Source organism: Ylistrum balloti, unplaced genomic scaffold (assembly GCF_031769215.1).
Source record: "Ylistrum balloti isolate Yb309-2 unplaced genomic scaffold, AGI_CSIRO_Ybal_v1 Utg369916, whole genome shotgun sequence".
NCBI lineage: Eukaryota > Metazoa > Mollusca > Bivalvia > Pectinida > Pectinidae > Ylistrum > Ylistrum balloti.
Window position 1 is genome coordinate 697,215 of NW_026782036.1, and position 69,072 is coordinate 766,286.

At 35.2% G+C, this 69,072-nt stretch overlaps 1 protein-coding gene, 1 long non-coding RNA gene and 1 pseudogene across 2 annotated transcripts; all 3 read left to right on the forward strand.

Moving 5' to 3' along the window:
• The first annotated feature begins 5,457 nt into the window (after positions 1-5,457).
• Positions 5,458-9,821, forward strand: LOC132546848 (uncharacterized). Its single transcript, XR_009554084.1, has 3 exons — positions 5,458-5,772; positions 8,155-8,510; positions 9,665-9,821. It is a non-coding gene; the product is annotated as an uncharacterized LOC132546848 (long non-coding RNA).
• Positions 9,822-9,827: 6 nt separating this feature from the next.
• Positions 9,828-41,162, forward strand: LOC132546846 (polypeptide N-acetylgalactosaminyltransferase 13-like). Its single transcript, XM_060210574.1, has 10 exons — positions 9,828-10,353; positions 19,675-19,841; positions 23,709-23,886; positions 25,442-25,642; positions 26,432-26,549; positions 30,885-31,073; positions 32,358-32,492; positions 33,259-33,363; positions 34,058-34,192; positions 35,340-41,162. The coding sequence occupies exons 1-10, from the start codon at positions 9,854-9,856 to the stop codon at positions 35,463-35,465; spliced, it is 1,854 nt and encodes a 617-aa protein (XP_060066557.1). The 5' UTR covers positions 9,828-9,853; the 3' UTR covers positions 35,466-41,162.
• Positions 41,163-42,616: 1,454 nt separating this feature from the next.
• LOC132546868 (polypeptide N-acetylgalactosaminyltransferase 1-like) lies at positions 42,617-49,340 on the forward strand (annotated as a pseudogene).
• The last annotated feature ends 19,732 nt before the right edge of the window (positions 49,341-69,072 follow it).

The window sequence follows — 69,072 nt, forward strand, 5'->3', positions numbered from 1 at the left end:
ATTGTTTATTCGGTTCGAACTGATGAAACATAACAGATTTTTCTTAGAGTAAAAATGTAATCATCATATAAAACACGCACGTACTGATACAATATTCATTGTTGGAAAGTACGAAACGAAATCTTATGACTGCATGGTATTATATGTGATATTGCCTATCCATTCTACACAAGTGACTGCTAGGTAACGAATTGTTGAGAAAGGTAAAACTATTGTATACTTTACTTCGTAGCAACGTCCGCAGCATTAGGAAACTGATTCAGTACGTTGTTATCTTCCAGTGAAATATGAACGCCTTTTCAAATATTTTTGTCAAGTGTAGACGTTTGTTCAGGAGAATGCATTTAATTGCGGCGAAGACGATGTCGCTATTATTTCACAGTCTTTAACAGAAAACCCTGTCACCTAGATAGGAGATGTAAACTTTTGTTGTCTCCGTATCAAGTGAGACTGAACATATGGAAGTTGTAGAGAAGTTTCTTTTGTGTGTTATAAGACTACATGGTGCCAAAATAGAAATGATACATTATACAAGTACGACATGTGACCTGTCATTGCTATTACAATACCTTTAATTGCACTCGTTTTTGTATTTAAAGTTGTCTAGTAAGAATTCAGGGGTAAACGGACATTATTCTATGCTCGTACTGCACGCTATAGTGTGACTCGTTGAGCTATTATTGTTACATCTAAGTACATAGATACTACATGACTTTTGGTGACAACATCTATATCCATATAAGGAGAACTATTGTCGTTTGATTACCAGGTTATATATTTCCTGAATTTAAAAGACCTTAGGTAATATGAATGCCAACTGAATATCTGCAAATTCAAAACGACGTAAAGACAAAATAGGTAAATATATTGTGAATGGAAACGGATGCAGCCATTCTTCATTGTTTCGTAGGTAAGCATTACAATACATGCTTATATAGAAGAAATAAGTACTTTGTGTCAGTGGATAAGGTATCTTATATGCCATGCACAGTGACAGCACGATTTCTAGGAATGTAGCACGAATTTAGCTTTCCGGGAAAAACACGAGGAAAAAACTATTCTTAAATCTCCTGGAAACTCATCGGACCATAATTCGGAAAAGTATTATTCTTTACGTCAAGGTCTAAAATCCTACTCTTTCAGTATTACTTGTATAGGATGAAGAAGCTAAGAAACCGATAGGCATTGAAACTTTATTATCCAGTAATTTTTCATAAAATGTCAGCCATAAAAACAATTTTCACTCACACCCATTCGGAACCCTTGTTATGCCTGTAAACGATATTTGCCTCATATGACTATACATATCTGTATCATAATGACATCACATTATATTAGATGGTCGTTGGTAGGCCTGATCTCAATGGAGGTTTTCCATGTATCATACCTTCCTTTCGTTGAATTTTTGAAGACTATCTTCACATGTCAGTGTTCTCTTAATTGTTTCGTCCCTAAACAAAGGTCCATAGAGCGAGACCAAGTACTTTCATGAGTGTGTAAATATTTAGAATAAAGAAACACAAGTGACCAACACCTACTTCAGAATGAGAGGCAACTAATGAATAAACTGATTCATACAGATGTTCTTCTGGAACTTATCGGTGATGATAAGGGCTTCTTGGAGGCAATCGGGAAAAACATTGGTCGGAAAATGTTAAAATGTACATTTGGTGATTCACAAGCCCATTATTCAATAGATTTAAGTAATTCAGCATGAAGTACGTGTGTATATTATGAGCCATGTGACGTAACTTTTCGAACGAGTTCCCTACAATATGGATGACAGAGACGATATAATTAAGTAAGCAAGTTACTCATTTCAAATACTGTAGGTCTATAGCAACCTTCCTTTTGATACCTTTTATGCCTGCTTTACTACTTCATCTGGAGAGTTAAGGTTGCTTGGCTCCAGAAATCACTACAAACCCACATTAACTGACAAATATGTACCGCTCGTGTACGCTCTGTCAGGTTTGATTAGGACTGCAGACAATTTATTCATGCTGTGCATGTTCGACGGAAGCATCAAACACAACATTCCATTAATATTTATATGAATATAAATTATATGCTGTTTTCTTTTCATCAGCAAATGACATTTTACATCGTAAAAATTGAAAAAAAAACTTTCCGAAATGTTCAGTGACATCGGTGATAAAACAGTTCTTTCAAGGCCATTTTCAAAACGCCTTCAAAACGTACTGCGCAGGAAACTGATTTTTGCATGTTTCTTCGTTTTATTACCTTCCTCCATTATTTTTCCAGTTTATCAGATTTTTCATTTACAATGTATGTATGTATGTATGTATGTATGTATGTATGTATGTATGTATGTATGTATGTATGTATGTATGTATGTATGTATGTATGTATGTTATGTATGTATGTATGTATGTATGTATGTGGAAGGGTGGGTGTACGTATGTATGTATGTATGTATGTATGTATGTATGTATGTATGTATGTATGTATGTATGTATTATGCATGTATGTATGTATGTATGTATGTATGTATGTATGTATGTATGTGGAAGGGTGGGTGTACGTATGTATGTATGTATGTATGTATGTATGTATGTATGTATGTATGTGTATGCATGTATGTATGTATGTATGTATGTATGTATGTATGTATGTATGTATGTATGTATGTATGTATGTATGTATGTATGAGGAAGGGTGGATATACGTAGGTATGTACGTATGTATGTATGTATGTATGTACACTGCAACATATCTGTTTCTTTAATATTCGTTGTTTCTGTCTTTATTTCTTTATCGGTTTGGGTCGATTGCTATTTGCTATGACTATACAAGTCTGCGTTCATGTATCACCAAGTTTCGAAGCTAAATATACGTATCTTAACAAAAATAACAATAAAATGAAAATGATGAAGACGTGTTGATAGCTCATACTCGTATCATAACAAAGCTCTGAACGTCTCATCACTACTCAATATACGCGAACATCACAAGATTGGGTGTATGTATTTATCAGGTATCCAAGATCATTGTCACGTTTTTCGGGTTCCAATATATTATCAAACCACTTTGTTATTAGTATTAGATTCCGTCGAAGATTTTTTTTTATATTTTGTTCTTTTTTGGATTATGTTATTTTTTTGTGGTTTTGTTTTCGTTTCCTTTTTTTTTTGTTTGCGTTTTTTTGCGTTATTTTGATTTTGGTTTTTCATTGTTTTGTTCAATAGGTTTTATCGCTAAAAAGGTTGACTCTTGATTAATATATAAGGCAATATGCCTCGTTACATTTCTGTAGACATGATTCAGAAATCTATAATGTAATAAAATGCTAAAGCAAGGGATTGAGTTTGTTGACTATGAAAGCATACCATACTGACGTGATACCTTGCTATTTTCATTATTTCAAACCTCAGTAGAATGGCAATTGTAACACTTTCGGATTCTTGCAGCCTGTAATTCACATTGGGTTACAGTGTAGCTGTGAATTACTGCTTCCATAAAGCACACATTCCTGTCTGAATATTTCGCTGGTTTCAAAGCACAATGAAAACATTCAACTACATTACTTGTGGAAATTTAATCCATATCTAAAGAATATTCTTAAGTAGGATTTCGGGTGATGACATGAAAGTGAGCGGCGGATCAGCAATGGTTTTTGGGCAACCTCTGTTTCATGCAACAAACATCAAGTCATGCAATGGTTTAAAACCTATCTGTGATTAAATAATATGTAAATTAATAATGAAATTAATGTTGATACCAAGGAAGGATATTTCTAATAATTATCCATTGTGTAACGCTCGTGTTAGTTGGATGAAAATTATCGAACGGTCGTCATAGTGATCTAATTGCCAGTTATTCAAATTCTTTGTGAGCTATGAAATTGGACGTGTTTGATGATTCTTGGCTTCACCAAGGTCTACATTCTTGGTGACGTCAATGAAGCAGAAGACGCTTACTCTTCAGGAACACCTGGTACTATTCCCATATATTTTTTCAGGAGTCTCCGTGCAAATCTGTTTTGTATGCACTTATTTTTACCGAGTTTGTTTTATGAATTTTGAGTTAGAATTATGACCATGTTCTCATGTTGGTACTTTCTTGTTTTTATTAAGCCTTTTGTTTGGGCGATGTGATGGTCCATTTCATTTGTACATATGTAACATCAGTGTTTATCATGATCATCGGATATAACCATTATGTAATATCAAATAAAATAAATATTGACAATTGATGTAAAAATGGCTTGTTGTCTGTATTAGTGATAGTAGCATTTATTCCAACTGTGATAATTTCGGGTTCTTGCTGTCATTCATAAGACTCTACTCACGTAAATATAGCTTCGTTATCATTAAAAACAATTCTCGAGTTTAGAAGAGTTCAGACCGACAGCTTGCATTTCACTTGCTTTAAGGTCCCTTTTAAAATATAATCTTTCGTTAAACCTGGGCCTCTATTGGTTAGAGAAAATACTTGCCCATGTATTTGATTTCTCTATTTCCCGGAGTATAGCTTCGTTAAGCTAATCGTTAATCAACCATCTGTATTGTCCATATGGATTTTTTTTTACTTAAATCTGGGTGATTTGAATGAACGTGCATTTTAGTATTTTACCTTTAGTCTAGTTATGTTAAATGGATACATTTTGTTTTAAATGAATCATTGTAGCAATAAAGAATATTAAATAACAATGGTCAAATGAATAAAGTTTAGTTTGAATACACAAAGGTATGTTACCTGAAGAGGTGAACACAAGTGTCATGTATAATAATAGGTATACATTGTATGTATAATGATAAATCTTTGAATAGGAAAAATAGATGTACAGGTGTTCTGGCTTAGAATGTGATATTGTTTGGATATGGATGTCGTTATTGTATTACAGACTAAATCAATAACTATACTGAAGCATTATTATAACTGATTCAGCTTCGAAACAAGAACACTGATCTCAAGATCGATACAAACAACAAGCTTGTTGAACTGAATGAGGTGTTATATTGTAAAGGTAGGTAACATCAGTTCACGCCAGAGTCAAGTAGAAAAGGAGACACATTTGAAGCATTTAAAAGTTTGTAAATTGAGCATAAGCTTCTCAGAAACACGTGCATTTCGTTCATCACCTGATCGAATATTTTTTAAAGAAATCATGTAAACATTAAATAACATTTATTATTATAAAATATATTTCGTTTGATTAATGTTTTCCATGGAAATCAATATTTTGTCGTTTTCAGTGTAGGCCCCACTGGCACGCGAGATGATAGAAGGAGTTATGTTATCGGGAATCGTGCGGCCTCAGGCAGGTTGGGGTAAGTGTTGCTGAAATTGGATACGAGGTAGTGGCGGAAACGTGTGCAAACATATACATAGTCTGCGTGTGTGTAGCACGTTCACAGCTAGATGTAGTACATGTCGACAGACCTATGGCATTTCAGTTTGGTAAGCTCGCAATAGGAGGATAAACAGTGCTGTAACTAGTTTACACAACACGAATCACGGCTTTATTTGCATAGGCCATAATGGAGCACCCGAACTGTTGCCTTCCTACATCATGCTTCGTACCGATGATCTTTAGAACGGTCAGAGTGGAAAGAACTGCTTCATGCACTTCCGGGGGTCAAGTACGAGCACGTGATGGAGAACGGATGTAAAGAATGTGTAACAGTTACTGACACACTTGTAATTAGCCACACTATTGGAGAAGATGACGTATATTTCGTTTAAGTCTTCTGACAGGAAGCACTATGCTAGTCCAGGCAGCAAGTGATTTGGATTCAGTTCCAGGGGGTATGACTCTATTGTAACGAAATGTACATTGTATTGTATGTAAAATTCTAATGATTTCAGTGTTTTCTACATAAATCATTATCATATGTAACCAGGCTACTGAAACCCAGAATCTAAGTAGAAAAAACATTGTGATTTGATCGCAATATACTCTGTTTGTTTTCTTCTCTACACTCTGGGAAGAGGGAGTTGTCTTAACAGATAGGTAATTAGTAATCAGTGTTTCCATAGTAACAAATACTTTATTGTATCACTTACAAAACTAGAATGATAGCAATTAAATATCTAAGTTATGGTTACGATGGTAATAGAAACTATGAATAGACGTCTTAACAAAGCGTGTCATGGTACTATACTTTATTGTTTCACTATTTTTCACTCTGATTGCTTACTGCCAGCATTTGATAAAAAGATCTGAAAACGATTTCCTTTATAACATTATATCATATTTATACTTAATAGATGTCAATTGAATATAAATGGTATGTATGGAATGACTTGTCTGGAGATAAACTGCTAATATGCTATAAATTTTCAAACAAAGAAAATTGAATGTAAGCAGGAAGGCGTTAAGCCTGACCACAGACAGGCTATTATAAATCTATAATAGCCTGCGGGAATCGTGCATGTATGCATAATTCATTATTTGTCTCTTTTATACCAAATTCTAAAATTACATCGGAAGCTGTTATTGTGTATTTTCAGTACAATAAAGACAACCTCTCAGAATAAAAAGGTTATCCAATCACCTTGGCCAGGTCGCAGTTTTTAAATTTCGGAAATTTTGAAATCACACTTTTATGATCTAGAACTTAGAATTGAGATTTTGTACATGGGTAAAGCATTGAAACAGTCAGCAAAGATATAGAGCTTAGCGTTAGGATCTTGTGCATAGGTGAAACACTGAAACAGTCAGCAAATATATAGAACTAAGAGTTAAGATGTTGTGTATGGGTAAATCACTGAAACAGTCATCAAATTTAAAGAAAACTGCTTACAAGGCGAATTTATTGCAAAAATAAAAAAAAACCCGGACATGTCACAATTCAGCTCACTAACACAACAGTAGAAGTGAAGCACAAGATCTTGTCAGCAAGAGTGGTTTGTTATTTTATTTTAATTCTTTAGGCAAAGGAGCATTATCTGATATAACTTTTGAGTCTTAAATTTATGCTAAAATGAAAGCATTAATAGGCGAGTTACATGCAGTATGTAAGATTACAGATGATATATTAAGCATGAGAGGTGTATATCTGGACGGACCTGTAGATATATATATACAACAAATTCTCGAGTGAAATTAACGTTGAAAACCCATAGAATTCTGACAACAGAGTAGAGTATCGTGGGTTTCCAACGATGGAGTGAAACATCAAAAGCCAGTCTTGTATATTTGGACTTTATAATCCCCAAGACCTATAAGTCATTTTATGGATAATACTTTGATTTATTAGTCCCTGTTCGGTTGGCCATATTTGTCGTAGGCAATATTAGTCACCGATTAGATACTCGTTGACCATCTTATCACTGGCTGTCAAGGGGAGGACCTATTGCTTGCCTTAGAAGCTTGTACACTATCCGTTTCTTCTGCTTTATAAAAGTAATTGGTTATATTCCAGCTGTTATCCTGGTTGTGTATATTCATAATCGCTTTATTATGGTGTGCAGTTGCTGCAATCAATTTCCTCGCTAAAAATTACTAATGTGTCAGATATATAACATAGTTATGCTTCTATGTGATCTGAAATGTCAATATTGAAATACCTTGCAGCGAAGACGTTAATTAAGCCATATCTTTTTTGTCTGATTTGTGTTGATTTCTTGATGACAGTTTTCGGTCTCGCTTCATTGAATACGTTAGTGTGCATTTGGTTATTAGTAGAAAAAGATATACATTGTATATTGCTCTCTGAAAAGGGCCTTCTGCGTCCATCGCCCTGTTTATCGGAACACTTTAGAATGGAGGTGACAGTTTGTCTCTGTTTTATGTTCTATATAGGTGATGTCTTGATAAAGGGACAGATTGCCTCTAAAATTTGACAACTCGGTTGCTATTGCTTCATTGATCATATATCTATTCCAGTATTACACATCCAACGAACAGTCATGTTAGAATCAAGTACCAATATTTGACCATACCGTCGATGCTACTTACTTGATAATATATATATATATACATATTTATCATCATCTTGCATCGCTCATGTATAAACATGTCATTTAGATAACTGTGTATAGTACCATGTCAGGATAGGAGAAGCGTATATAACGGTGACTTTATATAGTCATGTGTACATCTGGAGTAGACTTCTGACCTATACCTATACCTTTCTTAAGACAAGATGACACATACATATCTAGTGCTTTCGTTATCTGTTACAGCTTTACCTGTCCAACTTGGAAGTGACACTCGGGACAAATAACATATCTCTACTGAATGTCCTCTTTACCGGCTTACTGGACAAAATATGTCTTTATTGGTGTGATGGCTACCGGATGCAAAAACGAAATAAAGAAAAACTTCACAGATCTTAGGATGTAGAATCAGACTGGAAGGGTTCGATGGGAATATAACACGTGTATTGATATTGGTTAGTTACGTGTGACAGGTGACTCTTCCCATGGCACGTTTCGGACATACAGAGCCATATGACTCCGTCTTCCACCTGTGTCAAAGAGGAGGAGTTACAACAGCTAGTTTGTTGATGATACCTTCCGATTGGACTGAGAATATAGACGTAAGTATGTAAACCCCTGCACACATATATGCACCACTTGAGATAATGTATATTTCATTGAAACTCACGGGACGTATACAGGTAAAGAAAATTGATAACGTTTTATATGTATTCGTTTCCATATACAGCTTAAGTAATAGGAGATTATACGGGCAGCAGTGGTAATACTCTCTTATATAATTTGTAAATTAGAATATTATGATTTACAGTTTTGTATAAAGCGAATAGATTAAGCTTATACATTGTACAACATGTCTCGTAAGTTCGGATGATTGTGTGTGGGTAGTGAATATGTGTAATGAATGGTAATGAATTAATTAAATAGTGAATATATGAATGATTGCAAAAATGAGGAAATAGGACGGGGAGAAAAGCTTAGATATAATAAACATAATTAAATTATTGGTGTTTCTGTGTAAAATATGTTTCGTTTTTGTCATACTGTTCATTAGGTTAAGTTTAACTTGTATCAGTTGTAGCACAATAGGCAGTCAAGTTTATAACATATATGGGTATATTTCTGTTGGTAAGTATCTAATTAAAAAAAACCGTGTCTGGTCATTTTCGTATGTGAAATAAGGGGAGGGATAAAAGCGGGGAAGGAGAGGTGTGTAAACAACATTTGAGAATAGAAACTCGATCGTTCTGCAAGGATAAATACATGTAATGCATACTGTTTAACACAGGATAAAAATACACTGTACTGTTTATAAAAAGGCCCAGCTCAGTGGGATAAGGGCTGTATGTGCATAATAGCAAGTACACATGGACTACGGCTTTGTAATATATTGTTCAAATAGGGCACATGAATACTTTCCGGTGACAACCATACCTTCACATTGACAACTTGAACGGTGTAGGGATGTAGTCAACGTCAAGAATAATTAGTACGTATGTGTATGTTGTATACAAATGTGGTAGGTACGTGTGGAGTATATGTGGTACGCTGAATACTGTGATCGTCCGGTTGTTTTACCTGTCAATGGGTTATGGTAGTTTATGGAGTACACAGGAAGAATGCCCGCGTGTAATTTTATAACATATGTGTTGCTATCTGATTTATCGAAGTCCAAAAATAAAATATTTCGAACCGGTTTTAGCGGTTGAAGGTTGTCGTAAGTGGCTAAACGTTTAGCTATATTTTGCTGTTACAGGTACACAGTGTACTGTAAACGATCTCGCCCACTGCATGTATTGTTATCACTAAGAACTCATTCATCCGGAACTTCCTTTCGGTTTAGGGCTCACGCGTGTTTGTGCTTGGCTCGGATATAAACATTGTGGGTATTCGGACATATTCTGTGTGATTTCTGTTTCCATCTGATGTCTATATTCTTCCCAGTATGAGATTACGGACACGGTACGTAATCTCCTGTGTTGGGATTTTGTTCCTTGTGTGTACTTATGAAGTGTATTTCAACTCCGGGAGCGCTAGGGATCTCATACGCTCCGTCTCAGGGGAGCAATTTCAACACGACGATGGAAACTTTCTACACGGGGGGAGAGGCATCCGTCGAAGAGTAAAGGTTAGAAGAGAGGATACTGTTCAGTTTGTGTCAGATCGTCCCCGACCTCCTCTGTCTCTTAACAGCAGCAGTCAGGGGGTCGTGATGATTACAGCAGACGAATATAGAAAAAACAAAGACTTAAAATCGGGTAATCCTTTAATAGACAACTATGGATTGAATGACCTACATCGTACAGGAGAAATGGGCCGAGGGGTTACGTTTGTAGGCACAGAAAAGAAAAAAGTGGCTGAAGTGATTGAGAAGTACCACCTCAATGTGATAGCTAGTGACTTGATTCCACTGAACAGGATGGTACCGGATTCTAGACTGACGAGGTGAGTAAACGTGATACTTTAATTTCCTATGTCCTACGTATACGATATACAATTATTAGTTACCCTCTCTGTCACTCAAAAACTTATTTTTTTCATAATTTTGGATTAGTTGAACCAACTACTCGATCAAACCTGTCTCTATACCTCTGCTCCTTGTCACATGACGAAATCGGAGGCTGTCCACGGTCATTTTTGTGATGATACAAATGTATTAGCTGACTTAGTGAAACTAGAAGAATGGTCGCACTGTGATCTCTCTGATACAGATAAAACATCTTACATGGAAGGACAGAGTTAACTTTGGATGCCTTTGGCTTCAATTCAGCTTAATTGTAGCGAACAGTCAACTATCTAGTTTACATATGTATAACTTATAAAAAAATCGATCACCACGATTTGTCCTTCTTGTCGACGAGTTTATTGCAGTGGAACCATTAAATTCCGGATATTTTTTACCTTTAGAAAACATATGTACTGTATCTTCTCGAAATATCTTGCAAAATGAACAAAATGCCTTTAACAAACATGAGTATAAATGCGTAACTAGTTACTGCCATAGGAATTATTTACCATGGAAATTATTTTTTAAAAAAGTATTACAATAAAGTAAATTGTATAATTCATAAAAGGTCTTCACAAATTCAATATGAACATCAAAAAAGTTACAATGAATGCGTTATATGCATGGAAGTGGTTTTAGGAGGATATTAGTTAGTTTAAAGTACGGAATAAATAAATTAAAAAGACATCTGCCACCAAACCATTCAAGAAAGGAATGGCCTCTATAAAACATTATGAGCCCCATCAATTTTTTCAAATATGCAAGATCTTTGAAAAAAGTACAGGGAAATTAGACCAGGTGTTCCGGAAATGTAATCGTCTTCTGCTTCAAAGACAACACCAGCCATATAAACTTTCGTTAATCCAACTAATCAATAGCTCTTTCGGAAATGAAAATAAAATTTACAATAACCAAACACTACTTTAAATAACAACTACTCTTCACGTGAGAATGGTTACAACAAATTAAGAGAAAATGGAAAGATTTAATTAACAACAATGGAGAAATCCTGCCAAGCTTTCTGCTAGATCAAGTACTGCAATATTTGTTGACGCATTTATGATAAATATAAATGACAACACTTTGCCTGCAAAATTCATTGCACACTGTCCTAAAAGATGTGTTTGCATGCAAGACTGTGTTATTTAATTCGACCATGAATGCCATAACAAAGCCGTTCAATATCTATATATACATTCCATACACATGTCGCTGAAACTAAACTAAATTATTCATAATCGACAGTTTAATCTGTAACGTGGAACAGCCGTTTAGAGGTGAACTGTTGTCGTGAATGGTCACGAGCAGTATGTCAATTATCGCATTACATAAATCACATTTCTTTTTGGCTAGTTTACATAGGGATGTTGTAGAGTAAAACGTAAACATCACGAATTTTTTTCATGATTTAACAGCACGGAAACATGACAAAAGTGTGAAAATACAAAAAGTCTTCCAATATCCGCGGTAGCCTTAATTTGAAGCTTAAAACATATGTCCGCGAGCCAAGTGTGGTGAATCACGACAACAGGTTTTTGAAATCCACTTACTGAAACGTCATTAACAGATTAATAATTTTGATGGTTTCTATTTAACAGCAAATTGCATCTCTGATCTCTCATGAAAGACAATATATTACGGATACTTACACCGTGCCTTTCAGATATAGATAATTTGAAACCTGCTCAATATGATTGTATTTTTATGTTTGCGACACTCTTGTACTGCCCTTAACAACACGTTATACTGTATACATGGTACATTGGCATCCAAGTTTAAAACCCTTCGCGTCACAGGACGAAAAAACTGTGTGACGCATTTACACGACTAAGATTTACTATATCTAACTCTCAATTTGTCTTGAAAAATGTTACACCTTTTTATGTCTTCTGTACAATCACAAAAATGATATATCATATTACGTATTTGGTTTCTTAAAATACAATTCATTGGTTAAAAACATTATGAGGTCTTTAATTAATTAGAACATACAAACTACAGCATATTAAGTCTCTCAAAATGGTGTAGATATGTACAGATGTAATGCAATATATTGAATAAAAAGTGGACAGCTCAGGGCTGAAACATTTCAGAGATCAATGCTCAAGAATTTGATTGCAAAATTGTTGTAATAACTATACATTGTCGTATCAATGTCGGACGATTTTTGAAATATTTATTCACTTTTATTTCTTTTTAGAAGCATGTACATATTCATTCCCTTGTTTTTTTGTACTTAATCTCAGCTGTACTTCATAATAATGAATTGTTTATTATTAAAAAAAATAGTGGAAACGATCAACTTTCCAAAACGTCTAGTTCTGTATATTGTGTTCTGTATTGTTTTTAAGCAATTTGATGTTTTGTAAAAGTAACTAATCGTTTGTTTACGTTCTCAAACATCCTATTTTATGAACAAATTAAAAATTGTTGATAGATGCAACTGTATGTTGATTCTATTAAAGACACGTTAGTGCAGAAACTAGTTTCACACTGATCTTCCAAGATCACATCCAGATCTTTGTCCGTTGATTGATGGCAGGTATAATCCTTTGTCATTTGAGATGACAATTAATATCTGTACTCATGAGAATGGAAATTATTATCCTCAGTGGCGGTCAAACTACATACACAAAGATAATCTTTCAAACTGAGTGATTTATCACCGGAATAATTTTATTCTGAAACGTCAAAACATTTGTACATAATTTTAATCTTAAATCCGTGCATTTTGCTGATTAACATACTGCATATTATAATTGTTAGATTTTCAATATTCATTACCAGACTATGTGGTCAATGGTTATATATGTATAGATAATCAAATCAGTTGCCTCATGTTTTTATTCTTTTGAACAAGCCAGATGTAATTACAGTTACTACTCATCAACGAAGAAAACACTATGGGGAAGCACGTGTCTTGTACCTCGATGTGTTATGGACAAAATCAAAAATTCATCAAATTAAAATCAAAATTCAAAACCTAATTAAAACTGTCCAAATAACAAAGCATTATTTTTGCTGACAGTCAACATAGACTGCGTTCTTACATTGGGAAAGCTTTTGTTATTTATCTCCACTGTATAACGGCGGTGGTAGGAGGCTTGGATTGGATTACGTGATAGCAACGTTTCCATTGGTTTAGCCGTCTTGAAAGTCAACGATTGTACAAAAGACACACAAGTGAATAGCACATTTTAAGTCTATGCCAACAGATGACCAACCGTTGATTGGAAGAAGGCGTTGCATATATTTTATTTTGAATTTTTTTTATTCAAAACACTTACACTGCAATATTCTTAAATGAAATTTTTATACAATTATAATATAACTTTTCCATGAAAATAGATTTTTCGATGAAAGCCATCAAACTTCAGCGGGAAAGATCTTTAAATCTTAATTTGATCACGCCCTTTTCTGACGTCCATAACATTTGCAATATGTTTGTCTCGCGCATGCTATCATTTTTTTTGCATTGACCTTTGGTAATGTCTGTGGCGCGCTCACACTACACTTAGACTGGCTGGAGGCACATCCATTGTTCGGGAAGGCTTTGGTTTGCCGTATGTCAAACTTTCCCGAATTAAGTCAGGAATGATGGCAATAAGGAAAATGCAATGTTCAAAATTATTTAAGGTCTTTTCATTTATTGATTTTAAATTATGTAATGGGTCTTTAGAATTCCTACGTCAAATTGTCTTTCTTTATTCTTTCTATTGTTTATCAAACAAAAGATGGAAATAAGTTTATAACGAAATTTTAATAAGTTCTGCGTGCCAGGAAACATGACTACAGACATTGGCACTTCTGACAAATTGAGTCATTGAACTTGCCTAGTCATTTTATGAATATTAACGAGTAGCTCTGGTCCATTTAATGGATTCTTACACCGGCAAATGACTAGCAGATTTAGACTTTCTTTCCATTCAGAACATCGTTAGACTTTATTAAACACACGTCTGTATTCAGACAATTTCTTCTGCCGTAAATGTTGCAATAGGTAACATGTATGTTCTTGTTTTACACAGTTACGTTAATGCTGTATTATAAAGTGCTTGCAAATCGTATCATGAAGATGTCTGTTTGATACTGCCTAGACTATGCTGCTGTGTTGATCCTATTGTCCCTGTGAATGACATCATTTGCTTTTAATTCCTGTTTATTGCTGGGGATCTGTACACAACATTAACTAATCCTGAAGCATCTCCAGGGTTATGAGTCCTGGAGATTATATTAGAAAGTTGATTTATACCTCCATCGTGACTTTTGTTTTTTGGTTGTATTTAGTCGGTCGGAAGATTACATATTTTGTTTTGTTCCCGTGACGTTACCTACACATTGTCTTACCGACGAACATCGTGTAGCATCTACATTAGTTTGTATGTTAAATTTCGATATTCGAAATTATGTTGTCATTCTTTTTTTCAAATAAATATAAACTGTATGTATTGTGCGTTCTTCATGAATTGAGAGGACCTACGTGGAATATATTTTGTTATAAGAAATCTTAAGATCATGACAATGTTTGGTGACCTTGCCTAACTTCCTGTATTCTTGGTATACAACATATATGTACATGTACGTATTTGTGTATTAGTAAATTCGTGCTCATGTACAAGTTTTTAAGAGGAAAGATTTTTGCCGATCGTTGAACAGGTGCACAATAACTTCGATTAACATCATCGAGAGAGACAAGATCTAAAATGAATTTCAGGACCACGCGGTTGTTACAGAATCATGTAAGTGTAATGTCTGATATGCCAAGTGTCCAAGATTTGAAGTGTCTGATATTGATATTTATGTCGACTTCTACTGCTACCGTAGTGGGAGCTCACATACACACAGTATTCTGTCGTCTGAAAAACGTAAAAATCCCAATCAAACCGGGATTGGTGATCACCGAACATGCAACACGTTTGTCTACACGTTCCGGGTGTCCTAATCCGATTGAGTAAGATACAAAAATATCGCGTGCGTTAGCAGTTGGTGTTCAAGAACGTGTAAATCAAGTTTAATGTACGCACTGAAAACAATAACCGTTTATTTTCATCAGTATGTTTAATGATGATTTTGATCACGCTAGCAACGATCAAGACCTTAACGGTAATTATAAACGATACATATAGCTGAAGATATCAGTGTTATATTAGCATAACATATAAATAAAAACCATTCTCTGACGCTAGATTACCGAGAGCTGTTTAACTGGTTCGTTCTTTCATTTGAGCTGGTAACCAGTCAATCAGGATAGGATTTTTTCTCTCTTCCTGTACTATAGATGATAAATTAACGTTTTCTTATCATCCCTGAATCTGTTTCGGATAAAACATGGAAAGGTGTTGCCAGTCTAGCTGGTATTATTCAATACCCCTTCACGTGTCCCTCTTATCTGATCAAAAATTAAGACAAATGTCACGTAGCAAATCACGTAGAGAATCGAGAATACCTGTATTTACGAACCACTTAAAGATTAACACGATTCTAAAGCGTCGGTAAGGTAACCAACTGGGCGCTAAGCACTGTTGTTTACACGATGGTCGGGCTCAGTATTTGGTATCACAGATGCTTGCGCTTGTGACTAGACAATTTATGAGAAAATGCGATAATTCGTACAATAAATCAACCTTCCTTCTTAAAGATAATGATGTACAACATTCTGCATGATGGATAATATAGGCACCAGATGTGGTCAATTTTCACTTAAAAAAAATGTGCATGTTTCTGATGGCATTCCATAGATATAATCGAGATGACAGTCCGACTAATTAATCCATCAAGATATGGCATACAATCAGGCAAGTGACTACAATATAATTCATACATAAGATAAATGATAACCTGAACGCGAAATACTTGGAAGAAATAGAAATATTCTTCATTCTTGTTTTAAATGAACGATTAATGTGGCTTATTCGAGTATAATCTAGCAGTTTAAGTGAGTGCGGGATGTAAATCACCCAAACATACCACTAGATTAAAACGTTCACCTTAAGGCTGCAGAAAACATCACAACAGGATGTTAACATTAAGGATGCACACACCATCACAACAGGATGTATACATTAAGGCTGCACATCCCTGGATAATCATTACAATAAATATTTGATATTAAATGATTTATAAACGAAGTTATGGTGTTCATGTACATCAGAAAAGCAATGCATCATGACTTTTAAAGGTATACTACATAAGGGCCAGCCATAAGCACTGAAATGAAGTTTGCTCCAACGGTATTCTAACGGATCATAGGAGGGGATCTCCTTTCAATGGTAGCAAAAATCTGGCAACGCCGGCGAAGCCGTGCGTCGCGAGCGCCGGCGGCGCGAGGCTTTGGCGAGGGGTATTGGGGACCTCCCCCAGAAAATTTTGAAAATTTTGGCTCCATTTCCTGCATTTTGAGCGTATTTTGAAGGAAAATAACGACACAATAATACTGGGATAAGTCGATATGATGTATTGAAATAAATCAAAGTTAGAAAAGATACAAATGGAAACAAAATAATGTCGGACTACATGTACATAACAATCAATTAGAAATATCAGTAAATGACAACATACATAAACATCAAAAATCAGCTAACGGGAAAGTGAGAGTTCTGATTCTGTTACCTGAGCTGAGTGTAGTTTGTGTGGTGTTAGTTTCGACAGAATGCAAGTAGAATCGATAAAATCACTGAAATAGATATGAAAAATACAGATAAAGAAAACTGAAAAATGGGACCCCCCCTAAAAAACTCAACGGATTTACACGTTTCACAAAAGTCACCTCTGGGACAATTGGGGGGTTGCCTCCCCCCCCTTGCCTCCCCTCCCCCCTTGCCTACGCCAGTGTAGCTTGGCATTTTGCATTTTCATGTATCCACATAGCTTGCTGAGCAGGCTCACCAGCGAAATGCACCAAATATCCCCTTTCCCGTGTTTTCTTACTCTTTGAGCCAATAGCTTTAGACGAGAACGTGGAATTGTCTTCGGGATAGTTGTCTCACTTGCAGATGTTGTGCTAACAGACATCTGCCCTTCGGTGTCATCGGTGGATTTATCTAACACCTTATTGAAATTATTGTCCATGGTATCATCAGATGAGACTTCCGTACAACTGCAATCTTGAGATGATCCATGTGGGTGTCATCTTTGATCTGTCAATTATCAGGGCTCCGAAGAGTTACGAGGTGAGGACTGTCCACAATAGCGAGGTTTAAATTTGACTCCATCCCACTTTGCTTCTAAAAGGAGATAGACATAGTCAGCCACCCTGGCAGAGAGCGGATGGACTGTTTCGTTGACACGTTCCAACATTTTCATTTTTGACTGTATAACACATTTACTCATGTCATGACGTATACTGTGTAAACGATTGGCAAAAATTCTGACATATTGGTGACAAACTGCAGGTATTCCACTAAAATTTGTTGTTTTAATATAAAAATAATGCAAGGAAAAAACATAGTGTAAATGACTGGACCTTGGAATTACAAGCAAAAACCAGTAAACTATTCTCCGTCCAATCCAGAAGCAAGTTTAGAACGTAAGGCTCGAAGTCATTTAAGAATCATTCTGTATCCTCACTGGAAAATCCTTAGAATGAATGTATGCTTTCAATATCTTAGAATCAGAATGTGACGTCGCCTCATTAGCATCTAAAATACCTGTACATGTCATTGTATCAGAGTTAACAGTAGCTTGCAGGGTTGAAGGCGGTGGACTGTATAATTGCGAGTGTATGTATCTCATTGTTTTTCAAGTAAGACTCAGAAAAATGACACCGGCCTCATCATCAAACATCTTCTATATTCTCATTATTACATAACAATCAATGTAATTCCAATCAGTGTTTTCCACTAATGACGAAATCAGTATGTACACACAAGATTATCCAAAAAATGGTAATTACCATCCAATTCCTTATTTCCACGTAACATCGAAGGGAAATGAAAAAACTGCAGGGCGAGATTTCATCAAGCCTTATGTTTTCAAGTAGTTAGCTACTGAAACATCACGAATTCTCTGTCTCATCTGCCAACGATCCCTCGATACTGATCACATCCATCTGACTGGAAGACTGCAGATATTGCCCCTGTGTACAAAAAAAAAGGCTTAAAATACACAGCGCAGAAAATTACCGTCCAATATCCCTCACTTGTATCTGTTGCAAATTACCAGATCATATCATTGTCAGTAGCATCATGAAACATGTTGATACTCATCAGATCCTTTACCGTCTTCAGCATTGCTTCAGGCAATCCAGGCCATGTGAGAGTCAGCTACATTAATTCATTGATGACATCTCGAGTAACATGGAACTAGGTAAGCAATGTTCTTATCATGGACTGCAGTAAGGCATTTGATAAGATCGACCACCAACTTTTAATCCATAAACATAGGAACTATGGCATAGTTGGGAAAGTAAACGGCTGGATTGAAAACTTCCGAAGTAACAGGGCTCTATCAGTAATAGTATGGGAAAAATCAACACTGTCCCAGTAGGATCAGGTGTCCCCTATGGCTCATCCCTCGGGTCGAGCCTTTTTCTCTTTTACATCAATGACATTACCGAGGGCATTTCATCATCCATTAGACTCTTTGCAGATGATACCAATATGTATCTAGTAGTTACATCAGAGCGAGATGCACAATCTCTGCAAAGTGGCCTTGTCAGACTCGGTAATGCGGAGAGAAAGTTGAAGATGGAGTTCCATCCAGACAAATGTCATCTCCATCACCAGAAATAGAAATCTCATTGTCCACCCATACAGGTTTCATAGACACGAATTCCAAGATGTGTCTGGGGCCAAATACCTGGGTGTTACCATCAGATCGGACAAGGAATGGGCGTCCCACCATCCATGTTAACAACATCACAAGGAAGGCAATAACACATTGAGCTTTCTCAGACGAAATCTTCTGATTTCCTCTTCTAAAATAAAAAAAGAATCAAGGATCAATGCATGACGCCATGATTATGATCGTTACAAAATAAACAAATGGAACTTGAAGCAAACCCCGCTAGGGTGTGTCTGTTCACTGATACTATGATGGTTAGTTGCGTGTGATATGGTATAGACGTCTGGTGTATTATTTCCAACTTATTACGTGACATGTTTTCCAGGTTTGCTACATATTCAGACTGGTTTCAATATGGTAACACAATAAGAGAGGTATATGTTGGACATATATGACCTACTGTTTTACAACTGTCAATTCAACATTGTTAAAGTATATATATATATATTCTCTAACGGTCACACGTGGTTTGTTTGCAGTTGTGCGTCCAGGACTTACGAACATGACCTCCCGACCACAAGCGTGATCGTACCGTTCTTTGACGAATGGCCGTCCATCCTGCTCCGTACGGTGTACAGCATCGTCAACAGAACGCCGCGCCATCTTCTACAGGAAGTTATCCTCGTGGACGACGGAAGTGAGATGGGTAAGTGACAGAGTGTAACACGACTAAACTGTCACGGTGTAACACGTAAAATCCAGACGTTCTTTTAATATTAAGCCACATAAAATATACAAACTGCTTTGCATATGAAATTTTACAAATCGTAACACTTATTCAACGGAAGGTTTTATAAGGTGTTGACGGTTCTCCGGACAGTAAAATTCTAATAAACTTTTTCTTCAACTCACTTTGATTACAAAACATTGCAATTCGCAGATGAAATGTAGTAAAAAAAAGGAGACCCCTCGCATCAACAGATCAAACACAGAACAATGTTTGTCTAGTATCTGCATACATTGTAACTAATCGTATGTTGACGGAGTTGATAAATGGTTCATTTCCTTCAGATCTTGATGAAGAATGTCGCGTTTACACCTGTAACCTAAGTTCACTGACCTGAAAGAACCTCTACATGTAACACCAGGGACGTACACACAGTGTACATGTCATGCATGGCCTTGTCGTTATCAATCACTGTTCATGCCAAAGCTAAAGATGAATGCTGTGTTTCATATACACAACAAACACAGGCCTAACATACAACAAACACAGGTCTAACACACAACAAACACTCGTCCAGCACAAAAAATAAACACAGGTCTAACACACAACAAACACAGGTCTAACACACAACAAACACAGGTCTAACACACAACAAACACAGGTCTAACACACAACAAACACAGGTCTAACACACAACAAACACTCGTCCAGCACAAAAAATAAACACAGGTCTGACACACAACAAACACAGGTCTAACACACAACAAACACAGGTCTAACACGCAACAACCACAGGTCTAACACAGGTCTAACACACAACAAACACAGGTCTAACACACAACAAACACTCGTCCAGCACAAAAAATAAACACAGGTCTAACACACAACAAACACAGGTCTAACACACAACAAACACAGGTCTAACACACAACAAACACTCGTCCAGCACAAAAAATAAACACAGGTCTAACACACAACAAACACAGGTCTAACATACAACAAACACAGGTCTAACACACAACAAACACAGGTCTAACACACAACAAACACAGGTCTAACACACAACAAACAGTCGTCCAGCACAAAAAATAAACACAGGTCTAACACACAACAAACACAGGTCTAACATACAACAAACACATGTCTAACACACAACAAACACAGGTCTAACATACCATAAACACAGGTCTAACATACCATAAACACAGGTCTAACATACAACAAGCACAGGTCTAACACACAACAAACACAGATCTAACATACCATAAACACAGGTCTAACACACAACAAACACAGGTCTAACATACAACAAACACAGGTCTAACACACAACAAACACAGGTCTAACACACAACAAACACAGGTCTGACATACAATAACACAGGTCTAACACACAATAACACAGGTCAAACACACAATAAACACAGGTCTAACACACAACAAACACGTGTCTGACATACAACAAACACAGGTCTAACATACAACAAACACAGGTCTAACACACAACAAACACAGGTCTGACATACAATAACACAGGTCTAACACACAACAAACACAGGTCTAACACACAACAAACACAGGTCTAACATACAACAAACACAGGTCTAACATACAACAAACACAGGTCTGACACACAACAAACGCAGGTCTGACATACAACAAACACAGGTGGAACACAGCAAACACAGGTCTAACACACAACAAACACAGGTCTGATATACAATAAACACAGGTCTAACACACAACAAACATAGGTCTAACATACAACAAACACAGGTCTAACACACAACAAACACATGTCTAACACACAACAAACACAGGTCTAACACAACAAACATGTGTCTGACATACAACAAACACGTGTCTGACATATAACAAATACAGGTCTAACACACATCAAACACGTGTCTTACATACAACAAGCACAGGTGGAACACAGCAAACACAGGTCTAACACACAACAAACACAGGTCTGACATACAATAAACACAGGTCTAACACACAACAAACACATGTCTAACACACAACAAACACATGTCTGACATACAACAAACACATGTCTAACACACAACAAACACATGTCTAACATACAGCAAACACGTGTCTGACATACAACAAACACGTGTCTGACATACAACAAAAACAGGTCTAACGCAAAACAAACACGTGTCTGACATACAACAAACACAGGTGGAACACAGCAAACACAGGTCTAACACACAACAAACACACAACAACCACAGGTCTAACACACAGCAAACACAGGTCTAACACACAACAAACACAGGTCTGACATACAATAAACACAGGTCTAACACACAACAAACACATGTCTAACACACAACAAACACAGGTCTAACATACAACGAACATGTGTCTGACATACAACAAACACGTGTCTGACACACAACAAACACAGGTGGAACACAACAAACGCAGGTCCAATATTAAACAAATATCGGTCTTAAATACAACAAACACGTGTCTGACATATGACACACACATGTCTGACACACAACAAACACGTGTCTGACATAAAACAAACACATGTCTGACATACAACAAACACGTGTCTGACATACAACAAACACGTGTCTGACATATAACAAACACATGTCTGACACACAACAAACACGTGTTGACATATAACAAATACAGGTATAACACACAACAAACACGTGTCTGACATACAACAAACACAGGTGGAACACAACAAACACAGGTCTAACACACAATAAACACGGGTGAGAACACAACAAACACGTGTCTGACATACAACAAACACAGGTGGAACACAACAAACACAGGTCTGACATACAACAAACACAGGTCTAACACACAACAAACCCGTGTCTGACATACAACAACAAACACAGGTCAAACACACAACAAACACGTGTCTGACATACAACAAACACAGGTGGAACACAACAAGCACAGGTCTGACATACAACAAACACAGGTGGAATACAACAAACACAGGTCCAATATTTAACAAATATCGGTCTTAAATACAACAAACACGTGTCTAACACACAACAATTACCTATTCAACACAATAAACACTTGTCTATTTGATTTCCATGCTGTTCGGAAAGTACACTGACATCATACGGTATTATCTGTTTACTAACGGGTCCAGAACACGTAGGCACATTATCAACGACAAATCGGTTTAAATTCGGTGTTTACGCGACATACATCCCACCAACTGTGACATTTCAAATAGACCATATAAATGACGTAATTAAGTGAATACTAAACCAATTAACATTTCGGAAAACGGTTGTGTTTTGTTGACGTAGATCCCTCACCACGTGGGAGAAATCAGCAGGTGAATAGATGCACATCCGAGTGTGGGCACAAATGATACGTTAGCTTGTTTTTATTTATCTTTTATATTGATTATACTTTGTTAAATGTTGATGAAAATTTCATAACACATTTGTACTAAAATGATGAAATTAAATGTGATGTATCTAAATAAAAACCCACTTACATTTGGCTTTTAATTATTCAAGAATTTTATAGTGGTGTGCTATATTTACAGTAAAATGTTCAAGGAACTGCACTATAATATACGCGAAGATGACTCATTTATATGTATTCATTTCCATTTGTATATAAACCTACCAACAATGTACCCGTTAAAATCAGACCGCGGCTAACGCCATAAAAGGACCTGTGTGTATTATTTAGTATCCTAAGCAGTTTCGTTAGTTTTCCAAAGAAAAAACCCAGCGAAATATTTAATGGTGGTTTGACAGGGAACAGTTTGATTTTTTTGGCAGCTTGTAATTGATATTCTTGAATTAAAAACTAAAATATGTTTTCACGTGATTTACAGAGGAGCTTAAGAAACCCTTATCAGAATACATCAAGAACAACTTCCCGTCAGGCCTGGTGAAACTGATTCGGCTTCCGGTCCGGGTTGGTCTAATCAAAGCCAGGATACAAGGCTGGAAGACCTCTAAGGGACAGACCGTTGTGTTTTTTGACAGTCACATGGAAGTCAATATCGACTGGTATGTACGGACACAATGTCAATGCTGATTGTGTTTGTTTCCATTTCGTCTGAAGTTTACCAAACGATTGAAAAATTTTATTATCTGGTTAAAACATAATGAAATTTGAGGATTTTTAAAATTGATTTTATCTGGATTTCTACCCTCTTTGCTTTGAAGATAACAAACGAATCTATTACAATTTATTAATTTGTAATAAACTATAATAATATCCATGTATTTCTGAAATTGCCAGTTTTGCATATCAATTAGCGACATTTCTCTAATGGTCATATCATTACATCCCAGCCGATGATGTGAACAAAACACACAAAACACAGACCAGGTGAATTCAAATTCAGAATAGCATTTTTATTGTGGTAGAAACATGTGACAAAAACTCGTGGTTATAAGGTGTAGATGAAGTTTATTCGTTCGTAACTTTTAAACGCCCAGTCCCATGGAATGTAAAGAACAGACATTTTGACATGAACAGAGTGTGGAAGTATAAGTTGCTTTACTTATGTATTATAATTTCCTAGGGGCTACTGACAGATTTATACAAGGTGTTTTCCCATTACTAACCACAAATGTGATCAGCGAAGTACATAACACTGGATATATACATATATATTCCTTATCATTTGACCTTCAGACAACTTATCATATTATCCAAACACGTCCTGACGTTTGATCCATAAGGATTTACTTCATTCACGGTTCTTTGACCTTTAAACAACCAATCATATTAGGAGTATTGATTAATCATTTCATATTACACATGTACATCTAATTATACACTCTCTAATGCACATGTACGTCTGATTACACTCTGTAACACATGCACGTCTGATTACACATTCTCTAACACACGTACGTCTGAATACACACTCTCTAACACACATGCACGTCTGATTACACATTCTCTAACACATATACGTGTGATCACACACTCTCTGACACATGTACGTCTGATTACACACTCTCTAACACATGTACGTCTGATCACACACTCTCTAACACATGTACGTCTGATCACGCACTCTCTGACACATGTACGTCTGATCACACACTCTCTAACACATGTACGTCTGAATACACACTCTCTAACACACATGCACGTCTGATTACACACTCTCTAACACATGTACGTCTGATAACACACTCTCTAACATATGTACGTCTGATTACACAATCTGTAACATATGTAAACTCCACATACACTTAATGTAAACAAATAATTATGGTTGTTATAAGGCAACAGTCCTGCACCGAATTGTAAGCAAACCGATAGAAATTTCAACGAGCTAGGTGTTATATCTTGAGACTAACTTTCAAATCGCCTGAAAAGAAAGTAGCGTAGTTTAGATGTAAAAAGTGGCTGACCATTGCGAATATATGACTCGGTTAGTTGATGAAACAATATAAAAATTATGAAAAGTTCTCGTAATGAAACGACGATATAACAGAACGACATCGTTATCAAACGTGTGTGACAACTGGTTGATTGGGCTTGTGTGTCAGATAAGATAATGTCAGATTATCTAAAACGACATGATTTCTACTTCACCTTTAGGGTACAGCCGCTTCTTACTGAAATAAAGAAAAACAGGAAGACGGTGGCTATGGGTGTTCTAGACTATGTCAACAGCGAGACGTTTGAATATCGGTTTAACGAGGGCTACCTAACGCGATACGGGTTTGACTGGAGGCTGGTGTTTTTTGAGACGTTCTTCAGACAGGACCAAGTAGGGGTCACGGAAGATGCACCACGTCCGTAAGTAGAGGATCACGAAACTCTCACCGCGCGTGTAAGTTAACACCAGCATATGAGTCGCTCTGCTAAAAAGGGCATGGCCCCAAGCTTTGTATCTAGACTTTTAGTACAAGTCTATAGAGACAGTAATTATAATGGTATAGTGGATGAAATAGGAACAATTGATTCTTGGCGTCAGGCCGCTTAACCCCAATGTATTTATTATAGTTTAAAGGAAGCGTTTAATTATAATTGACAGCACTTAAATACGTTACTATCATTTAAACCTATACATTATCATAATCGTTTAATAACCAATTTATTAAATTAATTTTCCTCTTAGAAATTGTTCGCCAATGCGATGTGATTTTAATGTTATCACACCTCACTATTTGCAGTTTGTCTGGTCTTGTTTTTAAAAATATTTTCACATTGCGAATGGAGATATTAAACAAGATAAAATGGATATAACATTCTTAGAAAACAAAACTTACTGAGACTCTTAATCTTACTTACCAATAGTTTATTTCTTTTGAACAGGGTTAGATAAAAAAAAAATACCTGTTTTTTGTAAACCTTTCCGTGTAAAGTACACTAAGGTTTAAACGAATCCGTCAATTCTATTGTAAACGGGTACATGTAGCTTTAGTAGAAACAAAACGGTTAGTTCTTATAGTCACACTTCAATATAATTCATTTGAATGGTACTCTATCTATTACAAGCTGTATATGTACCATATGAATGTACATGTTGCTTTCCCTTTAGTTTTGCTGTGTATTTACTGTGTAACATTGTGTGATCATTAAAAGGGGCGCTGTAATGGTCGGGGCTGCTTACGCCATCGATAGCAAATACTTTGGACAGATTGGGACTTATGACGAAGGGATGAAAGTGTGGGGAGGAGAAAATCTTGAGATGGCTTGGAGGGTAAGTACATAAGGCTTGATGAGTTTCGAATGTCATTTTTACAATCATAAATGTACTTTAAGCCCGTCTGTGGTTTATTATGTTATTTATGTTCAGCAATTAATCACTTTTGTTATTTTTATATTTTCATGACCAGGCTACCTTGCTTCACATCATTCCTACTTGTCTAGTGATTTCTCGTCAATGACAAACAATCCGAGACTATAGAAAACATCACACTTTTTCGCGATATTTACTCTTCAGATATGCCCGAAGGCTTTATTATGCTATCTAGCACCATTAATAACCGCTTGCCTGATTGTTTCTGTTCAAAAAGCCAGTATTTTCTACAAAACATATGCAATTCTTTGGTTCATTTCCCACAGCCCGTGACGATTGACATTTCATGATTTTTAGTATTAAAATTATAAAGTTATATAAATGTTGATGATCACGTGTTTTGTGACACATTTTCACTAGGATATATCATAAAGAGAAAATGGTAACCAATGTTCTGTTTTATAATTTCATGATACATTTCTGAATTTAAAAACACTGTCTGAATAGAATGATTTGACTACTAGTAGGTTGTGCAGGCGTAGTGGATACGATATAAGTAACTACTTAGTTTAAGATATTAAGTGATACATATTAAGTGACGACAACCACAAGTAAATAGGGCAATCTACCAAGCACTTAGTATGTAATGAAATTGTAAATAGTGTACTACACTGTTAAATCGAATGATGTTTGCAATTCTGTTAAAATACAGGTTACTTGACCCAGAATCCAGAGGTCAACGTCTTTTCCTGTGTTGATCACGTGATGTGAATCACACAATAAATGTACAATGTTTTGACTACATACATAGAGGCGGCTTAAGGATACATACGGTCAGGATAAATTCATAATCAATTTTTAGACATTTTCGAAGTCTGTTGGATAAACTATCTATGTATTTAGAGTTCATCTTATCTGTATTTGTTTGAAACCTGTTGTGACTAAATCATAATCTTGCGGGTTTCCGTTGATTTGGCTCTTGGAACCTAGCCTTATACTTGTTCTTAAAGGCTTACAGAAGAACTAAAGTTGTGCCTTAGCGTTATGTTGATAGACCCAAACCCCCTAATATATAATACAGATGAACTAAAGTTGTGCCTTAGCGTTATGTTGATAGACCCAAACCCCCTAATATATAATGCAGATGAACTAAAGTTGTGCCTTAGCGTTATGTTGATAGACCCAAACCCCCTAATATATAATACAGAAGAACTAAAGTTGTGCCTTAGCGTTATGTTGATAGACCCAAACCCCCTAATATATAATACAGAAGAACTAAAGTTGTGCCTTAGCGTTATGTTGATAGACCCAAACCCCCTAATATATAATACAGAAGAACTAAAGTTGTGCCTTAGCGTTATGTTGATAGACCCAAACCCCCTAATATATAATACAGAAGAACTAAAGTTGTGCCTTAGCGTTATGTTGATAGACCCAAACCCCCTAATATATAATACAGATGAACTAAAGTTGTGCCTTAGCGTTATGTTGATAGACCCAAACCCCCTAATATATAATACAGATGAACTAAAGTTGTGCCTTAACTTTATGTTGATAGACCCAAACCCCCTAATATATAATACAGATGAACTAAAGTTGTGCCTTAACTTGTTAGTGTTAACGTTATGTTGATAGACCCAGACCCCCCTCCTAATATCTTATACAGGTAAATAGTGTAAGCTTATTCTTTAAATGTCGGCTGTTATTATCTGTAAGGTTATTTGAACAAAACCTTCGTTATTGATGGGCAGATAAGATAGGTACCCTTATATATCGAGAGCTGATTCCTTTGATTTCGAAAACTGTTTCCCCAGCGACTATTTTGGTGATTTCGTTGTACCATGGGACTAGTGCACCTTTCGACCAATTTGGACTTTTCCAGTCGCCTCATGAGTTTCGTTATTTTAGGCCCCTAGTATCGCTGTCTAGTCTTACAATGACGAAACGTCTGTATACATCAAGCAAAGCATTAGAAAACACGTGCACCCTTAAAATATAAAGACTATACGACGTTGTGGAGTGTTCGTTTTGTTTGCAAACATATAGAATACATATTGTTTGACATAACTGTAAAGTTCTTTCTTAAGATTAATCGTTGGTTTACAAAACTTCAACACGGTGAAAAAAGTAAACTCAACAAATGTCAAAAGATGTTTCTGTTGATTTCTTCGCAAAATTAATTAGGAAACTGACGGTAGGTATGGCGACAGACATCTTATTTACAATGTCAACAAATTTTACTGCAGAAACTTGCCTAGCGACAGATATGAAGTGTAAATCTTTTATCAAAATACTAATAAAATCTTCTCTAAGAGTAAATTATGTATTTGTCAATGTCTGTCAGTCACAGCAAAATGAACGATTGTATTCTAATATTTTTTGTTTTTGTTGTTTTATGATAATACATTGTGTACACTGTGGATGTTAGTTCTTTCCCATGTATTATTCATTTTGTCTTGAAATGGAGCCGCCTTCTTTTGATATATATTTGCATATCATTAATGCCATGCTGTTAAGATTTAATGGGACATTAACTAATGTTAAGTAATCTACATTGTGTTATCGGTAAAAAAAAAAAAAAAAAAAAATCGAAGGGACTGAAATTTTGTGAGTAATCTGTTTCATGAGCATTTGATATCGTAGATGAGAATTATGAATAATTAAATCCACTGATTTGAAAAGTTCTTATCAAACTTTTAAAAAATGTCTTTATTCGTGTACATAAGAATTTTTTGTATTCAGTGTTATAACCAATTCATGGGAACAATACTTACGAACAAAACCTAGAGGAATTTCTTGTCTCACCTGTGTAGTAGATACAAGGTCATAATATGTTTTAGATCGACCAATAACTGTACCAACGCTGTGATATACATGTCAATTATTTGGTGTTATTGGGCTTTTATCAATGTCTTGGTGCAAGCTATCGATCTGATTAAGGTTAGCGAGGTCAGGAAAATGATTTCGTTATTATATACCAAACCATTATATATGTATTCTATTGCTGATGGAAGAAGTGTTTTATGGAGTGATACGAGACACATACCAACGTATCCCGGCAAACTCAGCTACTCCCCTTTGTAAACATTAGGCGAGTCGATCAAACTTAGACTATGGTATGGTAAACATACACCAGTGTGGAAAATTACTGTTTTGTTTGGTTTCAAAACGTGTTCGTTCACTGTTAGATTAAAGAACGTTTTTGGAACCTGCAAGTTATGGAATGCGTGTCGTGTTCCTAGTATCTCTTTTGTGAGTTTTATATATACAATGTATTTTAAGGTCAGTAATACAATTTTTACTTCGTATGGGAAATTAACATTTTTCCCACAGACAAAAAGCGTTAGTCAAGACAAAAATCATCAACTGCAAATGAAGAAAGCTTCAAATGGGCGACACGAGATTAAAAAAGAACGTAAGAGACATAACAGGAGCGGCCATTACACACGGCCCAATTTAACTCACACTTTATGACCTATTGACCTTTTCAAATTCACCTTAATACACTCATAGAGGTCTATATAAGTCCTTAACACTTAACTTATGTTTCCGTACAATGCATCGATGTAAACTTTAAACAACAAAAAAACTATATTCTAAAAATATTCGTAAAAGTTAACGAGGGTTTCAAATGTCGGAGAAATGACAAACAGGAAAGTATTATTGAATTTCGCGTGCATTATCTATCAATGAAATAATGTATTAAAGAAATATATTTTTAAGAAAAAATCACATATTTTCGAATCTCACAATTATTTTAAACAATTAACGACAACGCCATATTTGTTTAATAAGTCCTCATTAACTTCAATCTGACGTTTCCGTTGTAAGGTCCAAAAAACAAGTACTATCCTTTATTCAACTGTGGAACATGACTTCTAAGATAGTGATGTTTATTTCATACTACCAGCTCTTTTGCAATTTGTTGCTACATGTATTGAAAGTTGTCATGTTTGACATCTTCTGTAAAGTTCAGTATTTTTAGAACAGTCTCAGGTGAATGTGAGAGGTGGAAGGTATGATTCCTACTTGTGTGATTTGTACTTCTCATGAAGCTATGATCACAAACCGCCATAGTTACGTCCTTCGTCAAGACACTTGTTAAATAGCATGCAGCAAAACTTTTGTGTTTTGAGACAGGATATTTTTTTCATCTCGAATTTATTTCTATCCCATTTTTCAAAAGTTTAGGGAATGTTTCTAGTTATTACTTAGGGTGAGTTTTGATGTTCGGATTTGATTTACAGAATTATTGCATTGACCGTATGTTGTAATGCTGATAAAACATGTTGTTAGGTTTGGATGTGCGGAGGGAGGTTAATCCATTTACCATGTTCGCACTTGGGACACATTGCCCGTACCCAGCCTTACAGTTTCCCTGGTGGTCGTCACCACATCGAGGTGTATAATTACAGGCGGGCAGTAGAGGTGTGGATGGAACCTCGATATAAAAACTTCATCTATGATCACTTCCCGGACATGAAGGTAACTGTCGGACGTTGTAATCTTTAACAAATCTTCCTTTTTCTAAAGACCAAGTCCACAATCGTCGTCGACTACCACCAAAAGTCAGTGATGCTGATTAACTGTGCTGTAATATCTAAATAGCATCATATTATCCTATAACGGTGTCAATTTTTGTATTAAAAAATTGGATGGTTAATGTTGTAACTGATATATATTAGCCAAGTAATCTCTGTTGGGAATTGATATAGAAATATGATAACTTTATTTTCCCCCTTGAAACCTACGCAGATTATACCTGAACAATGTGGAACGACATGAAGTCTTGTTGAGAAAGCGAATTCAAATGTTCTTAATTCTATGTATTTTTCGCATTGATCGTATGAATTATGACATATGTACGCTTTAATTGTGATAAGATTATTTCTGTTTGTATGTGAAATTTTCGTAACATTTCTTCTACATTGCTTTTGATTCAGCAATTGATTTACGTCATAAACATATGTATTAAATACCGTCTTGAACAGTTTATTTTTGAATGCAACACTATGACGGTATTCAATCAACACAAAAATGTATTGCAGTCATACGTGAATATCAAATTAACCGCTTAGTTGCGTTTGATGTATAATATGAATCAGATCTTTTTCTCCATTACGAATATTCATTTGTATTGTTGTCAATCTGGATCTGGATAGCAAATTTGAGAGAAAATATCCGCCAGACATTTTTATAGTTAACGATAAACTTGACCACGTTTAGGTCAAGGTTTGTAGGAAGTAGATTGCCTCCGGCAATATAGGTATATACCATGCATGTCGTAAACATCATTATTCACCTTACATATGGTCCATGAACCCATCGGACCATGACAAAACATGACTCGTATTTTGGTCAGGTAATGTCGTTTGTATGTATTCATATTCTAATTAATGCGCGATTGCGAATCATTACCACATTATTAGGGCAGTATGAGGGCATTCACCTTAATCCGGACACAAAATACAATTACGTCATAATCAGTTATTCATTTAAACTGAATCGCATTGCAGATAGAGTATAAAGGTTAAGTAATTAGCTAATTGAGATCCTTATGCATTATTTGTTTAGAGCCAGTATGTCGAAAATGACATTGGGCATTAACTAAGGGATTTGATACGGCGTAAACTGTTATAAGCAAACAAATGTGACATGTGAGTCTGGATACACGTTCAGCCTTATTGTTGAATTGAAGAAATTATATTGATGTTTTCTTAAAGCATGTGTTGTCTTAATCAGAGAAAATATGTTTTTTTTAATTCTCAGACTATGGATTCCGGCGACATATCGGAAAGACTGAAATTGAAGGAGCAGTTAAAGTGTAAAAATTTCACGTGGTATATGGACAATATTTGGCCAGAGCTGGCTATATTTGACAGAAACGTGTTTGCCTGGGGATCAGTAAGTGTGTTACGATATCGCATTTATTACTCAATTGATTATCGATCGTGGATACCTTGGATATATTCAAGTTGATATTGTCGAATTGCCTCTTGTTTACACACATTGTACAACAACTGACAAAATGATCAGCTTGTATTTTTCTCCAATACACACGTGTCTTCACTCAGATAATGTATTAGTTCGATGTATAGCAATGCCATATCAAATAGTTAAGATGATTTGCAAAGAATATGCATAAATATGTAGTTATTGTACTATTGTATTAGTAAAACTTAAGTATCGAAGATTCAGTGTAAATCAATGGGTCATTACTATCATAAACACAAGAACTGAAAACGTTGGACAAGTTTAAAACATTATGAGGTTGTTCTAAACAAGGCGACAATTTAAATTTCTATGTATATCAATCTCTCCATCACGTTTATACGAGCTTATCATATTGATGATGATCTAAAGTCATTTTATCTTGTGATATCACATTACATAATGTCTTAATAGTCCATGCTATGTGGTTTAGGAATTCTGTCTGTCTTTCGAATCACATCTTGTTTTTAATAACAAACATGAATTACTATACTTATCATTATCGATGGTAAGGACGTTTAATACTCTATGTGACAGTCATGGTATACATTTGAGTTTTTGATTTAATGTACAAAAAGAAACAAGAATGTCGTGTACAAATCGTTCGATATGGAGTTATTATCAGTTTATTTATATCTGGATTTAATCCGTTAAATTCAATTAAAACATTCCATTTCAGGCTCGAAATCTCCAGGACAACCGCTGCCTAGACAACCATCAGTACTTGTTTCAGGCTCCAGAAAATTTATTTTTAGAAACTTGCCACTATCATTTAGCATCACAGGTGAGTTCATATATATCTGTTCAGATATATGCCGTCCATAAATGCTACACCTGAATGACCATAAAATATCGTATCCGACGGCCAAATCTTAAGCAATCTAGAGACAATGGTATACTCAGCATTAAATGTAATTTTTTAAAAATAAAATACATTATCAGGAGATTCGACTCAAGGAATTACTATCATACACTTGTATATGTTGCCTCACGCAATCGCTAACCATCACAGATATAACGACATTAAAAGAGACTTAGGATATATCATCGATATCTTTAATCGTTCAATGACATAACTGCTAGCTGTTATTACAACAGAACTCTACGAATTTTATAAACTTCAATATAAGCCTTTTCACTTCATTGCACACGTATTTCTGATCCGCACACGCTAATATCTTAACACATGTCAAAATAATTCCGTACATTTTAATCTATCAAACTCCATCTTGAAGTATAAGATTTTCGTCTGATGTCAATTTTATAGATGATGCAAGCTTCATCCTTTCCCCTTTTGTTTCCGTTTTGCAAACCTTTACCGCAGTAGAATGTTTTAAAACCTTGTTTAGTAATTGTTTTATGATCTTTCATGTCACCGTTTGGATTTGTTCGGTTTTTAATTTTCAAGACCGAAATAATATAACCTCATTCTACAATGAAATGAAAGGATATAAAATCCCCGTCCTGTCGTTTAACAGGGGTTTTCCTGGAGGGAGGACAAGCTCCTACAGACATCTCTTCAGTGTGTGGTACTGAAGCAAATGTATGATGGGGCGAGGCCTATGCTTGAAGACTGCATAATCGGACCACGTGACACTTGGATACACGAGAAGGTGAGTAGTCGGTATTACCTTATGATTTTTATTTTCACAATTTTTCTTCTTATCAAGCCGACGTCATTTGATTTTGTATTCCTGTAAATTACAGTGGTAAGGTTATGGTTGTATATATTTCCTGAAAGTCTTTTACCTGATCGCATTTGAGTACTAACGGTTATAATAATAGCCTTGAATCTAGTTTGTAATCCATTTAGACAGTTACTCAGTGCGCCAAACTTTTTGTTGTCCATTTCTCATCTTGTTTTCCATATTTATAATTAACCAATGCTCATACTAGTACATACAGAGGTGCCGGAGATGATAACAGTACTTAGACATCAACTATAGGCAAAATCATATCGTTAGCATTTTCGTTAATTGTTAATAGGAAACTTGGTTTACTGTCGGATGATAAATGATTGCTCGTGTTCAGCACTCCGAAGTGAAATGTTATATATTACAACATTATAATCAACATGATAATTGTCTTTCTGTGTTATTTTTGTTACACAATGTTGTTTTGTGACGTTCTAACCGTATTTCTTTGTATTTGAAAAAAAAGTTACAGCAAATATATTTACCTTCACAAAAATGAACGTCTATTTTAAAGAATATTCTTACATTACATATATCTTAATCACGTTTTAATGTAAATATGATTTTGGTATATGATGAACACGCGGAGGGGTTGTTTACACCTGAATGCATCTGACAAGGACACAAACTTCTCAGATATAGCTTCACCACATGACATCTGAATAGAGAATTTAATTGAATCATCATTTCATGTGAAATTACTATATAATACGTCAAGCAATTTTAATTATTGCCGACTTTATCAAAATATTTTTTATCATTATTAGACACTTGTGACTTAAATTATAAAGTCAGAATGTGGATGACAAAATCAAACGAAGGTAGCTGTTTTGCGCCATTTCTTATTTTTAATTGTACATATAATGCTTTATTTCATTATTTCCGAATAGAAAAAACAATAATAAACAAAAGCGCTGCAGGGAATATTACAGTAGTGACATATCTGATTAAACATTTTCATGGTCGAACTCACAATATAAACTGAACATAACAGCATTTTACTCTAGGTAGTTTTTGATAATATCACGTACGCTTTGCTTTAAGCACTCTTGTTTCCACCTTCCAGAATGGGTTTATCAAGCACGAAAGAAGTGGTTTGTGCATCGATATGGATCTCCAGGGACCAGTAATGAGGACGTGTCAACCAACTGCAATATCTCAGAAATGGCAGTTTAATAACTACAATTATTGATCACCGTCCAGCATAATCAACCACAATTGTCTGTGTAGTAAAAGGCAGTCAAGTCGGACCATAGTCCATACAAATGTAATGTATGTGTGGGTATTTTTATAGAAATGTTTTTAACTTATGGAAGTTTGATATAATGTCTGGTGCGCCTTTGCAGGTGAATGCAATGAAGTGATTTTTCGGTATAATTTGAAATGAACTACATACCTTTTGCAGCACCATTTACTGCCATTTTTTGTGTACTGTTATGTAGGTATTTGTAACAAGTACTTAACAATGAATCTGAAGTAGATTTACTTCATTTCATATGATTCCTTGACCGACATACATCCAAGATTTTCTTGTCTGGACTTTCAATTGTTTAATTATTGAATCATTTACATAGCTCAGCAATGTGTAGTATGTTTATTTCGCTTTTTCATAATGAATTCTGCATTGAAGTATACTTGAAAAATATATCTTAACATTATTTATTACGCTGATAAAACTTTCCCCATTTCACGTCGTTTGTATTGAAATGTCGGTGTTGGATAAGTTTAATGACTTAAAAGTATTTTAGTTAACCCGTCTGTCCTGTTTTATTATCTCGGTATTATAGCAGACAATTGATTTTTCCTAGTTTCTTTCAATATCTGTCAATTTTGATGTGATGTGTGTTTGTATGTGTACTTGTCTATGAATCATAACAGACAATTAATTTTCTTCTAGTTTCTATCAATATCTGTCAATTTTGATGTGATGTGTGTGTGTATTTGTACTTGTCGTAAATTTTAATAGGGTAATGCATTAAAGTAATTTCAATATTTTGCGTGTATTTATGGAAACTCTATAAGGGTTTAGTAAAATGATAAGTTAAAATTCCTCGTTTCAGAATCTTCATGTTACGAGTAAGCTTCCTTATATACGTATTGTATATCATTCGTATCTATATAGGAACAGAGACATTCTTACATTGTATGTCGCTATCGGATCAGGTATCTATTTCGATATGGGAGACAGTGTTAAATTCATTATGTACTTAGTCTAAGCATTACTGATCGATGGAAATCAAAATCTTAACAACTATCTTCACATATATATATGATATCGATTGCTTTACTCCGATTTGATGGCTCTGGAGGGGAAATAATTCAGTTATTGATAAGATATTAATATGATTACGGAAACAGTAAATATTAGATGTTGTCGTCATGAGACCATTTCTGGTTTCTTAGTTACATAATTAAGCTTTACTCGCACAAAAATTTGTTTTAAGTCATTTTCCTTTACCTGTTTGAGAAAAAGACAAGAAGTGAAATGAAACACCCGGACTCTCTGGTTCGTTTCGTTGAAAAAGCATTAATCTTGATTGTACATGTAATATATTTAGTTTGCATGAAAAAAAAAATGTAATGTAACGTTTAATGTCATATAATTAATTGTCAGGTTTTATAAAGGTCATATTGTTATATCAGTCACTATGTGGACAAACATAAACGGTGTTCATCAACATACATTGGCATTACATTTGACATTTTCATGCCAATGAAATTAAATATATATATATCGGTGTGACACCTGTTCTTACCATTGATAGACTAAGGTCTCCGTTACTGGATGAAGTTTGGTAACAGGGTATCAGCAGTGTGCTATTGTAGGATATTTGTAACGACTTAATTGCGTCCCAGGTGTTGATAAGTCTGTGTATATGTTTTTTTCAGTATCTCAAGGTGTAATGAAATATAATTAGGTTGTGCTCCTGTCATAATTCACCACCATATGATATTGCATGCACATTTTGAAATGGTTAATTACGTATAATGAATGTGTTGTTTCATTTCTGACCCAAATGTTGTGAACGTTCATTTTGCCGCGGTAGTAGAACATAATTCATAACATTTTTAATTAAAAAAAAATCCGAGTCATTATGCATCATGTAATAGATGTCAAGAGAGGACATTACTCATGACACGAGTGGACATTCTGATAAGTTGTCATGGTAACGGAGTGTATAGTAGACAATGATATAATCCAAAATTATGTAGAATTAAGTACACCGATGTATGCGTGAAAGAATTTACATACTCGTTAACTGCAATATATTGTAATACATATTTAAGGTAAAGGTGTCTTTGCATGAGTTTTATTTATAGTGACCAGGGTGCATTTCACACATTTTTGATAATAAGAATTCTCCATTACAAAATGATAACGTGAAATTGATATAGCATTCCAATTCTAAATGGCACCATTGTGTATCGGTGTCTAGATCCCAAAATCTGATGTGATTGGTGTTTGCTCTAGTATTCCCGGTGGTTTCATTACTACCATCCTTGTATCACTATTTGATATGACCTAATTGATGGAATACAGTAATTGTTTCTGAACACTCAAATTGAGATAATTAGATCGTAAACCATTGACATGTATATTCACCAGTTATGTTACTGATAATTCATTACCTATGTGTGTCCGTCCCGTGCTGAAAAATATCATATCATGAGAACTTCTTTTAAAACAGATTTGGGTCATATTTACCCTATGATTTTATAGCACCAAGTTTTATTCTTTATATAGGCAAATGTCAAAGCAAAAATGGTCAAAGATGACATTTGACAACATCTACAAATCCATCAAACAATACTTTGTATATGCATAGGAGCCGGAGCATTCATGTCTTACAGTAATTATTGTTATACTGGAATAAGAATAGCCGGTAAAACGATCGGAGGATATTTTAACAATATATAATTTCTCCCTTTTGCAATATATTTAAAGTATCTAAAATGAGTTTTCATTTCATTTGAGATTTAATGATAGAGGCTTTGATTTTTATTCATTTTTCGGACCTCGGCAGGCAGAAATGAAAACTTCGAGACGAGTTTCATTAAATCTCATATAGAATTAAAACAAATTAAAGACACATTTTATCACAAAACAGTAACATTTCAACTGCTTAAAAAGAAATTTTGAAGGAGAAAATCAAACGGAGGCAGCAGTTATGTTGCGCCATTTTCAACTCGTAACGTAACATTATTGTCCATATGACACCAAAAGCGATTTCTAACTGGCGCGCAGCCAATGTAAAATGTTCTATGGTTCATTGCGTCAGTAATATAGGATAAAAAACAATATTGTTCTCACATTTTGCATTACATCTAAATTAGTGTAAATGTTTGTTATTATTGTATAGGGTAATTTGATTACAGGGTGCATTTGATTTTATCAATATGTGTATTTGCCTGTACTAAGTTTTTTAACAGTTACGATTTTAATGTAGCATATGGAAAGTAAATATGCATGATTTGATGTGTACAATGTTTTTTATATCAAAAATATAATTTGGAGTATGAATATCAGTATATCAGTATAGAAAAAAGTATATAAAAAGGATGTAGGGATATAAATCATACTTATATATAAAACAAATTAAGGGAGTGTTATTATCAGTTTGTCATATAGTTTACATCTGCAATAGTCTAAGACGAGAAAATATCTCGTAATATGAGGATGACACATTTCCTGTATACACAGTATACTAAATATGTGTAATTATGTAACTTTGAAATGCCCTGTAATTCATTATCTTGCCATGAAACGTAACTGAAGTTCTGAGAATATTTTTCTATTTTTGAAACTGGATACATGTCATGTTATTAAAATTGATATAAACTTCTAAATAGTATATGGTTGAAATAATGATTCTATAAAATTATATTTTCTGTATTTATATTACGACATAACAAAAACAAAAATAATGAAAGGAATTTGAAAGTGTTTAGGTTATTTATAGACAGGGTAAGTAATACAGTCATAATTGTGATAATTAATCCAACATCATCAGAATCATCTGTATACACGTGTCGTTATTGTTAAGTCATTCATCACGATGCTTATGTTAGGAGTTGAACCTTAAAAAATGCTATCCAACTTTGCTTCACTGCCATATCAGTTTAACTTATACATGAATAGTTTATAGTCTGTACACATAAAGTCAGTGTAATCTTCCCTAGGGAAATACTTATAAAAACATCGGAATCCAACTAGGTAATTGTTCGTTGAATACATTCATTTTCTCTTCAGAATAAGGAAATGTTAATTTTGTTTTATATACTTTTATGCATCCTCCATCTTTTCACATTAACAGCCAAAAGAATTATGTGAATAGATATGGTCACCGTATGGTGAGCTCTAATACATTTTCCAAAGATATTAATACATAGACATAATGACGACACACATGAAAAATACAGCATGACATTATATATAAAAAATTGGGGGATACAAAAACATGATTTGTCAGAAAATATAATTATCACTGATGAAACGCATGGGTGGGGGCGTAAAACTCCGCCACTTAAGCTTATCTCCCCTTCAGAAGAGGATATCAAAAGGAAATACAACTTTTGTTCTATGTCCTTTTATCTGTATATTTTAAATAGTTGTTTTAAAGATTTGGCAAATGATTTGTTGTCTTTTTATATGAAACCAACTTTAAAATGTCGTATTTATTTTGAATCCGGTATCAAAACACTCTTAGTGATTAGAAACTTACTTACACAAAAGGAACACTTCATTTTTTCTGTATGGATTTGTATATATATGTACATACTGAGTTATTGCTTAACATGAATGACCATATTTACAAAAAATATGAATTATTTCTTGTGTTCATAATCGCTAATCTTTTTGAAGATTTTTGGTGATGTTTGAAAATAAATCCTTGTAATAGATCCTCCTAGTTCAGTCAGATCTCATGAATTCAGTATGTAAAATAAATCCCTGTAAATAACTACATTTTATTATTGTAATACTTTTAAAGGAGCTGGTTGTTAAGTAAATACCTGATCATTCTTTAGTGCCATATTTTAGAGGGTGACCTTGTTCTATCCGAACGTTTATTGTTATAAATCGTGTATATGTTGAAGTGCCATAATGATGTTTGTGATTGAAATTTGGTAATTTGATAATACTGTATAAATGATTGCTGGAAGTTTGTGTGATAATGTAAACGCCTGAGTATTTGACATTGACATTGCCATGCCGTTGACTGTGTGGTCAGTTACACACTACAGTCCATCATGTGGTGGAATTTCTGATAACGAGTACCTGTAATAAGAAAAGTCAGCATGGCATAAGTTTTCTCATTTGCTGTATTAACAGAAATCGCTGTCATGAGTTGTACTCGAGTAATCAAAATGATTAATTGTCGACTTTCTGGAATAATGTAAAGCCTCGTCTGTTATATAAATTGATTGTAAGAATAACACATGACGTGGCCTGTTTTATGAGTTGTAATAACAGACTACACATGACGTGGCCTGTTTTATGTGTTGTAATAACAGACTACACATGACGTGACCTGTTTTATGAGTTGTAATAACAGACTACACATGACGTGGCCTGTTTTATGTGTTGTAATAACAGACTACACATGACGTGACCTGTTTTATGTGTTGTAATAACAGACTACACATGACGTGGCCTGTTTTATTGGTTGTAATAACAGACGACACATGACGTGGCCTGTTTTATGTGTTGTAATAACAGACTGCACATGACGTGGCCTGTTTTATGAGTTGTAATAACAGACTACACATGGCAAGGATATATTTGTGATGAAAACCAACATGTGATTGTCAAAATTAAGAATCACAAAAAACATTTAAAGTAATATTTTTGAATTGTTGATATTGTTATTAAAAATATGTTTAAAATGAATTTTGTTCTCTTTCTTGAACCAGAAGATCATTATGCAGTGTATACTGTATTTAAATTTCTTGATAATTTCTTCCTTCCGAAGGAAAGAGTATTACGTGCTTGCCTGTAGTATGCCGTTCTGTCACCATAATGATAAAATACATTTTTTCACGAATACTTTGCATGTTAATTAAAGTATTTGTAGTTAAATATACATAAATATTTATGTAATGATAATTACCAGATGAATCAGATGTTTGCTGTGTCATCAAGTTAAAGTTCACAGAAAAGTATACTTTTATTATCATAATCTCGAATTCTTGTACAAGATACTTCCTTACATAAATCTCTGAAGTATGTTTCAAATCTTCGCTGAATTTGGTAGTAGGACCAACATCAAGAATTGGTAAACAAATAAAGCAAAATTACCTGTGAAATAAAGGACGATAATTCCTTGTTGATTTAACTGCTTGGTGATGAAAGCGCCTTTGAAGCGTCTTCAAAAAATTATGACAATGGGAAAGGGGATACCACGAAATTCACAGTAATTGTATTAAACTTGATCAACTTATGGTTCAGTCTGAAGAAACAGATGCATAATGCATGTCTTTTGGTGATAAGGTCTGTATTATATTCTATCACACATCATATTAAAATAATCTTACTGTATATACATATCTACAATACATCTATATGATAACTTCTTTTTAACAAATTGTATGTGTTAAAATGTTCCATTTTGTACCGTTTAGCTGCGATTGTAATTTACGATCAATCATAGGCAGATTTGGGATAAGTCCGGGGACTGAAAAAAAATACACTCCTAAACACTAATAGATGCAACGGCGCATAACTTTACTCTTGGATTTTGAATAACCCCAAGAGAAATGGCTAACCTAACTGACGACAGGCGGTTAAAACAGTATGACCGTGTGAACTTGCAAGAAAAACGACAAATACACATATCGTAACCGAGGCTGGACTGAGGAACATTTCGACCGTGCATATTTATGGATTCATGCGAACTTGTCCGAAAATAACTGGTTGACTAGGTAACAAAGTTTATGAATTTCTGTATAAAACGATCTACATTTGTCAAAAAAAAGTGTGCAAATGTCTAAGTTAAACGAGGAATATAGTTCTTTGTAAAAGAGAGTTATCCCCCTTCCACCAACGAGAGCAATATCCGGTACAGGTAAATGGACACACCTGTACAGGTGTAGCCACTGCTATGTGTATTGATCAGAGCAGACACATGTGTCACGTTGTTAATCTGTAAACCTATTAGCGTACATTTTGTACCAGGGATAACAACGCCAGTAAACCAGCCATGAACGACTTACATGTGCTTCGTCAGTGGGTGACGCACAGTTTATAGCATTTTTCTGAAGTCTCCACTGTAACCTCGGCGTCTGACTGTTGTGGTTATGTGTGTAATGGTGAATATGTGACTGTTAAGAAAAGTTGTTTAAGTCATGCAAACAATTCAAAATTATTGTTTCAAATTTGAAAGAAGAAAATTTCCGTGGCAGTATGAGGCTATTGTATCGGTACGTGAGTGTTGCCTGTATTCTGATTCTCGTGTTGCTAGTATTGTACAAACATTTTAGGGGGAAAAAAGGTCCTGATAATAACACAGTCCATCTCCGGAACTGGGGACCAGGGGCTGTCTTCTATAACCCACTGGGAAATAAATCCACACGCATCAATCTGCCAGACTCCGGAATCAAACTTCAGAATGACGGACCCCCGGGGGTTGGTGTTCAAATGGAAGATCAGTGGATGTCCAACCTACGGAAACGTCATAATATTAACATATATCTCAGTGACTCGCTTCCTCTCAACAGGGAGATACCAGATTCCAGACCTCCGGGGTAAGTCCGGAAACTCGTAACATGGACAACATTTATGTATATGTAGAAATCAAGCCTAAAACATAGGCGTTTGAAATTATGACTGTTAATTGAGATATCAATCTTATGAAATAGGGTATAGTGATATATATGTCAGTTTACATAATGTAGAAAAACACTTGTGAACAGCGATATATATCAACATACCGTCAAAGGCTTATTCATGTAAAAAAAACATGGTCTAAATGATACATACATTCTAAAACAGAGTAATTATCCATTCATAGATCATGTTGAGCCGAAAACCGTTTATCTAGCCGACTGCTTATAGTGGAAGGGAGATAAATCTCATTGGTGAAAGTAGAAATGCATGAGAAACTGACTTCTGGCATACGATTTTGTATTTTATAAACATCATGGACAGTGCAAACATTTTCCAAAAATGTCACCTGTACATACATGTTTTATTTCCATGTCCGTTATTTCCTATATACATAGACGAAAAGACATCTATAAGAAATAATTGATATCCTTTGTATACAGTTAAGAAATAAATCTGTGTATTTACTTTTTTATTCGATTAACAAAGAATCTGTTGTTGAAAAATATGTTCCTGACATATCCTCTGTAACAGCGAATTTCAACGTGTAAAACGTTACACTGTATTCCAGTTGTAAGACGCTGACTTTTCCTGCAAGTCTTCCAACACTCAGTGTGGTGATCGCTTACCATCAGGAATGGCCATCTGTCCTCCTCCGGACAATCTACAGCATTGTCAACCGGACACCGAAATCCATCCTTAAAGAAATCATATTGGTTGATGACGCTAGCGAGTCAGGTAAGTGAATGTTATACGTACGCACGTGCTAATTAAAAGCAATTATAATTATGCAGAATTGTAACATTAACAGTGAATGACATTTAGGATCCATTTGGCAGTTATATATTTTTCGTTGTACATGTTTGTACGTACATCGATGTAGATATATACTATGGAATCATTGAACTAGTAGCTGATATTATATTTATGTTCTCGGAATTAAAATCCGCTGATTTCTTTTATTTAAAGCTTCATGTTATACTGTAATATAACGAAATATTACGTAGGTATCATGTGTAATGTTCATTTTACATACAGTCAATCCAATATGTCTACTGTATTGTGAACATCACTTTTACCAGTGATTTTGTCGAGTTGTTTTAGGCGAATGCTGAGAAATACTACCAATATAGTGACAAGCACCATTACAAAGAGATATAGTATGTTTCTAAAATATGTACAAATTCCACAAGAAAATCACAAATCAAGCACTCAAATATCTGGAGTCTCATATATGTAACATATATGAATCAGTTCACTCTTTTATTAGAGCGGTTCTTTAAAGGATTTGACTCTCTTTAATTTCCATCCAGTCAAACATATTCAGTTTACAGTTTCCTGTAATTTGAACCGGCTACTACATGGATGACGTGAGTTGGTATTGCATTTTTAAACAGAAGTCTACCAGACGGAAGTGTACCGTTATATTCGACAGAGTTTTGATGAAGACCTGGTGAAGATGTTGACATTACCTGTTCGGTCAGGACTCATTCGAGCACGACTCGAGGGATTTAAGCACGTGACAGGACAAACTGTTGCCTTCTTCGATAGTCATATAGAAGCCAACATTGACTGGTGAGAATATCCATTGATGATAAGTGTATCACCGAAGTCAGGTTTACAAAAAAAAAAAAAAATAAAATAAACGTTATCACGTGATAATATATATTACTCATTTGTTAACAAAACTGATGCACAATATAAAAGGAACAGGCTAACTTTTTAAATCTAATTCTAAAGATATGATTTCATGTTTTACACTTGAGAAATATCGAGTATACTAGATATAAGATAAAATATGTAACTTTAGACATAATAACACCCACTTTATCATGTTCTTAGAGATTGAACATCTCTTAATGCGTTTATTTTGAACTAATTGGGGTAGACATCAACACACTACTAAGGATATGTTATTTAAGTTCGATTAAGCACAAGTAACCTTACCTTTCTTAGCCTTGTTGTTGTTTTGATTTGTTTTTATGACATTCATTCCAGGATAAGTATAATAAGGCAATAAAAATGTCGATGTAAACGACCGGTGTGAATAATTTTGCAATAAGAGTTTGAAAATCACGTAATTCATCGAATTTTAGGGTTTGCGTTTTCTCTGTCACTCCCGATATCTCAACGGTTTTCTCTGCCACCCCCGATATCTCGACGAGTTAGGCCCTAAGCATTACCGACGGTTCATTAAAGGACGAAATGTCTGTTTTATGCAGTTTGAATCATTATTCAGCTTTGCAGTATCATTATATAATTCTTCTATTGAAAGGTGTTTTTCACCCTTGTATTTCTTGAACAACCCGTTTATGACCCCTCCCCTTTGAAATCGATGACGCCCACACAAATGTCCATCTGGCACCCTGAAATATTGAGATCAACAGTATGTTATTGTTTTTCTTTTTGGAAGGGCACAACCTCTGTTAGAGCAAATATTGATGGATTATCGGACAGTCGCTTTGGCACAACTCGACAACGTAGAGAAGAACAGTTTTAAGTATACCTTTACTAAAGGCTATAGAACACGGTACGGATTCGACTGGCGTCTCCATTTTTTCGAGACGGAATTTCGACAGGACCAGTTGGATGGCAAATCTGATTCTGACGTCTTACCGTACGTTAAGTATAGTAGATTTCAGCATCTTAATATAGTGTTTGATCTTATGTTTTGACAATGTATAGATATATCAAATATAGAGTTGTTTTATATATATGGAATAGAATATTCAATTTGAAAACTATTTCAGCTATGGAATTTGGTATGGTGTTTTTACGAGTGAATGTGTTTTAGAACAGGACATTACTGTTGTTTTCTGTACATGGGTACGTGATGATTGCTCTGTTGTTTGTTGTAGAGGTGTGGTAATGGTTGGGACTGCCTTTGTGATGATTGCTCTGTTGTTTGTTGTAGAGGTGTGGTAATGGTTGGGACTGCCTTTGTGATGATTGCTCTGTTGTTTGTTGTAGAGGTGTGGTAATGGTTGGGACTGCCTTTGTTGTGGATGTGAAATTTTTCGAAGAGATCGGCACATATGATGAGGGAATGAAGATCTGGGGTGGCGAAAATCTAGAACTGTCATGGAGGGTAAGATTGGTTTTACATGTCAACTGTGTTTTGCACTGTTGTATATCTGTATATGATAACCAATTTTGACAGACACCAGAGTTTCTTTTCTGAGCTCAACAGCTTTCTCGTGGACTGTCCGTATCCCACCATGTCCTGTCTTATTTAACTGCTCAGAATTAAAACTCCCGTAACACACAATCTGCACGAAGCTCACCAATTTCAAAAAGTGTTTTCCTTGAGTATTAATCTATAGAGTGAGTCTACCATTGTTATAAACGACCAACTCTTTTTCCTTGATTGTTAGTCTGACTTTTGGGTTCTTCTATCGTTATGGACGGACAGCTGCTCTTTCTTTAGGTATTTGTCTTTGGTGTGTAGCATTGCTGGTGGACTTTAAGTCCCCGAGGTTTGCCGTAACCTGCTTGCTATGATTTAATTCACACGAATAGTGGTACGGTTAAGAAGATACACATGTACTTGACGCTATTATAAAATTATCTGAGGTATTGAAATTGTGAAATTTATTTAATTATGGGGCTGCTGCACCTTCCTGTCTGGATTTGGAAATTTCTTTTTATCACTTTGGATTTTGCTTAGTCGCCTCCTAGGCTTCGAAATTTAGACCCTTAGCATCACTGACGATTCCTAGAAGAACGAAAAGGCTGTATGATGCAGTTTAATTCATTGTTTGGCTCTACTGTTTCTCACTCTAAATTATGGAAAGGTGCCATTCACTTGTGCGTCTTTTGTACAATCTTACAGACAATCGACTGTATTTCCTCTAATGGCACTTCTTGGAATGTACCATTGCTATTGACGAACAACTATTTTTCCTTCAGTGTTAGTCCGTTGAGTCTCATTACATACGCTTAACTGTTTTTCCTTGAATGTTAGGTGTGGCTATGTGGAGGTCGACTGGTACACGTACCGTGCTCGAGGGTAGGTCACATTGAACGTTATCAGCCGTACGACTTCCTGGAGGACAGGAGAAAGGTAGAACTCTATAACTATCGGCGGGCTGCCTCTGTATGGATGGACGGGTATTCCCGATATGTATACAAGTTCTATCCAGACATGACGGTAAGCTCATCTTTCTTTCACGGTTCGGAGTTTAACAACATACAATACTTTAAATAGATAACGATTCTAGTTAACAGTAAGATCACTAAAACATAAAAAACACTTGATTATGTTATTGAATTAAACATTACTATTAAAGATAGTCTTTGTGCACAATTGGAAGAAGAAACATTTATTTAGCGTAGAAAAATATGTATACATTTTTTTCTCAACTACGCAGAGTGTTTCAATGGGTGACATGGGAGAGCGTCTTTGGCTGAAATCTCAGCTGAGTTGTCGGTCATTTGATTGGTTCATGAAGACTATATGGCCAGAGTTGTTCGCATATGATATCAATGTGACAGCTTCCGGTGGAGTGGGCGTAAGTTTTTCATACGAAAGAAAACAGTGAGTGAACGGAAATCGTTGTTAAACATTGCATAAAGTTATGAGGGTCCATTTCAATCTCATAAGCCAGAAGGATGGCAAATCCATTTTCATTTTCCATTGTACAACGTCAATGTAAACCACACATATATCTGCATACTACTGCAGAAAATACCTCTTAGGTCTGTATTTCTGTTGATAGTTGTAATTCTCCTTTGTATTGCAGTTAGAGGACTATAAGCCACCTCGTTGCCTTGACAACAATATGTACTTATTTTCGTCTCCAGCCCCACTTCGTGTCAGCTACTGTAATTACCACGTGATGCAGCAGGTATACAAAAAATCACACAGTACCTTTACGTTCGTTGTCTGATCAAACAATGTTCATATGTTACATGAATATAAAGGCTTGTGGCAGTGAATGTCATTACTTGGCAAGGATTTGAAGGTCAGCACGTTTGAAAGGTTTCTTTTTGTAGTGTCATTTCACGGAAATATTATGTCATTCTAATATTGGTTGTCAGTGATGACCGTAATGTTATAATTAACGTATGTTGTACTAACTTCAAGCATTGGAGACTTTTAGGGATTATAAATCGTCTGAATGGAATTTTAGAAAAAAGTAATTATGTCGGAAACAAAATGAACAGGAAAAGAAAATACATACCATCGAAAGTAAATAAAGGAACAAATGATAATGATACAAATAAAGAAATGACTAGTGGAGATCAGATTTTTGCTTAAGATTCTTGTTCATCCTTTGATTTTATCATTTGTGATGTAATGCCCCCCCCCCTTTTTTTAAAAAAAAAATTTGGACAACCAACCAAATTCAAGTCACTGAGGGGATAAATAGTATCGATTTTTGCATAGCACTATTATGAATTTGTCTCTTTGATAATACAAAATAAAATCCAGTGTATTTGCTCGAATATATAAGCAGTGAAATTATTTTTTTGTAGAATTTTGCTCTCACAACAGCCAAACAGCTGAGGACTATACTTCAGTGTGTGTACGTGAAAATTGATGGAATGGATTATATTCCCCACCTAGCCAACTGCCTAGAAGTACAGGACAGGTGGGAACATTCTAAGGTAGGATACTGTACCTACAGGAACACACAAAGTAGGTAACTTATAAGTATGTCGTAATTCTACACCTGTCGACGTAGCGAATCATCACTTAATGTGAGATATTCTTAAGTATGACATTTTATGTAAATAATCAAATACAATTTGTGAAGCTACATCATAATACAAAAGATTCGTAGGTTCGTTGTATGAACCTTGCAATTCAAGATAGTATGCTTACACAAGAAAAAAAGTTGTGAGATGTATATTTTTATATCTGCAAGTTTGGTCAAATAAATATTTTAGACCTTCCATAACCAAGCATGTGTATATACTGGTATGTTCTAATGGTTAAAGATTGATAACATATTACACCCTGAATCATATTTAAAAACCGAAATGTAAAAAAACAACAACATAAAACTGGACAGTGGGATATATGCTGGTGAGTTACTAGACTTTTCTGCTTTTGAAGTGAGACATTTTACACTGTCCTCTTTATATTTACAGGACGGTCAGTTAATACACTTAACGACAAGGCTATGCTTATCACTACTTCGTGATACTCTCATACTGAGGGACTGTACAGCTGGTGATCCAAGCCAGAAATGGACTTTTGCCAGTCAACGCGAAGACGGCGAACACGCTGCGGATTGGTGAACTGATCATCAAATACAATTGTACTTGGAACATGGAAGTATTCCTTGGCATTGAAATATTTCCACAATTAACGAGACCCTCAGAGTAATTACGGGGTGCACATTGTAGATGATTCCAGTTACCGAGATAACAAAAATGAAGACTTTCATCAAGTTTCATGAATTGTTAGAGATCGCAAATAGTATCTGTCATTACATCATGTTAGGATCACATCATACCAGGTTCACATCATACCATGTTCACACCATACCAGGTTCACATCATACCATGTTCACATCATACCAGGTTCACACCATACCTAGTTCACATCATACCAGGTTCACATCATACCTGGATCACATCATACCAGGTTCACATCATACCAGGATCACATAATTCCAGGTTCACACTATACAAGGTTCACATCATACCTAGTTCACATCATACCTAGTTCACATCATTCCAGGTTCACATCATTCCAGGTTCACACTATACCAGGTTCACATCATTCCAGGTTCACATCATACCAGGTTCACATCATTCCAGGTTCACACCATATCAGGTTCACACCATACCAGGTTCACATCATTCCAGGTTCACACCATACCAGATTCACACCATACCAGGTTCACACCATAACAGGTTCACAACATTCCAGGTTAACATCATTCCAGGTTCACATCATACCAGATTCACACCATTCCAGGTTCACATCATTCCAGGTTCACATCATACCAGGTTCACACCATACCAGGTAAACATCATATCAGGTTCACACCATACCAGGTTCACACCATACCATTTTCACATCATACCAGGTTCACACCATACCAGGTTAACACCATACCAGGTTCACACCATACCAGGTTCACATCATTCCAGGTTCACATCATACCAGGTTCACACCATACCAGGTTCACATCATACCAGGTTCACACCATTCCAGGTTCACATCATACCAGGTTCACACCATACCAGGTTAACATCATATCAGGTTCACACAACTGAAAGTTACCTTGTTGTATAGAAAATGGCTATATACTATGAGGAAATTTATGACACGTTTGTTTTGTAAATTGTGATTGCATTTACTTTGATTGTTTTCTTATTGTCACTTATCTACAAATGTTGAAGTAAGGTATAGATTATGGACCACCTTGATAACCGAACCTGATGCTTAAGCTCAAGCTCTGACAGAAACTACCGGTATCAGAATTCTACACCTATCAAGGGCTGTTAGTATAGTTGTCAGAAATCCTGTCTAATGTCAGGAACCCTGTCTAATGTCAGCTGTCTAATGTCAGGAATCCTGTCTAATGTCAGGAATCCTGTCTAATGTCAGGAACCCTGTCTAATGTCAGCTGTCAGGAATCCTGTCTAATGTCAGGAATCCTGTCTAATGTCAGGAACGCTGTCTAATGTCAGCTGTCTAATGTCAGGAATCCTGTCTAATGTCAGGAATCCTGTCTAATGTCAGCTGTCTAATGTCAGGAACCCTGTCTAATGTCAGCTGTCTAATGTCAGGAATCCTGTCTAATGTCAGGAATCCTGTCTAATGTCAGGAATCTAATGTCAGGAATCCTGTCTAATGTCAGGAATCCTGTCTAATGTCAGCTGTCTAATGTCAGGAATCCTGTCTAATGTCAGGAATCTAATGTCAGGAATCCTGTCTAATGTCAGCTGTCTAATGTCAGGAATCCTGTCTAATGTCAGGAATCTTATGTCAGGAATCCTGTCTAATGTCAGGAATCTAATGTCAGGAATCCTGTCTAATGTTAGGAATCTAATGTCAGGAATCCTGTCTAATGTCAGCTGTCTAATGTCAGGAATCCTGTCTAATGTCAGGAATCTAATGTCAGGAATCCTGTCTAATGTCAGGAATCCTGTCTAATGTCAGCTGTCTAATGTCAGGAATCCTGTCTAATGTCAGCTGTCTAATGTCAGGAATCCTGTCTAATGTCAGGAATCTAATGTCAGGAATCCTGTCTAATGTCAGGAATCCTGTCTAATGTCAGCTGTCTAATGTCAGGAATCCTGTCTAATGTCAGCTGTCTAATGTCAGGAATCCTGTCTAATGTCAGGAATCTAATGTCAGGAATCCTGTCTAATGTCAGGAATCTAATGTCAGGAATCCTGTCTAATGTTAGGAATCTAATGTCAGGAATCCTGTCTAATGTCAGCTGTCTAATGTCAGGAATCCTGTCTAATGTCAGGAATCTAATGTCAGGAATCCTGTCTAATGTCAGGAATCCTGTCTAATGTCAGCTGTCTAATGTCAGGAATCCTGTCTAATGTCAGCTGTCTAATGTCAGGAATCCTGTCTAATGTCAGCTGTCTAATGTCAGGAATCCTGTCTAATGTCAGGAATCCTGTCTAATGTTAGGAATCTAATGTCAGGAATCCTGTCTAATGTCAGCTGTCTAATGTCAGGAATCCTGTCTAATGTCAGCTGTCTAATGTCAGGAATCCTGTCTAATGTCAGCTGTCTAATGTCAGGAATCCTGTCTAATGTCAGGAATCTAATGTCAGGAATCCTGTCTAATGTCAGGAATCTAATGTCAGGAATCCTGTCTAATGTCAGGAATCTAATGTCAGGAATCCTGTCTAATGTCAGGAATCCTGTATTTTAATGCTATATAGGAAGCAATGATTTTACCATGCATTTTTATCCTCTGAGTAAATATAATTACAATATTGTAAACCGTGTTTTTATGATATCAATACTACGTTTAAAAATGAAATAGTAGTTTATCTTTAACCCCCCCCCCCTACAAAAAAAAATTGTATACGGGTTAAAACCGGAACTGACAGAAATGTATGTATATTGAAAAGGAGTGACCATGACAATTATCTAAACATATGTGTATGTCTTGTAATGCACAAAAGCCTTTCTGTATATCATCAGGATGAATAAAAGTGTAATTTGGTTGTTCCTACCAACAACGAAACATCTTCCCCTTTAAAATGAGTATATGTACAATCTATAAGGATTGCATTGATATGTAGGAGGGTATAATACTCGTATGTCCATAAATTCACATCTCACTGAAAGAACATAATCTATTCTCAATAATATCATAGTCTGTAGGAGATATACAGAGATGTTTCAGTCATTCAAACATTACATTTATACTGTATTTTTATACTGGTTTTTGTCATTAAAAGATACATTGAGATTGTATTCAGTTTTCTTTTAAGAATGTTTGTACGAAATAAAATATCTACATTTTTAATAAAAAGTGTTATTTGTATCAATTTTATGTACTTAGGTTCATGTTTTGTTTCATTGAGCATTAAAAAGAACGATTAACACATTGATTTTTGCAGTGTCTCGATGAATCTGTTAATTTATTTCATCACCTACAGGGGGTATGTATTGTACTGATATTAGGTCACTGACATTTATCTCGAGGTAAACATTTAGACACGCACACGATTTACACGATTTCCATTACACTTCTATACATCTACAACCGACATCCATAATCATGATTAAATTGCTGGCTTTCTGCTGAAGGTTGTCGTTACTTAAAATAGAAAATAAGCATATATTACGATAAATGTTTTGTTGTTATACAGCTAAACTCACTGAATCTACGAACACATCCCTTTATTATGTTTCAAGGTTACATTTGTATCAGATCAGAGATACCATCATCATTTACCAAAGTTTCATGATCGTTTTTTTGTTTATTCAATTAAAGATAAGATAGATAAATATTTACAGATTTATGTGTTCAGGGACGCCTTCAGTGTCGGCACTGTAATTTGGCAGGTCGTTCCAAATTATGATTGTTCTGAGGAATAATAAGCTTGAAAAGTGATTTGTAGAAGTGTGTAGTATCAGGAAGTTGTGATTTCGGGTATGTGTAAGAACTGGGGAACACCACCATAAGGTTACTCAGCTATTCATTTCTGCGTAAAACAGACAGGCACATCTTACCGTCTGTACTGAAGAGAAGGTCAGTTGCTGGTCTGTCTGCTCTTTTTGGACCATTTCTGTTTTGTATTTCAAGTTTGCCTGCCATGAATCCCTAATGGGTCTACAATTCTCTACCAATCTACTTCTCAGAATGACACTTGTTCAGATGTTTGCATTTTTAATTCTTTATTTATGCATAAATGATTTTCTTCATCCGCAGATCGGACAGATACCCAACCATATTTGGTTTATAGAAGTATATTTGTTTAGCCTCGTCCGCCAGATTTGACAAACCAAGAACTCAAAGTTGCATTTTCACGGACATTTTGGGGACATAACTAAGAACCTTTCATACTTTGTTTGAGACTAAAGTCAAAGCCCAAAAGTAGTGTCTGGAGAGTCATATGGTAGAACTAGGTCCATCTTCAAGTCTAGTTACTACCCCGAGTCTATTGCAGTGAGGAAATCAGGTCGAATTCTTAGGTCCTTTCGGCAGGATTAGAATTTGTCGAAGTTGTGGGGATTTTAAATATCCAAAACTCGATAGCCATATTTTGCCAAATCAACTTTGAATTCCAGCTGATTGCTAAGTCTCAAAACAACACTAAATGCAATTATTTCCAAACGCTCGTTTTGATTACATCCTATTTGGAGCTGTCTCTGAAAACTTCTGCCATAGGATTTTAGATGAAAGAATAACAAGTGAACGATCCCATGCACAAACAGAATGATTACAGAATGACAACTGGTTGCTGTCATTTGTGACATAACTATACTTTTTCTGTGGCGTCATTAAATTTGAAGAGGAAAGCGTAAGACTACGTTATTCACATTTTGACAAAAGTAAACTGGACTATGGGAAAGCAGTGTTATTTCTTTTAAGTGGCGTCATGAAAAAGATCTAGACCTTTTGATTTCATAGTTGCCTTTGGCAACAGTTGCCCAGGTCCTGTACGATATTTGTTTTATTTTTGCTTTCACAATTCACCTCACTAAGGTATCGTTCTTTTTATCAGACAGTTTTATGTACTGTGATTTAGAGAAGTAATTTAAATGGACATCAACATTTCTAAGAATATTCAAACAGCTTTTATTGAACAAAATTGCGTCAAATATCATACTGTAAATACTTGATTTTTGCTGAAGGTACATATTAGGTTTCCTGTTGGAAAATATTGTTTTAATCATTCTCGACGACGAACATTTTGGGAAAAAGGGCAAATATAAAACTATGAGGTGTCATTATTTGAACCACGTCTTTTTGTCGCCGTTTTTAATATGCCATCGACAAATACTGTACACAACATGTCACAACCGCAAGACGTTTTCTTAACATTCCTACAACCTTGCGAGGATGTTTTTTTTTTTTACCAACTCCTCATCCCTGCATATTTCTGTTTTGTTAATAAATAACTATTTTGATGCGGATCACGCTCTTAAGACAGCTGCACAATGTTTTCTTACGACGATTTTACTCACATTTCCCGATGTTTTAAAGGAGTTGCCTCCCTTGCAGCCTTTCCAAAATCTTACATGTCATCAAGCGAACGTCTTCCATTCATGCCAAGTGCACATTGTTCTGTAAATTGTAGGTTACAACACATAGTGTTTAATTAGTTCAACTCGAGTGTAAGGTTTGAAGTTACAACGGGTTTTCACCCCTCTTTTGTACGATAGATATGAACTTATCAATAGTGTTAAAGGGGAATGTTTGCTTTGCTTTATTCAGGACGAAATGTTCATTTTTAAAATTCAGTTTCAATCAAATAAATAAAGTGTATCAACTTGCATTATTAGATTGTGATAGCCCAGATGTAAATAAATAAGGAATTACTGTGTTGGAGAGAACCTAGAATCTCGGGGATATAAAACCAACATCTTTGGTCAAATAAGTCCGTCTCGGATCAGTGAATTCAATCAAAATCGTATTTACGTCATGAGTTATCTACCGATCATGGGGAACCTTTAGAAATGGAAATAATATTAAACGAGCGTTGACAGAAAGTTACATGCTTTCGCCAGTGGTTGAACCCTAAAAAATATCTATTCGACGGATTAAACGAATATGAAGAGAAAGCCCCACCGCTGAGGCGGGTAATATAAGATGTTATCTCCAAGTTTAACAGGAAACGATTACTGCATGCTTGGAAATCAAGTATGTCTTTTTCCCATCCGGGTTTTATAAAGTGTCAGTTTTGGAAATTGAAACATTCATAAGTGACTGACCCTGTAGTAGATTTACTCGTGATATATATACGACCACTTTGATGTCAATCCGCGGTTTTGGAGTTTCGGAGGAATAACGATTTTACGTCTTGTTTGAGAGAAACTCTGCTCGGTTAACTTGGTAACCAATGGAAAGCCTTTTCACGGGTTGTAATTGATCCATGTCTCCATGATGGAGGCTGCTGTTGATTACCATAGCCATGAATATCAGCGTTGGTGGGTTTCATTTAGCAAATACAAAAAAGTCGTACATGAGTTTGAAATCATGTCTTTCAAAGTGTCGATAGGGTTTCCAAGTCAATGCTAATATTTTAAAGCGGTGCCATATGACAAAATACCAATTCAACGAAATATATTAAGGAATCATCCATATTAAGAAACCATACGATATGTTACGTATAAAAAGTGCCTGGCATCATTTTAGATCTTAATCGGACTAGAAACACGTTATCTCACTTTAGCCACTTTTTTTGCAAAATTCCTGCGGGGTACAGAGTAGTTTACAAAAGACATACCACTAGGGGTGGGTGTATCTACCTTTCCTTGTTGTAGGCAATTAGTAAACATTTAACAAGTCAAATCTATACCAACAGTATTCATATGCCAGATTTAAGTTATCAATGCAGTAACAGATATTTGTTATTTTTGCCAGTAAAATATAGAGTGTTATTTTTCACTAGTTAAAAATTTTCACATTTTCATTATTTTCATTTGTGAAAAATTACATTTCTGCAGACTTTCACTAAAGAAGAGAGAGATCACCTTATACAATAATTGAATTATAGAGCCCGCTACAAAAAGAAAGATAAAAAACCCAAACAAACAACAACAACAAAATAAATGAATAAATAAATAAAATAAAATAGACCAAACACAAAAAAAAAAAAAAACCCAAAAGAAGGGTTTGTTTTCTAGTAACACTACCTTCAGTTGCATAGTAAACGATGCAAGCCAGTAATTCAAATGACCTTATCAGAGGTCAAACACAATTCCCAACCTTACGTCTTGAAGGTGGAGCTAGACATTTCAAGAGGATTCGTGTAATCGACAGCGACAGTTAGGTTGCCGTCAGATTTTCAGTCGAGTAGGTTAAACTCTCTCTAAACGTTTTTTTTTTCCGACAAGCTTTGTCTGGTAGTGCCATAGATAAGTAACATTTACTATGTGCATATAAAACTAAATTTACATGGAAATATATTTTTGTGTTTATAAATTTTCAATGTTTTTAAACGCTGCGCACTCATGAAAGGTACTAAAATATTAAACACATTTGTATGTCTTATTACTGTAGACACTATTAAATATCCTCTATATACTTGAGTAGTGTCTTCGGTGTGGTGTTTCTATAAACTATCTTAACTGTCTTTTATATATGTTTAGATACGTTTTGGTTTTTCTTGGTCATTTCTATATATTGTATGAAAACTTCAATTATCCCTCGCGAAACGTGTTTGCGAGAGATGACTAATATAGAGCTGCAGCCTTGCATGCGTCCGTCCGCCCGTCTGTCTGTAAGTGCTTGTGCATTTTTCTGACCAGAGCGCTGAAATAGTTCAAGATAACTTATCCCAAAATTGTGTACAGTTATCAAGCTAGTTCTCCATTTAAAGATGTTGTTCTGTTACCATGGAAACAGGTAAGATGAATTACAAATTTCAGTGGTATGTAGCATGACTCCAAACACGTTCAACATAATTACCTGAAATTTTAAAGAACTATCAGACTAGGTAGTGCCTTCTGCTACAGAGAATTATCATTTATATATATGTATATATATATATATATTATACATTGGAGTCAGGTTAAAGTACAAAGTTTCTTGTTTCCACAGTAAACCATCAAAACCAAGATAACTACGAGAACCTAGAATTTTGTCCACTTATCATCTTATCACTCTAGTGGCGCCCTCTGTGGTGGACGAGTTCTCATCACTCTAGTGGCGCCCTCTGTGGTGGACGAGTTCTCATCACTCTTGTGGCGCCCTCTGTGGTGGACGAGTTCTCATCACTCTAGTGGCGCCCTCTGTGGTGGACGGGTTCTCATCACTCTAGTGGCGTCCTCTGTGGTGGACGAGTTCTCATCATTCTTGTGGCGCCCTCTGTGGTGGACGAGTTCTCAGTTTTTCTTGTTACGATGCAATCAGTTTAGAAAGAGGAAGGCACGATTACAAATTTCAGTTTCTAGAGCATGAAAAAGAACTACTCAAATCTGTGTACACTTTCTACAAGCTAGCACCTTCTCTATACATTCTGCTGCTGGAGGAGGTTTCTTTTCGATTGTTGTTTTCATTTTCTGTTGCTAAAAAAAAGAACACAAATGCAAAATACGCGATGTTTCTTGAGCAAAATCTCAAAATGATCACAAATAAATTGAAATTTAGTATATTCACTATCAACCTAGCACCCAATTGAAGCCGTTTGTATTTAAGATACATGCAAGAAGATTTGTACATTAAGGAAGCTAGTGCTTTAATGGAGAAAGTCGTCAATGTTTTATCCATGCAACCCATCTACCAGGCGCCTTCGTGGTATATTATGTATATTCCATAATACATTTTATAACAAAAGTTATTGGTTATGCAATCATTTTATGTGTGAATGATGCCAAGCCATACACAAAAACATCAAGAGTAAAAGATGATATTGTTAAGTGTTTTATGTATCTTGTTGGTACTTATTTAGAACAACTTCCTACTTAAGATTAACAATCTATATTTTTTCGTTATCTGATGATGTAATTCCTTTGTATTGGTTACACGTTGACTAATTGTGTCTGTCTTAACATTTAGACTGAATTCTTCCAAACAAATAAATTACAACCCTTTCTCCATTATCGTTGGAATCTGTAAAAATATTTAGTGACAACATATTTATTGTTGTTTCTACAAGAAAGTACTGTTAACAGTAGTTTATGAAAGACTTCGGAACATCAAGGTGTTATACAGAGACTGTCCAAGTAGGGCAATTTTATAACGATACTGTACTTTGATATCATGACCAATACACTTCAGTATGGTTCTCCATCCGATCAAATCATGCCACACGTTTCAAGCTGAACGTCCAGGTTTTTCATATATAGAGGCAGGACTCGTAACTTTCATCACTTGAGCGGCGCTTCACAGTACAGTAGATATATAATGAATACAGACATTACACATTGTATGTAGCAAGAAATAAGATAAAAATATCGAAAGTTAATTGCCTTATGACGATGTGATGGGGATATCAGGGACAATTTTAACGTTCTACGTGTAGGACAGTATTCCTGCAAATATATAAAGTTATAAATATTGGTCAATCTTGTCTGTTTCAAATGAAGTTCGGGAATGTGTGGTGTCTGATAATATTTGTTGCAGCGAGTAGGCATGTTTATAAGTCTTACATGTTCATTGATCAATGTTATCTGTGCAGAAAGCTGAAGTCAGTATATTTTGCAAATTTACATATATAGTACAGTCGTCCGTGACTCGGTTCTATTTTCATAATCCTTTCCCCAAAATTCAATTCTACATCAGACGTCCTTTTGGCTTCATGTTTAATTAAAACATATATTTCCGGAGCCGATTTGAATTTTCCATTTCATAGTGTTCTTCGCCAGGTCACAACATACCTATCTATCGCAACTGTCATGGACGAGTTTGGAGAATTTCTAACAAATCGATCTTTGAATTGAAAATTCATTTTTAATAAAAAAAACCTCCTAGTCCTAGACATTGATTTGGTTTTTTATGACGGAATCTCCACGTGAAGTCTTTTGTTTCATCACTTTAAGGCCCCGCATCACTCACGCATACTAAAAGGCAAAAAACAGCGGTATGATGTTGTATGTCTTTTGTACAATCTTGTGAGTTTATTACATGTTTTGGTCTACTTTCACCATCCTTAATCGTCTCTTGAGCTCCAAACTTCAGCATCAATGAATAATCGAAGTAAGAAAAAACAGATGTATGGCGCAGATTCTGAATTTATATTGAACTATGTTATTTGTGTGTCTTTTGTACAATCAAATGAAACCTAGATATTCTTTTCTTCATGTGTGATGAACAATGACATACGTTATTAAAAGGGTGCCCGCATGGTGGAGAAAGCAATATGCTGCTTCAGATAGACTTGCATCCAGACAAAGTGTTTATATTTTTTTAGTGGATTTAAATTGCCTTTACTTTAAAAAGATGTTCCATTTCTTTAGGTCGTATGAGTTTTACATAATAAAGAGACACAATTTGAGACGAAATTTATGAATCGGATTTAAAATGAAATGAAAACCAGTGAGCATTGCGAAGATGGTGATTTTTTTGCAATTGCGTAAACCGAACTTTCACTGTCATTATTTAAGTCAGTTTGGCTCCAAGGAAATAGCCACCATTATGATGGCTTAATTGAATCTACTAGGGAGTGTCGTCATTTCTCACTGATGACGTTAAAATATGTCGAAAGGAATGCGATTTGGTGTACTCGCTGAATAACACAGGAATTATGTGAAAAATACACAAATTTTGGCAGCAAAAATTGATAAGATAGGTTGATAGTATACCAAGGCATATAGTTTCAGATATCGTAGTGTTATTACATGACAGTAGGAGTTCAGCGCATTTTAAAAGTCTCCTAATACGTTTTGTTCGACATTAGCTTTGCCTACGTCTTCGTCTAACTACAGAGTAGTACTGTATGCTATGGTCCATCAACTTGGTTTCTATGCTTCCTATCAATAGGTGAAATATCAGGGTATTAAACTGGCGAATATATATTCCGGAAAACGGCTGTTCGGATTGCAAAACAAAATCCTATCAATGTCAGGTCCTTAAAAGCAACTTGTACATTAGAGGCCAAAGGTCTAATAGAAATGAAAGCCTCGAAGACAAGTCACGTTTGTAAATATAGTACACACAGACATCTCGAATTGTGCATCAGATAACCATTTCTTCTTTAACAACTCCCATTCATTCAGTCTGCAAATCTTCTTTTTTTTAATTTGTGTGTTTTGCTTTTACGTCATGAAGTTGATTGTTGTTTGTGGCATATCTGTTAGAGAAATGTCTTTTCATTTGAATGTCTTTATTGATATCGATATGTGAAGGTATTTCACTTCTGCATCTTCGGCGCTGATCTTGAAATAAATATAAGAAATTTATCGATAAAGGAAGATTAATTTTGAATACGTTCATATCATATTATTTTTGCCTCGTTATTGAGAAGTCTATGTTTCGAAATCACAAATTTTATAAATAAAATGTAAATTGATTGACACCTGTGAGTGAAAAGATGCCATACATAATAAAGGATAGTACAGTACATTATTGTATGTTATCCACCACACTGATCACAAGTATCCCATCTAATCCTAAGGGTTTTGATTCATCTACTGTTGTTCGCGAGGAACAAGTGCTATATCTTCATAAACATATATTGGTAATAGATGAAAAATATATCAAGATGCAGCAAAATTTCTTCAATATGGATTGAAACGTCTCGCGTAAATATTCTCAGCGAAATGGTTTATTGGGTAGTGGGAAACACAAACACGAAATAGCATAAACGCCTTGGGGATCTTTCGATAGATTAATCACAAAGCTGGACACATGGCCATAACTCGCCAGTTATTTCTGATAAATTTAGTTGAAGAAAATGGCTGTCAACACTAAAGCGTAGGCATTTAGACTATTTATGTAGATATTTTGAGTAACGTTTTTATACAAATTTCAGTTTGCGTTAAAGAGAAATATATATAGGAGGAAAAACAAATGTTAGCTAGAGCTTTTTTTTACTTTGCTGTGTTCTCATTACATTTGAACCTATCTCTATTTTCGCATTGCATGCCAAGGACTCACAATTCAATATTACATAGCCTATTGGTATCTTAAGAATTAAGCTATAACAGGAATTTCTATTCTATTCATCTACCAGATAATGACTCTTTCAAAGAAATTTGATTTATAATATATATTTCATTGCAAATTGCAACCTTCTAAACGTAAGGTGTTTGCCAGTAACGTTTCTAAAGTAAATCTTATGATTTTTTAAAGTTTGTCTCGTATTCAGATGTACTACATGTATTTTGAGGGACAAGAAATCGTTTTTGTCTCAGTCTGTAATGTTTCCAAATTTATTTTCATGCATGCTATATATGCTAAAATGCCTGGGGTGTTTTCCAATAGCATACGCTAGATAGACCTTGTACTACGGAAATTCGGTCCTTTAATGATATCTATGACATAGGATAATTAATATAAACTATATACACAACTGAAAGCGGAACAACCGATATGTTCTCTTCTTACTGTCGATATGTATGTTGAATTACATACCTCTGATCATGTGTATCGTAAAATCTTAATTTTATTGAAATAGACCATATTTGTTTTTACAACGATCAAACTTATGACTGTGTAGGTAAGAGGTTAAGAGAATTGTAAACAATATTTTTCTTATTATAGATTTGCCATATATCCCATCGTCTGACATTCTGATGCATGTACATGTATTTCATATATTGGTATGCTATCTTAAGGTTTATTTTGTATTGTTAAAGTCCTTTAGCGATGGTAAAGGATATTGAACCTTCCTTTGTACCTGTAATACAACATTGCAAGTTGTTAGCTCAGGTACTTGTCTGACTTAGAGATGTAATTGTTTTATATGGTATTGATCAGGCGGTTAATCAGTTCTCAACATGTCGGGGACACATTTATTTCTGACAAATATTGTGTGTAAATTGATTTTGTGGCATGCAAAGTACTGCTGTAATCAGGTGAAAAATAACACAGAGGAGTTTTCCTCCCTGTCTAATGGTTTCTGATAGAAGTATTGTGCTGCCTTTTAGCTTGTCATTTTCCTATCTCTAAGATCAGTGAATTCTACCTCTTACAAAAATGTGTGTTGTCACTTAGTTCACCGAATCCTTAGGTTCATGCGGTAAGAAAGTGTTTCTTCTAAGAGAACGGAAAAAAACTTCAATTTGTATTTCGGATCTTAATGTGCTTTCACTAGTGAACTAGTGTAGCGAGTACTTGTTCTAGTGCCTCAAATCTGTTTCGCACAATTGTGAGTGATCTCCCCTTATAAGTTCTCTCTTGAGACATTTTTTGGGACTACTTTGTCACTCCTTATTATTGCAATGGATAATGTATTACACCATGTTTCCGAATCTTTTTGAATCCCAAGTTAAGTACATGTTGTTAGGTCTCTATAAGAGTCAGTACCAATGTGCCACATGCCACTTGATATAAAGTCACTGTCTCACATTTACATTTGACGGCTGATTGTTGTCTTCATTAAAACCCAGCAATCAATATGGTCTCAACAGCTCTGAGTTTGTTTATTACTTTCGTTTTTAAGATAATTTTAGTTTTGATTATGATTATGTTGACATGTTAGTATTGCTTTGTTGGTTTTCATACATGAATTTTGTTTTAAATTGAGTGTTTCTTCAAAAACCTTTAAGAACACAGCTGAAAATGTCATTTTATGCAATTCGATTCGATACGAACTGCTAGGAACAGGAATCAGGTAAATGTACAACGTCACGTTGCAATTGTAACACACAAATGTTAGAAATTTCCATCCACCAAGTACATTGTATAATTATGAAAAAGTAGTCGCCAGTACTTACTAATAACTAAGGATAGGTAGGGTTAACAAAGAAGATAACAGTCATTACAAATTGTATTAAAGTAATCTTTACATTTGATATTGATCTCTTAAGAGTAGCCACGATAGAACGTCTAAGAGACATACGTGACATATGGTCATTGCTTCTCTGTTTGTCACATTTCCATCATGGATTCTTAATGATTTTGGTACAATGTGGTAGTTTGATAACAGCATACCAATGTCTTCAGTTTTCTCTAACGTTGGAACCGTAACGAATGTAAACCAAACATGTTGTTAAATTATATCTATATATCAATGCAATTTAACAAATCAATAATACATTTTTGTATAGATACTCAGAATCCCAAACAAAGATTCAAAGTTTTCAACAGATAAGGGGTTGTTCAAACAGGAAGATTTAATTACCGCAGTAAGAGGCAAGTATCATTTTTGTCTGAAAATGGCAAATAAATCGTGTTGATATTTAAAATCTGTTACATAGAATTAAGCCTCCAGCGGTGCGTAAGAGGGATGGAGGATGGGGAGGGATTACATATCTACTGAGGAACACACGCCTTCCATATAGGTCTCTTAAATTTACACAAAATGACACCAAGGAGCTTCAATATTAAAGCAGTGAAATTGCCCCTGTAATTCATTCGTCTGGAGTCGAGCGGTTGGCCGCAGACACATTTACTTTCGTTTTGTAAGGAGATTAGGAAGAGCAATCTGAAGCACCTTATTACAATACGACTATAATAAAATGATACCAAGTTATTGTGCATTACCATTGGTGTAGTCAGTAGATTCTTTCCCTGTCGATATCCCTAAGGAGAGCAATATTGAGTCTCTACTTGCGACACGTATAATCCTAACTAACAAATAAGTGACTTCCAAGAAATCTCTCTCACTTAAGTGACCATCGCTATGCCTACAAATGTGAAAATTATTCGGAAGTGTAAAGTTTGTGCTTAAAGCGGTCGCGTATAAATACATGTCTAGGATTCTGGATCTGTTTTAAATGAGGAAATACAATACATATATGAAATCAACTTCGGAGTTTCCGAGAATGATGATGTCTCCCGAGATCTTCACAAGACCTCTCGGACTCCGGATTATATTAGTTTGTAATGTTTTGGCGACAATCTATGTTCACTTCCATTTGTATGTTTTTCTTCATCATTACGGACACCAGTAATATGTTCATTCCCAAATGTACGTTATGTGATAGTCTCATTCTTGAACTATTATGTGTGTTCCCAGAAGGAATATAAAAATTAATAGTTCTACGAGGACAAATGGTTTCTATTATGCATATTGGTTACTGTTCATTATACAAGTATTCATTTGGTAGCATTTTGAATGTGCGTTATCTTAATAATTCGTAAGACGATTTGAAAAAAACGTCCAGACCCCAAATTCTTATTTTGGCAAATGATGGTCATAAGGATTATTTGTAAGTTGTTTTTATGAATGCTATCAGCTTTGTAATGTCCTATCCTCTGTTGAGGCAAATTAGGACAAATGATTTGGTGGTCACTTAAGGATCGTTTTCAATTTTTGTTTTTTATGAGCCAGACACGATAGCATGCTATTACAGTTGTTAAAGGAATTCCAATAGTACCTTCTGTGTTTATACGATGAATATAGGAATGCTATGTGTGTGCGTTTGGGTTGAGGGGGTGGGTGGGGTGATGGTGGAGAGAGGAGGCGTTGTCCATACGTTTTTGTGTACGAGATATGCCGAAAAAACGTTTTATTTGTTTGTTTTAACCCCATTTATTGCTTTTCCATGAAGTGCTAGATTTAACATAACTACAAGAAGAAAAATCGCATTGCGAGGCAGGTGACCCCATCCATAGTACACTATAAAACGTAGTGCACAGAGACCTACATCCACCGAAGATCATACAAATGTAATATATTCCATTCTTGGACGGTTGTGAGATAATGAATTAATTTAAATGTTCTGAGACACAACTACATTATACTCCTTATGCAGACTCTGCAATCCTCTCGTTAATATGCTGGCCCGCTACCAAATGTGTGAAACACGCCTTCGTTTTATTGGCGTTATTGCGTCAGCAAAACAGAAAGGAGAAACAAATGCAATTGTCTTTTGTTCACATTAATCTATGTAAGATTAGTGAATGTTGTAGCTATACTTTAGTAAGTGCATATGCACCCATCACACCAGCAACATTAAAAACTGGTGTCCTAGCAATATGAAGATACATCATATACGAAAATCAATGGATGAGGATTATCATTCAAATTAAAATTCAATATTATGGTATGCGTAATACTACAACCTAGATGAATTTCCAGTCTTTTAATTGGGTTATACCAGTCTGATGTGGAATGCTGGTGTTTGTTCATCAGAAACTCATCGACAAAGAAATAGACAATGTGGAAAAAACCAAGAAAAAGGCCAAAGAAAAATGAATTTTGGATATCAAACTATGACGGAACACTGAACTATATATGTAACACGTTCAATTCGTTTTAAAATCAATCATAAAAAAGAAAGAAAGGGAATTGTGTTTACATCACAAATTATGTACGGTTGTTATAAATTCAGGGAAATTGCTGACATGTATTCTGTACTAACCAATTTATGTGGGATTTCTATTGATGCTACCCTCTTATGTGATTAAACAAACACAAATTCGCGTCAATTATTGTTACTGGTGTAACAAATATGTGAATAGTAATCCCACGGTATACGACAAACAGCGTCTCAACACCAGTCACTATAATAATTGTTTTAGTTGATTTTTCTTGAAAAATATTCCATCAGTGTTGCGTTACTCAAATTTGACAGAGTCAAACGGTTTATTCAAAAGGAATACATGATACATTTATTTTGATGAATGTAAAACGATGTCATTGTGACGATCTCTTATGTTGCCTACCTCAAGACCTCCCCTGCTATAATTATCAAGTTGCACACATGGGCAGCTAATTAAAAGTGTTTTCGGTTCCCCTAGACCCATAGCATCACTGTCGAGTCCTAGAAGTACGAAACAGCTATAAGATGCAGTTTAAACACTCAACTTTCGACAAATGCTTTAATATATTCTTTCAGGTTTAGTATCGCGATAGAAGTATCGTATACAACAGTAAAGTGGATTTCAATGCTATTCAAACACGTGTATGGTAAACCATAAAAACGATCCTGTCGACTATGCACCCTTATAGCAAATGTTGAAGTTAGACTGGAATCACACTTTTGGTGATATAATGACTCATGTTGTTAGAAATGCATATTGATCAGCTCATTTAATTCATTTTCTTAATCCAAACTGACTCTGGAGTTACTATTACTTTGTATTCTAAGAGGAAAGCAAAATTTACAATAGTTGCTAAACGTATCCTTCCTATCATTTCCTGGTCGTTATGTAGTAGCATCGATTCGAGAGTATTTCTTTCCACAATCTACCCACATTCAGCTTTCAGGAGGATATTTGCAATTCCGTTTTCTGACTTTGACATATTGTCATTGCTTTGAGGGGTTAATACACTGCATTCGTAAGGTATTACTGCTTTAAAAATGGAACAAATTGGTTTCAAGGTGACACATTTTACTTGACCTTGGAGGTGATAAATGATACAATTGACCTCTTAGATCAACGGAAGGATTTGAGTGAGAATTCACCTCAAATATAGCGAACAAAATACATTAAATTTTTTTTTCAATTTGGTGTTATTTTACTGTAACACCTTTATTCAATAGGAATGTTTAGTTGCCCCTAGGTTGATTCTGATCATACTTTACACAGGATTACTTTGACGATAACACACTCTTATCTATATTCACACCTCCAAGGACTTCATGAATAGGGGGTTCACGCTTTTAACTTTCTTTAATAAATATTCATTCGTAAACATGTCTTTACTGTCATCTGTTGAAGTAGGGATTGGTCATCCCTTTGGGATGCATGGTCTGCATGAAGTTAATAAATAATATATAAGCTGAAGTTTTGAATAGTTTGATAGTCTGTCCAAAATGTCTCTTCTGTTCAAATTGGTATTGGCAACTCTTCGATAGGATAATGACACTGACAGTTGCTGAAAGTAACCTTTCCGGGTGCGTTAGTACACGATGAAAAGTAATATAATAATTAAAGTTTCACTATGGAAACTAATTAAATATATTTGGGCAAAGGGATATGATTTTTCGCACCATTGTGTCATCATTTTATTTTTCCACATATTTCATGAATATAGCTATGGAGCAAGTATCTCAAAAATGGATGTTCACAGAAGAGATGAATACTTATTGAACAACGAAACGTTTTGCTTTACTTCGAATAAGTGATATACTTATTGGACAAAGCAATGGTTTGCCATACTGAGAAGAGATGATATATTTATTGAACAAAGTAACAGTTTGCTGTACTCAGAAGAATCGAATGCTTATTGAACAAAATAACGGTTTGTTTACTCAGAAGAGATAATATGCTTTACTTGGAATAAATGATATGCTTATTGCTCAAAGTAACGGTTTGCTGTACTCAGAAGAGATGATAAACTTATTAAACAAAGTAATGATTTGCTGAACTCAGAAGAGATATTATGCTTGTTGAACAAAGTAATGTACTCAGAGGAGTTTGCGTCCATGTATCAGTACCTATGACAAGTGTTGTCTACGTGTTTCTCTTTTAGTGTAATGTTAGAGTGGTACAGTTCAAAATCTCCACATATATTTGACGTTTCAATAAAGTATTCGAATATGGGATTATTGCATTTTCCAGTCTAGATTTTGATATTTCGGTTTAGGCATTTAACATCACTGAGGAATCATAGAAGGACGAAACATCAATGTCTAAGATTTATTTATTGTTTGGTTCTGCTGTATAAAACTCTAAAATGGTAATAGGTGATTTTCACGTGTGTCTTTTTTTCAGTCTTTATATCATTATCGTCAACGTCACATTTATTTGATGAACGTTTCACTTTCATAATTACCTCTTCTGGTGTCCCGTCTTTCTAGGTTTCCGTCATTGAAATATCGCTTATATCATTTCGGATTAAAAGAATTGTTCTTTACCATTAACATTTAACATACCCTATTTAGTTGAGGCTTTTTGTAGTAGTATTTCGCTGTTATCAACGGCATAGAGAATAGATTTTGACGGCCATTTTAAGAATAGCTAGACAGTTTGTTTACATAAAGGCTTCAAGAACATATCGACAGATTCCCATTTCAAAATTGATGACAGAAGGACGAAGAATGCATGCATCGGGCCTTCCGCGTGGTTTAAGTGAAGAAGTCAGCAGTCATTATGAAGAGGATTCGCTTCAAAATGATGTTACTGGGATGATGGACCTAACAAGCAAACAAATCCTTGAACTGACTGTGTTGAGTACTCGCAGGTTTAGTCTACTAATTCATTTATATTCAGTTGTGTGCAAACTTATTCAAGGAGAGTGATGAATTGTGCATTTGAAGAAGATCAAATTATAGAAAAGTACAATTTCTTGTAGTGAGCGGACATACATATATTAAGATATTTTGTTGACATAAAATCATTATGCAATAAGCAGCGCTGTAGCAATCTTTTGAATAACTCTTTTTGATTTATTGCGCGTTTGTTCTGTATTACAAGGCCTAATGATCTCGGTGTAATTAAATGACATTTTGACGAATTAATTTCTGATATAGAGAGAAGGATATAGGACTTGAAATATTATATTCCCAACATCGTTTTATCTAAGGCAGCATCGATATGTCAATCATGCTGATGATTCGGCAGCGGAGTTGACCATGATATCGAAGTTTTGTACATGGCAATCAATAACGCATTAGAAATTAAGTATTCCACGCCGTGTCATTGCAGTTTCGATGCTATATAATCAATGTCAATTATACTTGCGTTTTTATATCAGTTTTAATCATTAGATGAACATGACATATTTGTTACTAAAGAATATATTTCTATGTAATGAAAATATACAATCTCAAGTGATGCAGTTGTAGAAAACTGTTGGCATCGTTTGGCTTACTGCAGGG

What these genes read in the sequence shown, in the direction of transcription:
- LOC132546846 (XM_060210574.1), top strand. Translation starts at nt 9,854, where the DNA reads ATGAGATTACGGACACGGTACGTAATCTCCTGTGTTGGGATTTTGTTC. An exon ending in CCGGATTCTAGACTGACGAG is followed by an intron (nt 10,354 to 19,674) that starts GTGAGTAAACGT and finishes GTTTGTTTGCAG; the next exon opens with TTGTGCGTCCAGGACTTACG. An exon ending in ACACTTGGATACACGAGAAG is followed by an intron (nt 34,193 to 35,339) that starts GTGAGTAGTCGG and finishes TCCACCTTCCAG; the next exon opens with AATGGGTTTATCAAGCACGA.